Genomic DNA, 72,089 nt, shown 5'->3' on the forward strand with positions numbered 1-72,089 from the left:
GCTCACAACCGTCTCTCATTCACACTACAGGCATTCAACTCCGCAAGACATTACAATACAAATACAACACAAAACACCGCAATCTATTCACGCATGACCCTTTTTATACTCACTCTCCGATACTGCTGCTTTTCTCGCACCGTCTGCACCTTTCGGCACACGATTCTTCCGCTGCTCGTCTCTCGGCGTCTCGGGCCTTGGGGTAAACTAACCTCTCTAGATTACCTTCCTCAAGAAGATAACCATCCTCACTCTGCTACCAACTGCTAACGCGGGATTACTGGTTACTAATTATCTTACCAAATCCCATTTCCTGTCGACTGAATCGTTGGTACCTGTCTTGAGTAAAAGGTAATCTCGCAATAAAGCAATCAATTTAAGAACTTACACCACTCTAAATGACCACTGACCAAAATTAAAGTTTTGAAGATTTAATATAAAGTCAAAGATAACTGAAGATACAAACTTCTCAAAATGAGATTAAGAAGGTAAATCGATATCACTATGAACATGAACTTTTTGAATAGTCTGAGTCTGAAGAACAAAATAATAAGTACAACTTCCAATAATATGAGCGTTGCCAAAATGAATACAAGTTGCAACCTCAAAGTCATTACAGAAAAGAAAATTAAGGTTAGTCTGTCCCTACACTACACTAAATGACATCCCTACTTAGCAAGATCTTAACCCTCTAGGTGTCAGCCGTGGTGACTTCCTAAGAAGATCACGCACTTCTCTTTGTCTCTTCTCTGATAATGGGTCTCTCCTGATCAGCCTATCTGCCTACCCATCCGCTTCCTTAGGCTCCCAAAATCATCTGCTCTGCTCTCCTCCCGGGTCTCTTTCCCTAATACCAAATCACATTTCCAATAGAAACGCCCCTTGGGACGCCCCTCACGTGGTACATCTTTGCGCGGCAAACTCCATGATGGTACTCTTGAAGACCCTCGTTATAGTTGACCTTGGTTCCCAGGCTCCTTCTTCCGTGCGCTGATACCCCCTGAAATTCCTGGAAACTCCTACAGGCCTGCGCAAGGCGCCACTGAACAAAGTCCCTTTCATTCGAGCTGATTAGGACCCTCGCACCTGCATACAGCTCGTCCTGCAGTGGGCCTCAAATTCCAGACTTCACCATATCTTAGGTCATAAAACACTCTCAGAGCTCCATACTGGACACCTCACGACCTCTCCTCTAACGAGCACATGGCAATTTAAACTACATGACATTATCTGTTCTGGCCTACTTGATTTACATGCAGCAGGTTCCTGCACTCTTAAAACGTTAACTTGATTTAAACAGCAAACATTCTTAACTAGCATACGTTTCTAAAATAACACATCTATAAAGCATATACTTTTAACCCTAAGTTCAATAGTACATTTTGGAAGAACCATGTCAACCTTATCTCACGTAAATTTAGCAGCACGTTCAGGTTTGCTGTGAATTGCCCTAAGGCCTACACATAATACTGGATTTTCAAAGTTACATTTAATTTGGACATGACTCTTTTTAACATGAGAACATGAGGTTTTCACATATACTCCAACATTTCTACATTAATCTCACACCGTTACAATTATAGTTACTCTACTTAACATTCTATACGTTTCACTCCTGAATATAAAACACTCGTGTGCAAAACATGTTTAAACTAACTACGTGCTTGTAAATATGGTGTACTTATACATTTTTTTTTCAAACTCGTGCTCTCTCACACACACAAATACGAGGCAAAGGGCCAATAATGGCGGGAATGGACCTTGCGCTCCAACAGTCCTTTTATTTTATTTTTCTGTGTTTCACTGTTTCATTTAGAAACAGTGGCCTGTCGCTGGTTAGAATGTCCTAACCGTATTATTGCCTTTCTCCCCGGGGCTATACTAATTTAAAGGCGCTCTCCCTTGCATTGATTGGCCCTCGCCTGTGGCTCTGGCGTTTATCTACTAAAATGGCCTCGGCACCGCTGTAAACCCGCATTACCGTAAGTTACATTGATTTTAACCTGGGACCTACTTCTCGGATGTGCAAACAGAAATGGACATAAAGAGGTTAGAATGAAAGGTTTCTGGGAAACGCGGGAGAAAGCTGTCATCCCCACAAAGGACATTAATGCAGGGCTATCACACTGCGGTATATTTAGCGGGGTGGGGGTGCACGTGACGGTAAACGGGGACACAGAACGAGGCCTCCCCCGCCCAGGTCCCCGTCACCCTGCTGTGTAGCTGTAATTAGATATTTTTAATGGAAAAAGAGACGCAACACCAGAGCTAGCGGTAAGTACATTGACTAATAATTTGGATTTTCGGTACAATTGCTTCTTTGTGAATCGCGGCCGCTTTCCTATCCTCGGGCTGATTCTCACACATCGACTTTCTTGCAGTTTCTGTTTCAGTGACGCTGAAGCTGACACACAAGTAAAGGTGGTGACAAAAAGCATTAACCCTTTAGAAACGAATTAACTCTTTAAAAGCCAGAACGTTTGGATGTACGTGCTCACAGGAGAAGAGCCGGGGTGGCCCAAATGGGGTTTTCAACTGTCTGAATATCAATTAATTCACAGTTGGAGGGGGGGGGGGTGTCACACATCCAAGGGGGAGGGCGGGGCTTAGGGAATGACTTACTCCTACAAACCAATGCTTAACATCGCCTCAGCCCACAATAAAAACAAGGAACTCTAAACGCTGAGGTTGAGAATAAACCTTTGCATAGGCCCTATTTATTAAACCAGAAAAATACAAGTTTAAACTCCATTATAAAGTTTGTAATTACATTCACCAGTGTAACAACACTGCTGGGGTGGGGGACGACTCCCTGTAAGTTTTGTTACGCTGCTGGCATTCACATAACATTTTTTTTTTTTATTTCAAAGTATTTTATTAAGAATTTTTACACATACATTTAACATCGCTTTCCCTTCGCGGGGACACATCCCAGACTGGCTGTGCATGACAATGGTTCACGTTGCATTTTAATATATGTTCGGATGACCCCCTTTCTCCTGTATAAGGAAATGCTTCTTTTTGCATGATGGTCCCCAAAGTCTTGGACTGATGCTGCTGGTTTGCAACTCTGAGAGTGCACCGAGGTCTGTTAATCAGACCTCAGTGCCAGTGTTCTCACCCGTTACTGAATGTATGTTGAATTTGCTACCCCCAATTGGCATATGCTGACTTTCTTATAAGCAGTGCTTGAAATGGAAAAAGGAAAGTGCAGGTACTCTGTAATAGAGTGCCTGTATATTTCTGAGAAGTGCCAGTACCCTCCAATTAAAAGTATTATATTTTTCTTGAGAAGTGCAGGTACTCTCCCTCTCAAAATAAAAAAGTGCCTATATTCAGTATCGGACAGCACCGGCCCATTTATAGCACTGCTCATAAGTTCCCTGAATATAGTGCCAGGGTTACCACAGGCATGTAAGACTGAGTGTCCCTCCCATGCCTGCGGCTGGTTGTGCCACCCTGAGACAAAATACAAAATAGCTCCCAGCCCGCTACTACAACCAGGAAGGGCAGTTCTAGTTTGACTTTGCAATTTAAACCAATGCCAAAGCCCTCACTTCCCTTTACAATATATATGCAAGTCTCCCCTAATGAAGACCTCTGAAGCTATGAGGCAGGGAGGTGTATTGAGTAGGACATATTCTATGAATATGACCTGACAGCAACACTTGCAAATTGACATTTTTGCTGTGGAATAGTTAGTAGTGCCATTAGCAGACACAGTTATCGGCTAACCCCTCAGCCAGGCTAACTTCTGAATGGGACTACTAAAAAGGGTACTACAAAGTATCAAATTAATCATAGCATTAAACTCGTCTTGAAGCCCAAGTAAAAATTAATGCCACTTTTACTGCCCAGTTGCGTCACACAGTTGGCGGCCACCAGACAGCCTTCTGCCCTCCTGGGGAGCAATGCGACAGCTCCAAAGTGCAGGAACAATAGAATCCTGACACAGGGAGAGGTGTTACCTCGCCCTTGCAGGAAGCCATTCAGAGTGTTGGCCCCAAAGGTGAGGTTCAAATGCGAAACCGCTGTTGGTGGGCAAATGGCGATCACACACCTGAGTGGTTGGCCCTATGGTCAGGTAGATTGGCGGAGGGAACAGAGAGGGGAGTTCATCACCCAGACCGATTTTCCCGTGGATATGTGGTCCACAGGTAGCCACAACTCTGTGGTGGGCTCCAGAGCTCTTAACATTCATAGAAGGGTTCAAACATTTTAGGAGTGGGCAGAACAGTGCACTCTGTGATTGCTAGATGCCATACATAGCTGGAAGCCATCACAAGTTGGGAGGGATCCTGGTAGCTCATTCATTAGTGACCCCATCATTCCCCTACGGCATAGTATGTTACTCCTAGCACGCTACACCTCAAATCACACTGGAACTGTAGAAAGGATCTAAAAAGGACAACCCTCTTGAACCCTGGACCTGGCAAGAGAGGCTGTACTGTCTGATGGACTGTATCTGCTGCACCTTGCAATAGCGAAGAAAGGACTGAGTCTGTGGCTCCTGGCTCATGGGAAAGTCACTCCTTGAGCCCAGACCCCCTGGAGCTATCACCAGGGCCATTACAGCTGAAAAAGTCCAATCTGGCATGTGAGCAGCCCCTTTCTGTGAATCACCACTGACAGCCACTGGGGGCATCAAGAGACCAATCCTCGATGGCCAATAGTTGCCTCTTAGTCTGGTCAAAACAGGAGTGTCGTCTGAGTCTGGGTTGGTCAATCCAAGAGGAACACTTGCCTTCACCTAATGATATCGCTCGACCCGCAGTGCACAGAGATCAGTAGACCAGCCGCAGCTGACCTTTTACTGGCAAAAATGGATAACAAAGGATACAGACCTCTGCGGCCAAAGTCACTCCACCGAACCTGTAGACTGAGAACTAACTGCAAGGACATGCCTGTCAACAAAAAGCAACCAGAGTAACCTCAGCATCTTGCATCAGGGCAACTCTATTTAAGTCTACAGAGGTCTTGCTATAAAGTGCAGAACTGGACTGGAGACTGCTATGGTCACCAGGTTACTGTCCACATACTTCATAGGGGCCCCCCTGACCTCGCTGTTAGATTTAGTCTTCCCACTTGGGCCGGAGTAGACGAAAAAAACTCTTTCAAACTTTTTTTAAAGTTTCCAAACTTTGGAGTTACCAATGCTTGTTTTCACTTTTGGATTACAAAGCAGAAATCTGCGTTTTGCTTAAAAATCTAAATATATATATATAAACATTGGGAAAGGGAGGGCTCTCCCGAAACGCATTTGCTTGTTAAATAAACCGCCCTGCTAAAGAATACTGCCGTGCTCGAGAGTGCTTATTATTCCTGTGACCCGGCTGGGTATTTTCGGGATTTTGGAGCTGTGATATTTATATATATATATATATATATATATATATATATATATATATATATATATATATATATATATATATATATATATTCACTGAAAAAACCATAGGTTTCACACCAGTTATAGTTAGGAATTAGCATTTAAAAAACCTATTAAATTCACTGAAAAAACCATAGGTTTGACACCAGTTATAGTTAGCTGGAAATTTTACTGACATAAAACCATTGAAATTCCCACGTTATAGTTAGTTGAACTCACTATAACTTGCGCGCTCGCAATCCACTGCTGATGATGTCACATATTACATCAATCATGACATGGTCAGTGACATCACTGATGACATCACTGATTACATCTCAAATGACATCACTAATGACATCACTGATGACATCTCAAATGACATCACTGATGACATCACTGATGACATCATTCTTGTGATGATACGATGCACCTCCTCACACTCTAATCTAACCTTTGATACACCCAGTGTTAAATACAGACTACCATTCCAGAAACCATTGACACACCAATACCAGTTACTACATACACACTCACTGATTCCTAAGTCTACACACACATCCACTCATTCACCCATACAATCACTCATACATACAGTCACTCAACAATACAACACTATTATATGCACTCATACACAATGTTTGTAACATTGAGGAAGGCGGAGCGCCGGAACGCGCCTCATTATACCTCTGCAATGCAGACCCCTGGCGCATACTGGAGGTTCAAGGTGGGCTAGTTGGCCCCCAAGGACCCCCAGTTTGCAAGGGGAATTAGTTCCCCCTCTTCAAACTGCCTCTCTGCAACGCAGTCCACTGGCGCGTTTGCAGAGGGGGGACTAATTCCCCTTGGATACTGGCGGTCCCTGGGTCATATCTGCCCAAACACCGAAATTCCGAACGATTGAAAATGACTTTTCTTGAGAAACATTTGGATTTGGATTATCATGTCCTATACTTTGGAATTTTTGAAAGACTGACTTTGAGGATGCTATAAATTACTCTAGTCTGCCCGAATTGTGTGAGTAAAATTGATACCTAGTCACTTTGAATAAGAATGTACTAACGTCTCGTCTAACATTTGGAAGAAATATCTAGTTATATGACAACAGGATACCGACATAACTTGAAGGAAATAAGAACGCCCTGAAGAAGTTCTGTTGTACAGAACGAAATGCGTCAGCTGGCTGTGGTACATAAACTTAAGGAAAATAAAAGCATTTGAATATACACCAAGCTTCAGCGCTTCAATAAGGACTCTAAGTGATATGATTTGATTGGACTTATTGTGCAAGTGGTGCTGTGCCAAACTTTGGAATATTCTCCACTACTCTCTACTACTTACTCTCTACTACTCCACTACTCTCTACTACTCACTCTCTACTACTCTACTACTCTCTACTACTCTCTCTACTACTCACTCCCTACTACTCACTATCTACTACTCTCTACTACTCACTCTCTACTACTCTCTACTCTCTACTACTCACTCTCTACTACTCTCTCTCTACTACTCACTCTTTACTACTCACTATCTACTACGCTCTACTACTCACTCTCTACTTCTCACTCTCTACTACTCTCTACTACTCACTCTCTAATACTCTCTCTACTACTCTCTACTACTCACTCTCTACTACTCACTCTCTACTACTCTCTACTACTCACTCTCTACTACTCTCTCTCTACTACTCTCTACTACTCACTCTCTACTACTCTCTACTATTCTCTCTCTGCTACTCACTCTCTACTACTCTCTACTACTCACTATTTACTACTCTCTACTACTCACTTTCTCCTGCTCTCTACTACTCACTCTACTACTTACTCTCTACTACTCACTCTCTACTACTCACTCTCTACTACTCTCTACTACTCACTCTCTACTACTCACTCTCTACTACTCTCTCTCTCTACTACTCTCTACTACTCACTCTACTACTCACTCTCTACTACTCTCTACTATTCTCTCTCTGCTACTCACTCTATACTACTCTCTACTACTCACTCTTTACTACTCTCTACTACTCACTTTCTCCTGGTCTCTACTACTTACTCTCAACTACTCTCTACTACTCACTCTCTACTACTCACTCTACTACTCTCTACTACTCACTCTACTATTCACCCTACTACTCTCTACTACTCACTCTCTGCTACTCTACTGTTCTCTACTATTCTCTACTACTCACTCTCTACTCTATTACTCACTCTCTTCTCTCTACCTCTCTACCTCTCTCTACTTCTCTCTCTACTAGTCTCTACCTCTCTACCTCTGCCTCTCTACCTCTACCTCTCTACCTCTACACCTCTACCTCTCTCTACACGCACACATATACACATATATATAAACCACCAAAGCTGACCTCCACAAGAAATCAGCGGGACACATGCTCCGGGCTCATATGAAGGATTTGTTTGGCTTAATGTACACGCAGTCCTGTAGTCTGTGAAACGCTGTGGCAGACGCGTTTCTGGCCGGAATGGCCGTCATCAGTGCCGGTCCCACAGGCAAGTGAAAATTTGTGGGCTCCAGAGACCACTCCCTTTACAGCAGTCTCTCGGCTCCTCCCCCCACAGGTGAGTGTCTTAATTGTGCTGCACCACCCAGGAGCACTGCATTGTGGATGTTGCAGTTCACGAGGTCCCGCATACAGGTGTATGGGACACAGACTCAAATTAATGCCCCCAATTTCTTGGCGCTTCCTGCATTCCACCTCAGGGGTCCTGGTTATTAATGGTCCGGCCAAAACCTTCATGAGAGCCCTTATCAGGCAGCTTGATGCCGCCTCCTCTCTCCCCTCGCGCAGATACACACCAAATGGTTAATACCTCTGCTTGGGGGGGCGCCGCGATGTACTCCTCGTACTCCACCATTTGTTTGCTAATCTCGCGGAGCTCCAGACCGAGAGGGCGTGCCCCTTGCCGGTATCAGCGAAAAGCCGGCTACACATAAACCACCAAAGCCGACCTCAACCAGAAATTAGCGGGACACATGTTCCGGGCTCAAATGAAGGATTTGTTTGGCTTAATGTACACGCACTCCTGTAGTCTGTGAAACGCTGTGGCAGACGCGTTTCTGGCCGGAATGGCCGTCATCAGTGCCGGTCCCACAGGCAAGTGAAAATTCGTGGGCTTCAGAGACCACTCCCTTTACAGCAGTCTCTCGGCTCCTCCTCCCACGGGTGAGTGTCTTAATTGCGCTGCACCACCCAGGAGCACTGCATTGTGGATATTGCAGTTCACGAGGTCCCGCATACAGGTGTATGGGACACAGACTCAAATTAATGCCCCCAATTTCTTGGCGCTTCCTGCATACCACCTCAGGGGTCCTGGGTATTAATGGTCCGGCCAAAACCTTCATGAGAGCCCTTATCAGGCAGCTTGATGCCGCCTCCTCTCTCCCCTTGCGCAGATACACACCAAATGGTTAATACCTCTGCTTGGGGGGGCGCTGCGATGTACTCCTCGTACTCCACCATTTGTTTGCTAATCTCGCGGAGCTCCAGACCGAGAGGGCGTGCCCCTTGCCGGTATCAGTGAAAAGCCGGCTACACATAAACCACCAAAGCTGACCTCAACAAGAAATCAGCGGGACACATGCTCCAGGCTCAAATGTAGGATTTGTTTGGCTTAATGTACACGCACTCCTGTAGTCTGTGAAATGCTGTGGCAGACGCGTTTCTGGCCGGAATGGCCGTCATCAGTGCCGGTCCCACAGGCAAGTGAAAATTCGTGGGCTCCAGAGACCACTCCCTTTACAGCAGTCTCTCGGCTCCTCCTCCCACAGGTGAGTGTCTTAATTGCGCTGCACCACCCAGGAGCACTGCATTGTGGATGTTGTAGTTCACGAGGTCCCGCATACAGGTGTATGGGACACAGACTCAAATTAATGCCCACAATTTCTTGGCGCTTCCTGCATTCCACCTCAGGGGTTCTGGGTATTAATGGTCCGGCCAAAACCTTCATGAGAGCCCTTATGCATTTATGTATGTGTATATATATATATATATACATATATAAACATATATAATCTGCATATCTATATAAATACAAATATAAATGCATGCATACATATACATATATGCATACATATGCATGTTATTTACATGAAAGTTTTAAAAACACTAATAAAAGCAAAGCTAAAAATCCACCTCATTACAAACAGAATGGCTTTAACTTAAACGAGGGCGAGATCTATTGCATTTTCAATGCTTGTTTACTTTGGTTCCATCAAGAAGGCATTCAGATGTGTCACACATTTGCCAAAAATTCGGAATGTTAGCACTCTAGTTGCTCATTAGATCACTGTAGTAAAGCTACTGCTCACCAGGGAAGTCTGCTGCTAATCATACTTTCTATGGCAAAATGAACCCCCTCATTTTGTTCCTTTTTAAATTAAATGTTTTCAGACTTACCACTTCATTCCAATCAAGACGGCTTCTGGTGTGCCATACTTTTGTCATAGGTAAGACTGTTAGCGCTCTAGTTGTTCTTTAGAACACTCTGTGACATTCTGTCATTGGGCTATACTTGGGCTACATCTGGGTGATATTTGGGCTACATTTGGGATCTTTTGTCTCTGGTGGCCATCTTGGAAGACTGCATGTCAGCATTTTTTAATGAAATAGAAGAGGATTTGGGAAGTCACTCAAAATGTGCCCTAATTTTTCTTTCTGCATCGCTAATCATACTTTCTATGGCAAAATATACCCCCTTATTTTGTTCCTTTTTAAATTAAATGTTTTAAGAGTTACCACTTTATTCCAATCAAGGTGGCTTCAGGTGTGCCATACCTTTGTAATAAGTAGGACTGTTAGCGCTCTAGTTGTTCTTTAGAACACTCTAGGAGGCTGCAGTAAAACACAAAGGAATCAACTGACAGTCTCTGTCCTTGTTGGATGTACATGTTTTACTGAGAATGTCAGACTTCATGCTCACATGACTGAGAAGGATAATGTGAATTTACAGAAAATATGCTTTCAGTTTAGCTTATAGATCCCCTTCCAAACCACTGTGGGAAAAGTATGAGATAATAGTTTTCTTTCAAACATGATTCTTGATATCCCAGCAGAAGGCTTTTTCACATGGTAAAATCACCTTAGAACACACCACAGTTCCTAAAATGAGTATGGTACCATCAACAAATGATTTATAATGTAACTAAAGTCCTAAAACCCTCTATTAACTACAATGCTTTTTAATGAGGTGCTATCATGTATATTGGTCCCAAGATGGCTGCCAACACTTCTTGGATGAAGTGCTGACAGCCAATCAGATCTCACGATGAGCTGTGTGGTTAGGCTCCGCCCAGATATATATGTGTTTTTGAAGTTAATTTTCATAAAAACCACTGGAGCAATTTTCACCAAATATAGCAAAGGCACTTCTGCGTACCAGTCCCTACAATTTTGCCAAGTTTGGCGTAATTCCGTTCAGCGGTTCGGGCTGTAGCCTTGTCAGAACGTCCTATGGAAATTAACATGGGGAAAACATGTTTTGGGACCCCCCTTTTTTCTCAGCCCCCACTTCACGAATCCTCCCTAAACTTTCAGGGAAGGAGCGCAGCGGAGCTGGCCAAAATTTTTGAAAATTACACGCAAATTCCTCAACCGGCGCCAAAGTTATTCCCAATAGAATGTTGCGGATTTCCTATGGTAGCTAGGTCCTAACTATATATACCTACTGGCTATCACCAGTAGTTAATATATACATATATATATATATATATATATATATCCGGATCCCTCTGGTGAATTTTGGTGTCTACAAATCCATAAAAATATCTATTTTTATTAACTATGTTGGTATTCTAATGTGTTGAATGACTTTCTTATTTCGTTGCTTGGTGCTTGTAAATGTTTTACACTTGTTCCCTTGTTTAAACCTTTGGTTCTCGAAGACACAGCTACCAAGGGTTGAGCTAAAAGTTTTCCAAATGAGCCTTCTGGACATAAGACAGTTTTGCAAGTGTATTATATGGTAAGGTTGTCCAAGCGTACCATATAATGCACCACAATCCTTACACAAAACAATTAGTCATAGTCCATTTTACAGTAATCTAGACATTAAACCATATAATCTGTTTTTGTGCTGTCACTAACATCAGAATACATTAGTCTTACCTAACATGTCTACTTTATACTGTTATTGTAGTTCATTTGTAGAGAGTTATAGACGTATTACTTTAAAATATTATATTATATAACAATGTTATCCTTACTCTAAAGGTGGGTGAAGTTTGAACGAAGACAGCCTGGAAACACCTCAAATACATATTTATACTGCGCCAGATTTTCAATCTTCAAAAAATACATTTAAAAGTGGGCCTTCAAAGGTCCCCCACGCTGCCACGCAGAGGAGTGAAAGATTGTGGCGCCCCAGTTCTTCTCCTGTCTGTGCTCCTTGAAGTCAGACTTCCATCAGAAGAGAAAGGAGGTGACCCAGCTAAGCATTTTGCTGTAACACTGTGCGGGAGCTTGAACAAGAACCAGAGCCTACTGGGAGAAGGTTGAGACTTGATGCAATATAATATTTAATGTAATACAGCACCCCCACCTTTCAATAAAAGTATGCAGTGCTGCTCATACTCATAAAGTGGGTGTTCACCTATTAAAGGAAAACTATGATCAATGCTATCCTATGGGAGGAGCTCTAACTACCACTCATTCCACCAACATGGCGTCTCCTCGTACACTGTTCGTCATCACCAGCGTATTGTACTCCCTAGTGAAACTATAAAGAAAAACATAATATGGTGAATACGAAGAGTCGCAAACCTCCTAAATGCTGTCATTTCGATCTACCGCAGGACCTGGGTGAGGGTAAACCTGGCAGGGGAGAGAGTATCCCCTAAATTCCTTACAGACCGGGGTCTGAAGCAAGGATGTATTCTTGCACCAACACTGTTTAACTTATATATGGAAGACCTAGACGAGGAGCTACAGAACGCCAATCTAGCCATACCGAAGATAGGTCAAAAGAGAACGCGCCTACTACAGTAGGCAGTTGATTCGCTAAATTTCGACCACACAAAGATAGGGTTCCATAAGACATTAGACGCCTCACATACATTTAATGAGAGTTATGAACTGGTTGTCAATCAAGGTAAAACAAAAGTGTTGATTTTTGGCCATTATGCAAGGAAAACAACGCAAAAAAGGAGGCAGGGCCCTTTGACGATAACATCGACAAAAAGTAATAACTATGTAGAATCCTGGTTCAGTGATACAGTGAAGGCGACCACAGCAGAACAGAATGAAGCCAAAAGGATAAGCAACCATATATCACCAATGTAAGCTCTATGGAAAACTATATAGCTCAACGACAGCAGCTATCAGGAAGATCATCTCTGCAACACTGATACCTGGAGTAGGGTATGCGCAACAAGCTTTCCTAGGAAAATGTGATACATTATTAGAGAAAGTCCAATGCCAAGGATACAAGCGCATCTTTCATCTACCAAAATACACAGGTAACAGCTTGATAAGACGGGAGTTTGGATTCACACAGCAGAAATACGAATGCTTGGGTAGAACTGTGAAATAATTCTATAGAAGACTCCTGGTGTATCTTTGAAGGAAGAATTAAAAACAATATATAGTGAGCGGCAGACAGCCTAGAGTACTCAGTTACATAGCACAGTGGAGACTTAAGAGCTGGTAATAGAGAACTGGACTATGGAAGCATAATGCTACACGATAATGAGGAACTCCTTAAAAAACTAACACATTTGTAAGATATTGCGAGAATCTGATATTGCCAGTTTCAGGAAAAGCAACGGCAGACAGGCTTGTCTGCAACCTATGAGGCCCACAAAACACAGCCTTATTTAAGCAAGGTACTAGGGAGGAAATGATTGAAAGACATTATTTTGCCAAGACTGGTACCCTTGCAGACAAGAGAATTAAATCCCACCTGGAAAACATTAGCAAGCATCACACATTTCGAAAGAAACTATTAAAAACTATCTTTCAGACAATGGGAACACGAACATGCGTGGAAGCAGAGGTTGCATTATTCCTTTGTACCGCTCCATTGTAACTATCAAGGTTTGGCAAATTCATGCAGCCGGGAAGAACGGCCCTCGAAGGAGGACAGGCACACTGTGTCAACAAAAACTCTGCCTCCTAACTTGTGTGATGTCCTTGTCATTCAGCCTGGTACAAAGCGAGCACACTGGCACTGTACAAGCTCTTTAGTATACCTAATGTCATCTAGAGTGGCTCCCAGAGGTGCCACCGCGGATGGAACAAAATGGGTGCTCCAATGAAATTTGACAATATTTTTAAACTTTATCCTGCATATTTTTAGATTAGATCATCACTGACGCTGGTTCTTCGGGGCAGAAGTCATGACACTAAGGATGATAAGCCAAATCCCGCTTTGACAGGGTCGTGGTGTAGGGAGACGGAGCGGCTCCTCTATTAGGGCGGATTAGCATCATCCCACTACTTTCTCGCAGTGTGAGAATGCCAAAACATAAAGGGGCAGATTTATGTTGGGAATGCGCCACGTTTGCGTCACGCAACTGCGGCGTAAATGTGGCGCATCCCTACGACCCATTTACAACGTGACGCATCTAGGCAGATGCGTCACGTTGTAAAGCCCTGCGCCACTTGTGGGCGTTCCGGCGCAGGGTGGGTGTTTCGGGGCAGGTGCGCCTCGCAAAAGTAGCTGAGTGAAATCTATAAGAGTTCACTCAGTCACTTTCAGGCCAATGCTGCGTCAAAACCCTGCGCCTGCTTGAAGCAGGCATAGGTCTTGACGCAGCATTGTAAAGATGGGGCACCCCTGAGCCTTGCTGGAGCTGCGTCGCGCTTGCGATGCAACTCCAGCAATGCGCCACCTTTACGGCACAGATGCATCATGCATCTGTGCCGTTTTTGCCCCATGGTGCGCCGCATTGTAAATGCGGCGCACCATGGGTGGCGGAGCAGCGGCGCAAAATAACTGGCGCATCCCTGGGGATGCGCCAGTCATCATAAATCTGCCCCTAGGTGGTAATTACTTTTGGTTTTTACCATTTATTTCTTTGCCCATTGCGGACGGGTGGGCGGAGCTACCTAGGCAGGGCAGGAGTTGTTTGCCCAATCCTGTATGTGCAAAGACTGTTTGGTCAGCTCTCTCGGGCCTCCCCAACCAGTCATGTGCACTTTGTACTTTTCCATGCCGGATGCATTGCAGCCTGCATGGCAAACATGCCATCCCTTACAGCCCCTAGCTGGGCAGCGTCCTGATCAATCACAACGCTTCACTGGCGTGTTGTGATTGGCTATGGCGAGGGACGAGAGGCTGCCTGCTTCCTGTTCCTGTAGGAGGCAGGAGAGCAGGTACAGTAAATATGCAGCAACAGGGCCGGCAAAAAGGTAGGTTAAATTTTTTTTTTTTTTAATTATTGAGCCCTCCCTTCCCCACAGGGACCCTCCTCTATGCATGACTTTGCGCCTGCCCACCCCTTACCCGCGAGCCATGCCAGCTGCTACTGGTAGAGGGATCTCCTTTTGTTTGTCTAAAGTCATGTACATAGGCATTTTATTTACTCTTTGGTAAGTTCTCTACCACCTAGTTTAGCTCCCGGGTGAGCCTCTGATGGAACAAAAGAAAGGTTTAATGAAATCGAACTCTAGTATTGCAATTAACTTCCCATGGTTAAAGCTCAGATCCTTGCAGGACCCATTCCTGCCGCCTGGCTGTCCTTGCACTTTATTTCTTACGCTACTTTGCACATGATGTTGTCTCTGAATCTGGTCCTTTAGAGCAGATGTCATGGTATCATGGAGAAACAACCACCCTCTGCGCACGCAGGTTCCGCGTGTAGGAAGAAATCTTGTATATCTTCTGTCACTACGTACAGTTCCCAGAGAAGCCGCCTTGATGGAACAAAACGAACAGTTCAATGAAATCTGACTCAAGCGTTGCACTTTATACCCCATCTTTCCAGCTTACAACCTTACTGTGTTTGAACTCTATTCCCCATCTTTCCAGCTTACAACCTTGCTGTGTTTGCACTCTATTCCCCATCTTTCCAGCTTACAACCTTACTGTGTTTGAACTCTATTCCCCATCTTTCCAGCTTACAACCTTACTGTGTTTGAACTCTATTCCCCATCTTTCCAGCTTACAACCTTGCTGTGTTTGCACTCTATTCCCCATCTTTCCAGCTTACAACCTTACTGTGTTTGAACTCTATTACCCATCTTTCCAGCTTACAACCTTACTGTGTTTGAACTCTATTCCCCATCTTTCCAGCTTACAACCTTACTGTGTTTGAACTCTATTCCCCATCTTTCCAGCTTACAACCTTACTGTGTTTGAACTCTATTCCCCATCTTTCCAGCTAATAACCTTACTGTGTTTGAACTCTATTCCCCATCCTTCCAGCTTACAACCTTGCTGTGTTTGTACTCTATTCCCCATCCTTCCAGATTACAACATTGCTGTGTTTGAACTCTTTTCCCCATTTTTCCAGTTTACATCCTTGCTGTGCTGTGTTTGAACTCTATTCCCCATCTTTCCAGCTTACAACCTTGCTGTGTTTGTACTCTATTCCCCATCCTTCCAGATTACAACCTTGCTGTGTTTGCACTCTATTCCCCATCTTTCCAGCTTACAACCTTGCTGTGTTTGAACTCTATTCCCCAAATTTCCAGTTTACAACCTTGCTGTGTTTGAACTCTTTTCCCCATCTTTCTAGTTTACATCCTTGCTGTGCTGTGTTCGAACTCTATTCCCCATCTTTCCAGTTTACAGCCTTGCTGTGTTTGTACTCTATTCCCCATCTTTGCAGCTAACATCCTTGCTGTGTTTGAACTCTATTCCCCATCTTTCCAGTTTACAACCTTGCTGTGTTTGAACTCTATTACCCATCTTTCCAGCTTACATCCTTGCTGTGTTTGAACTCTATTCCCCATCTTTCCAGTTTACAACCTTGCTGTGTTTGAACTCTATTCCCCATATGTCCAGATTACATCCTTGCTGTGTTTGAACTCTACCCCCCATCTTTCCAGATTACAGCCTTGCTGTGTTTGCACTCTATTCCCCATCTTTCCAGTTTACAACCTTGCTGTGTTTGAACTCTATTCCCCATATGTCCAGATTACATCCTTGCTGTGTTTGAACTCTATTCCCATCTTTCCATCTTACAACCTTGCTGTGTTTGAACTCTATTCCCCATCTTTCCAGATTACAGCCTTGCTGTGTTTGAACTCTATTCCCCATCTTTCCAGCTTACAACCTTGCTGTGTTTGTACTCTATTCCCCATCCTTCCAGATTACAACCTTGCTGTGTTTGCACTCTATACCCCATCTTTCCAGTTTACAACCTTGCTGTGTTTGAACTCTATTCCCCATCTTTCCAGCTGACAACCTTGCTGTGTTTGAACTCTTTTCCCCATCTTTCCAGCTTACATCCTTGCTGTGCTGAGTTTGAACTCTATTCCCCATCTTTCCAGTTTACAGCCTTGCTGTGTTTGTACTCTATTCCCCATCTTTGCAGCTAACATCCTTGCTGTGTTTGAACTCTAATCCCCATCTTTCCAGTTTACAACATTGCTGTGTTTGAACTCTATTCCCCATCTTTCCAGTTTACATCCTTGCTGTGTTTGAACTCTATTCCCCAACTTTCCAGATTACAGCCTTGCTGTTTTTGCACTCTAGTGGAGAAGTGTGGCTCAATGGTTAGAGCAGGCAGACCTTGATGCAGAGCTCTGGCCAGGGACCAGGGTTCGATTCCCACCTCTGCGGGTCTCCGGCTCATTAATTCCCCTGACTGGATATTCTTGCCTCAGTGCATGTTCTGATCATGGGTCCCACGCTGCAACTCTGGGCAATAGCTTTCTTAGTCTCCACAACGGCCCCAAAAGCGCTGGGATGCCTGGCTGCACCTGGGGGGTGCCCAGGAGTGGACATTTCCCAGGAAAGCCAGGAAGGGTTCCTAAGCGGTATACGGACAGCGCCGGGACACCTCCGGTGGAGGTAGCTGTGCTCTTTACAAATTCCTACATTTACATTTACAGTTACATTTACTCTATTCCCCATCTTTCCAGTTTACAACCTTGCTGTGTTTGAACTCTATCCCCCATCTGTCCAGATTACAACCTTGCTGTTTTTGAACTCTATTCCCCATCTTTCCAGCTTACAACTTGCTGTGTTTGCACTCCATTCCCCATCTGTCCAGTTTACAACCTTGCTGTGTTTGAACTCTATTCCCCATCTGTCTAAATTACAACCTTGCTCTGTTTGAACTATATTCCCCATCTGTCCAGATTACAACCTTGCTGTGTTTGAACTCTATTCCCCATATTTCCAGTTTACGGCCTTGTTGTGTTTGCACTCTATTCCCCATCTGTCCAGATTACAACCTTGCTGTTTATGAACTCTATTCCCCATCTTTCCAGCTTACAACTTGCTGTGTTTGCACTCCATTCCCCATCTGTCCAGATTACAACCTTGCTGTGTTTGAACTCTATTCCCCATATGTCCAGATTACATCCTTGCTGTGTTTGAACTCTATTCCCCATCTTTCCAGATTACAGCCTTGCTGTGTTTGCACTCTATTCCCCATCGTTACAGCTTACAACCTTGCTGTGTTTGAACTCTGTTCCCCATCTGTCCAGATTACAACCTTGCTGTGTTTGAACTCTGTTCCCCATCTGTCCAGATTACAACCTTACTGTGTTTGCACTCTATTCCCCATCTTTCCAGCGTACAACCTTGCTGTGTTTGAACTCTATTCCTCATCTTTCCAGCTTACAACCTTGCTGTGTTTGAACTCTTTTCCCCATCTTTCCAGTTTATATCCTTGCAGTGCTGAGTTTGAACTCTATTCCCCATCTTTCCTGCTTACAGCCTTGCTGTGTTTGTACTCTATTCCCCATCTTTGCAGCTAACATCCTTGCTGTGTTTGAACTCTATTCCCCATCTTTCCAGCTTACAACCTTGCTGTGTTTGAACTCTATTCCCCATCTTTCCAGCTTACATCCTTGCTGTGTTTGAACTCTATTCCCCATCTTTCCAGCTTACAACCTTGCTGTGTTTGAACTCTATTCCCCATATGTCCAGATTACATCCTTGCTGTGTTTGAACTCTATTCCCCAACTTTCCAGATTACAGCCTTGCTGTTTTTGCACTCTAGTGGAGAAGTGTGGCTCAATGGTTAGAGCAGGCAGACCTTGATGCAGAGCTCTGGCCAGGGACCAGGGTTCGATTCCCACCTCTGCGGGTCTCCGGCTCATTAATTCCCCTGACTGGATATTCTTGCCTCAGTGCATGTTCTGATCATGGGTCCCACGCTGCAACTCTGGGCAATAGCTTTCTTAGTCTCCACAACGGCCCCAAAAGCGCTGGGATGCCTGGCTGCACCTGGGGGGTGCCCAGGAGTGGACATTTCCCAGGAAAGCCAGGAAGGGTTCCTAAGCGGTATACGGACAGCGCCGGGACACCTCCGGTGGAGGTAGCTGTGCTCTTTACAAATTCCTACATTTACATTTACAGTTACATTTACTCTATTCCCCATCTTTCCAGTTTACAACCTTGCTGTGTTTGAACTCTATCCCCCATCTGTCCAGATTACAACCTTGCTGTTTTTGAACTCTATTCCCCATCTTTCCAGCTTACAACTTGCTGTGTTTGCACTCCATTCCCCATCTGTCCAGCTTACAACCTTGCTGTGTTTGAACTCTATTCCCCATCTGTCTAAATTACAACCTTGCTCTGTTTGAACTATATTCCCCATCTGTCCAGATTACAACCTTGCTGTGTTTGAACTCTATTCCCCATATTTCCAGTTTACGGCCTTGTTGTGTTTGCACTCTATTCCCCATCTGTCCAGATTACAACCTTGCTGTTTATGAACTCTATTCCCCATCTTTCCAGCTTACAACTTGCTGTGTTTGCACTCCATTCCCCATCTGTCCAGATTACAACCTTGCAGTGTTTGAACTCTATTCCCCATATGTCCAGATTACATCCTTGCTGTGTTTGAACTCTATTCCCCATCTTTCCAGATTACAGCCTTGCTGTGTTTGCACTCTATTCCCCATCGTTACAGCTTACAACCTTGCTGTGTTTGAACTCTGTTCCCCATCTGTCCAGATTACAACCTTGCTGTGTTTGAACTCTGTTCCCCATCTGTCCAGATTACAACCTTACTGTGTTTGCACTCCATTCCCCATCTTTCCAGCTTACAACCTTGCTGTGTTTGAACTCTGTTCCCCATCTGTCCAGATTACAACCTTGCTGTTTTTGAACTCTATTCCCCATCTTTCCATTTTACAACTTGCTGGGTTTGCACTCCATTCCCCATCTGTCCAGATTACAACCTTGCTGTGTTTGAACTTTATTCCCCATCTGTCCAGATTACAACATTGCTGTGTTTGAACTCTATTCCCCATATTTCCAGTTTACAGCCTTGCTGTGTTTGAACTCTATTCCCCATCTTTCCAGCTAACATCCTTGCTACGATTACACTTTATTTCATATGCTTTTTCATACACTTTGGTGGCTTTGAATATGGTCATTTAGAGCATCTGTCATGAGATTATTGAGGGACAGCCACACTGTGGCTAGACAGGCTTAGTGCATAGGGAGAAATCTGTCAGGGTGGGGTCACTCTACCATCTTAGACGGATATTGACAAGGTATGTTACTCTTGCGCTTTTTGTAGAGTTAAAACTCACAGAACCGAGGGGCATATTATCAAGGGATTTATCTCCGCTTTTTTGGCTTTAAAAGCCAAGAAAGCGGAGATAAAATTATCTCCCTATTACCTAGCTGTCGCTAACACCAGTTAGCGACAGCTAGTAGGAGATAGCGACCATCTTGGGCCCCGCTTTGCATGTCAAAGAAATTTATCACTAATGACATGCAAAGTGGGCGTGCCAAGATGTTAGCGACAGGAAACAGTCGCTAACATCGCTATCTCCTATTACCAACTTTTGGAGATATTCGCGCTAAGCGCGAATATCTCCAAAAGCTAACACCTGCCCTGAGCAGTTCTTAGCCATGTTATCCAATGGGAGGGGGATAACATGGCTAAGAGCATTTGTTGGTAATGCATGAATATCGCTGACTTTTCAGCGATATTCATGCATTTCGGCCGATTTTTATCGCTTAGGAGATAAACCTTGATAATATCAAGGCTCCTAAGCGATAAAAATCGTCGCTACACTGCGATAAAATTATAGCCGCTAAGCCAACATAACGAATAGTAACCCAGATGCTATGGACTGGGCACTAAGGAGGAGTAGTTTTAATATTATCCTCTGCCACATAAATTGCAATTTAAAGTGTGGCTTCTTACATATAGATTGGACCCGATTTTGTATTCTTTGTTCTATTTGTTATGGAGGATTTTATTATTATGCGATTTTAGGCCTCTATATTGTTATTGAACTTCATCGCCAATGGTGCCCGTAATATTTATCTGGATTGGACTCTAGCTGCTGCTTTAGCTTATATTAGTTCTTTGTAGGTGAGTTCTTTTCCACCCCCTGTATATTAAGGTTTTCCCTTTATAGTGGAGGGTGTTTGAGACTGATATTTGTGTGCGCTCTCCTTTTTCAGTTTCTTATAGTATTGATATCAGCATATGGTGCTCTTGATATCAATTTGATGACATTGCGTTTCTACACTGTATTGACATATACAAATTACGAGGTGAGTTTTGTCTTGCCACAATCGCTAAATTATTTTTGCTTTGGAACAGTCAATACAAATAGTCATGTATAACATCTCATTATTTTCCTTTTTTTGAGATAAAAGGTTAGTTTAGTTTTAGTTTTACTTTTTGGTAACATGGGGATCTTTTCACCTTTATCTTTATTTGTTCTTTTTCTTCTAAGGTTCTTGGCTTTGAAATATCTAATGTATTTAAATTATTTTTCGTCTTCTTTTTCCTTCTCTTTTTCGTATTCAACATCTTGTTCCTGTTTCTTCTATTTTGATTAATATGATGACACGTCTTTCTTAGGGGAACATCGTTTACAACTAAACTTTTACCACGCACTACCATTACAACGCAGGAATTACAACGAAAGTCGTTACAACGACTTTCGCTGGAGGGCGCTGTTGGATAGGGAATAGTATAATTTTCTATCCAACACCTTCCCTACTATCCACGGGGACTGGAGTTGGAATAGAAAATTAAACTATTCCACTATCCAGCGCCCCCCAACGCAAGTCGTTGTAACGACTTGCGTTGTAATACCTGCGTTGTATAGGCATGAGTGGTAAAAGCATGCGTTGAAACGTCATACATCCCTTGCTGAAGACTATAATAGGTACATGCTTCTCTGAGCATTAGGAATCAGTTTCTAAATGGGTAATAGTTCCTAATCTACGGTTTTAAAAAACAAATGGATGTATTGTTTATATATATATGTCTGTGTATGACTATTCTTTCATGTTCAGGTATATGTTTATTCATGTACATCGTTGTGGAATTTTAATGTATATAAGTATAACCATTTTCTCCTATTCTTGTAAAGTTAGGCTTGTTTCCACATTCAGCTGTTTTGGAAATTTTTATGTTGTCTCTTTTGTACACTATGTGGTAGTTCAGGATGGTTTTTATGTATGTACATATGTGATATGTCTGTCCTTTTTGTAATCATTGCAGCCCTGACGAAGTTCCAACAAGTAACGAAACGCATTGGCTGTGCATCGTCTCTGGTAGAGATTACCAAAAAAAAGAAAAAGATTTACAGCCAGATTCATCAAGCTTAATTGCGCTCGCAAAGGGCCAGATTCTGAGAATCTGGCCCTTTGCGAGTGCAATTTTTGCATTTGGGATTCATCACCCCAAATGCAAAATTCGCTAATAGAGAATTCGCACATTTGCGAGGAATTGCATTTAAGGAATCTCTATTTGAGATTCCTTAAATGCAATTCATTAACCAATTTTAAATTGCGAATTCGCAATATTTGGCCGCTATTTACCACGAAGTCAGACTTCGTGGTAAATAGCGAAAAAAATAGAAAAAAACACTTTAGTGCATTATTCTCTGTTGCATGTTACACACACACATGTCCTTTGGGCATGTGTGTGCGTAACACCTGTGAAATGTTGCATTTCAGGGGTGTTACAGGGTGTCCTTTGGACACCCCGGGCACCCTTGAAATCGCATCCTTATTTGCGATTAGCAAATTGCTAATCGCAAATAAGGAACATGTAGGAATCGCAATATTTTTTGCTATTCCTACATGAATCCCGTTTTGCAAGTCCTTAATAGCGATTCCTTATGAATCGCTATTAAAGACTCGCAAAACGGGTCTTTGATGAATCTACCTATTAATCCTGAACCAAACGGACTACTGTTTGATTACAATGAGTGCGCCTTCCACTTTTTTCTTAACAAAAGGATAAATTAATTGGGAAAGATTAGAAATAAAGAAAGAGAATTAAATGACGACAATGGAGGAAGGACGTCGGTAGAAGGAAAGAAAGAAAATATGAAAGGACTGACAGAATGGTGCATTCAACAGGAAGGAATGAGGTGCATGATATAAAAAAGAGGTAGGAATGTACGTTGTTGCTGCTATCATCATCAACGGTGTTGTTACCGTTGAACATTCTTAATCAACATAATATTAAAGAGGAAATACAAGCAAAGAAAAAAGGTAACGTATTGATGAAAAGAGCAGAAATCAGGAAATGATGGAAGTAGAATGAGCAGGCTTTAGTAAGGAAAAGATAAAAGGATGACATTCAAAAGAAAAAACACTAAGACAAAACAAATAGTGATAGAAACTGAACTCTGAATTTAAGTACTAAATTGTGACAATAACCTATATGAACACAGGAGGGCGCGCGTTACCATGTTTTTTGGGAGAACAAAAAATATATACTTGGAAAAGAAGAAGAACCTGCTAAGATTATCTTTAACGGTTAAAAGTAGCCTTTTGTATTTTGGAAATCACAAAAGTGACCATTATCAAGACCGGAAATGACAGCTTTCCTATAAAGTCTGACTCAGCCGGTTGCAGCGCTACAATCAGGCACACAGACAAGGCGCTTGTTTAAACATTTTGTCAAACTAGCCAGGGCCAGGGTCCTAATCTAGACGATTACAGCAGCACAATGGTGACCGCAGGAACATGCGGACAAGAAAAACACTGCGGGATGCCCAGGGTTCATGGTTAATTGTGTACGAATTGTTACATATTTGCTTTGATAAACGCACAAAAAACGCTACTTCGTTCTGTAAACGCTGTAATTAACAGGTGTAAAAATCACTCAATTTAATGCGAATCAATTTACCTTCATTAGAAGCATGGAAGGCTGAATTGGTCTGTGTGTCTGCGTTGCATAATGCGCTCAATAGGGGCGGGGGGGGGGCTGCAGCAGAAACTGGAACGTGTAAAATTATGGAACTGCATACATGTCAGTTTATTTATGTATCCGCTGGTGACCTTAAAGAAACGTGCTCCGTAGTTGTATACAAATTAAATGTATATATACAGAGAGAGAGAAAAAAGAAGAGATCGTGTGTCTCATAATACAAAACTAAAGGGCCCAAAATCACTAGCCCACGGTTAAAAATGAGAAGTAAGCTGTTTTTGTATTATTATTTGTTTTTTTAGTATTATTTATTATTAATTGGGGCCAGCAATACCAAGCGTTCGAAAAATATCTAGCAAAGCTATAGGGACCCACTTGCCAGCACAGTGGGAGTCTCTCCCTATCAGGGTAAAATCTGGAAATTCCCATTTGAAATGAGTGAACTGCCCACTAGCTGCTGTGATTCACCGCTGTTGGCCTCTGAAGAGCTTAGTGCTGTAAGGAAACATATTTTGGTAATATCAGTGGAGAATATTAAGTAAATTAACATTGGGAAGCGGCCAGTACCATAGAGCCAAGCGTGAAATGAATGGAAACGCCTGTGAATACAAGCAATAGTTAGGGTGAAGTAGTTGCACCTTTTTGACTGTTTAAAACGCCACATCGTGCACCAAAACAGTGGTTTCATGAACCCACGCTTGAGTGGGGGTAACCACTAAAGTCTCATTAAAAGTTGAGTAGTTATACATTTGTATCTGCAGTCTGAATGGCTCCAGACTAAAACAACCTCGTGGAATGACAGGGCTGAGAGGACAGAGTCAGGTGCTGGAATGTTGGCCAAGTTCATTACAGTAGAAAGAGAAAGAAATGGTGCAAACGAGGACAAAACAGACATAGAGAGCAGGAGATCGTGGGAGAAAGGCAAGTGAGAAAAATGCCAGAAAATGTAGAATTTTGGTAAAATCAAGATAGGGAAAAGAGTTAAAGGAGGAAAGGGTGAAAGGTTGGAAGTAAGGAAAGGTAGAAGAAGTGAAATATAAAAAGAAGGAAGGTAAGGTGTAAAGCGAAGTGGAAAGAAAGGTGACTGAAAAGAATAAAGTAATATGTAATGCATACCTTGATCGAAAGATGGACAGATGGGTGGGTGAGAGACACAATTGGTGAAAGAACTGATGAATGAACAGTTGGATAGACGCGTGCAACAATGGACAGAAGATTGAAAAGAGAAGTGTATAGAAGGGTGAAAGTGGGAATAAATCTAAGTGTGAAGAAAATAGTCATTTAACGGTAGGATGGATAGACAGAAGGATGGACAAATAGACGGACGGAAGGTCAGATGGATGGATGAATGGACAGATGGATGTATGTATGGACGGATGGGTTGATGGATGGATGGATAGATGGATAGATGAACGGATGGACAGACAGATGGAAACATGGAAATGTGAAAGTTTGGCAATGTGAGAACAGATGGGGGGGTGGTATGTCAATGGATGGTTAGAATAATGAAAGGATGGAGAGATAAAAAGGATGATTTACGGATGGAAGGGTAGCAGGATGAATGGATAGATGAGTGGAGCTAAGGGTTATGAGAAATATACAGGAAAGGGTTGATCTTATTTGCTTTTCATCACTTAGAGGTTTAGTACAAAGTGGAGGGAGGAGATGTTTTAATTTCCTGCTACTCCCTTGCACCAAAAACTGACACATCTGGAAAAATGTGCCAAAATCACAAATGCGTTTTCAGTCCAATGGGTTCATCCAATCATATGATACGATACATTGCAGAAGAAATGCCCTGAGAGTGCAGAGTCTTAGGCTTCGAAGACCTAAAATCCCATGACCATCCAATTACGAAGGTGAGACAGGTAACTCAGGATTATTTTCCTCAAATCTGCCTCACAAAAAGTCAAATCATGACATAATACAAATTAGATTGGCCTGTCTATAGTAATGCACATTATGTTTAAGACTTGGAATATTCCAAAGAAATAACAGAACAGGCTTCCCATAGACCTTATAGTCTTTCTATTATGTCTATGAAGCAGGGCCCATCTTGGCTTCAGTCTTCACGGATGTGATAGTAAGGATTGTAGCCCTGGACTTCGCATGGAAGCACTGTAGGCCAGGGCTGTGATGTTCCCAAAGTCCATGTTTCTATCACTGGGGGGCGCTCTCTGCTACCTCAACTGACACTCTGTCAATTCAACAGAAGTGAGTTCTAGTTCACAACAGTTGATTGATTTAAAATGTCCTAGAAGCCATTCAAAGCATACAATAATATTTGCTGTATTTCTTACATGTATTATCCATCCCAAAGAAATGCATCAGACCTATCAGTTATCAGAGACAAGTGAGTCTGTACAGTGAATCTCATAAGTGCTGTTTTATTATCACTAGAGCCAGGGGTAGCTTTCGTTGCATAGTGCAGGCGGATGCCATACCCCGTAACCACCCCTGTGGTCTGCCCTGAAGTGGCTGCACTTCCTGTGACTCCCATCAGCCTGGCAAATAGTGCACTAATGGTGCAAAGTGTCCCTCTTGGCATCTCTTTCCAAGGAACTACACGGTGATGAGAGGCGAGCCACAGGAGTAGCACCACCCTTGGAATAAGTGTGACTACAGGGGGTCTCCCTGGCCCTCCGCCAGTTTGATTCGACTATTTCATAAACTCGTAATTGTACCTCGTGCGAGGGGAATTATCTCCACACGGATGAATATCTATATGTTTTGAGCCACGAGAATTGACCAATATAAGGTAACAAGGGGTGTGTCGACTGGGACTGATAGTAGTCCTGAGGAAGACCGGTTTAACCCTGTACTGGGGGCATGTTGGCATGGTCGAAACATGTTGCCAATCACGCACTTTAAGGAGGGGTGTTTGGAGTACCTAGTCAGCTCTAGACACCACCATTCTATACAATTTAAATCCTGGCCGGGGGACCCTCGAATAAAGTTGTAATATAGGACACCCTCGAATCAGTTTTAGTCACTTTTTCACTGCACCTTTTCTATCACTGTTCCCAGTCACTTGATTAGTACCTATTATGATTATTTTCATGTTGTTTGTCTTCCCCTTCCCTATGCTCCATCCTGTGCATGGCTACGTCAAGGTGTATTGTCAGCACACCCGATGATGAAGCATGTCACACACATTTGTGTGTAAGTGAGGGCAGTTTTTTACAACCCCACTTGTGCCACTGCATGCTCATTATTTTTGTTTCCTTCCTACCCCTTTTGGTGTTATATCTTTTGCCAGGTCACAGCCTCAAGGCGACTCCTTGTGCGCTTCACTATCAATGCCCATCTCTGCCCGCTTGCCAGATGCCCTTTTTTATTCACATCTGTGTTACAAAGGACACTGGATCATAAATTAAGCGAGAATCCTTTATTCAAGTTGAGGAGCAGTACCGGCATCTGTACAGCTTCAGCAGCAAACAGCAGCTGCCTCCTGTCAATCAATACATTCTAAGTGACACCAGACAATTCTTAGAGACAGAGGATAATTCTGTAACACACATTGAGTGAGGTTTTACTCCAAGGAGTTCCATCCAGTGAGAGTGACTGTGCTCCAATGTGTGGGATTCACATCAAATGAGTGAACGGTGCGCCAAGGTGTGCGACTCCCACCTAATGGCGTAAACTGTGCTCCAAGGCATCCGCCTTACACCCAAGGAGACAGCCTGTTCCATAAGGCTTGAGACATGCATCCATTGTTAGAGTCACCCACTGTACGAGGCTTTGAACCAAACTTGAGACCAGGGGCCTAACAAAGGCCCCTGAGGCCCCAGTGGTGTGGAAGGGCCCCGAGCTCCAGGGGGGCCCCCTCAGCTTGGCCTGAGAGCTCCTGAGTGTGGTCAGAGGGGCCCCCTCCATGTATTTTGCAGAGGTCCCCCTCAAGTTTTGTTACGCCACTGCTAGAGACTTATCCATTAAGTTAAAGAGTGCACTATATATTTGACTCACCTGTGTAGTAAGTTTGTGATGTAAACTGTGAAACTCCCAGAAAATAAGTAAAACTTTGCACCAAGGCTTGGCGGTCACATCAAATAAGAACTGGGCTCCGAGAAAGTCACATTCAGTGAGTGAAACTGAACTCCATGGTGTTTGACTAGCAGAAAATGAGACAGGTCTTTCAGGGAGGGGTGGGGTTGCCCCAATGAGAGAGGCTGCGCTCTAAGATGTGACATTCACCCCAATGAGAGAGAACGGGCCCCAATGTTTGGGTTTCACACACTGTGAGAACCACTTTCCTGGAAGATGTGGGATTCAGATCAATAAGAAAGAAGAGTGCTGTCTCTAGGGGGTAGCAGATTTAACCTGACCCCCACCCTCCCCCCTGACCCCACCTCGTGTCCCCCCACCTCGTGTCCCCCCACCAGTGAGCCATGGGCCCTAGTGCCAAGAAGGAAATGCCACCCCCTCCTTTCGAGGGCGCTGTTTAAATTACGAAATGCAGCAATAATCAGGGTACGGTGGTCACTCAGGCCTATGGGCCACATCCTGTGCCACTGAACCTGCTGCACCAGTGGTAGCAACGCCTCTACCCCCCTCCACAGCTACTGAAATGCACTAGCAGCTGGCCCAGAAAAAAAGAAAGACATGCACCTTGTCACACTTATTAGTTTGTCTACAACCTCTCGTTGTAAAGCATTGTTGTTTGCTTTAAATGTTTGAATTTGTATTTATGTGTGTAAATGTCTGTCTATAGAGGATATGTACACAGATATATTCAAAGTCAGATTTAAACATTTTAAGCATATATATATAAATATATATATAATGCTTGTTTCTCCCTAAAATGTACTTCTACGGCCGTCACTGAATGTGTAGGTAAGCGTGATACTTACGCTCAGTGAGTGAGACTGTGCTCCAGGTGTGGGGCTCAAGCCCCAGCTTGTCTACTGAGTTTTGGGCCTCGTGTCAAACAAATGAGACTTCTCTAGAAAGTGAAAAGAAGTCATGAGTTCGTCTGTGCTCCAAGTAGTGGTACGTTCAAAGAAACGGTGAGATAGACGGTGCTCCAAGAAGTGAATTTCCCTCCCAGCTGGTGAGCTGCACTTGTTATATTACCCCATGTGTTTTCCGATTTCCCCGAAAACGTTTTTTCCTTCAGTTTTGCATAGCTCGAACTCGACCCGAAGGTATAAGAGCGCTAAACGTGAGTACCAGTAGCGTTACAGAGGAGGATTTTAAGAAAGTGCGCAAACGCTGCAGCCATTCCACCATTCTAGGTGAATTTCGAAAGTGAAAGTCAGGAAAGAGAGCAGTGCAAAGCTCCAGCTCAGGAGGAGGCGCACGCAGGAGGCGTGCTTGCACTGTTGCTGCACACACAGGCAGCATGCATGCACTGTTGCTGCACACACGTAGCGTGCATATACTGTTGCTGCACACGCAGGAGGCGTGCGTGCACTTTTGCTGCACACGCAGGAGGCGTGCATTCACTGTTGCTGCACACGCAGGAAGCGTACATGCACTGTTGCTGCACACGCATGTAGCGTGCATATACTGTTGCTGCACACGCAGGAGTCGTGCATGCACTGTTGCTGCACACGCAGAAAGCGTGCATGCACTGTTGCTGCACACGCAGGAGTCGTGCATGCACTTTTGCTGCACACGCAAGAGGCGTGCATGCACTATTGCTGCACATGCCGGGGGCGGGCACGCGCTTACCCCTGAGAGCTGCGCACATGGCTGAGGGTGTCTCTGGGTGGTGGGTGGGGTCCACCGCGGCTGTCTCACGTGGCCCGCTTCAGAGGGGCGGAGCCTCGCTGCCCAGCCCCCCAGCCCCTCTGCTTCGTGCGTCCTGGGTGCCTGGAATTTCAATCCGTGCTCAGAGGCGTTGTGAGCGGAGCTGGGAGCATGCTGAGGGGACTCGAGGAGCTGCAGAGGGGAGACCGGCGCAGGGGAGCTGCAGGAAGTGACCTGAAGGAGCTGCAGCCCGGTGGCCGGAGCTGTAGAGAGAGCTGAAGGAGGGGGCCGGAACTGTGTGGCTGTTGCCCGGGAGCTGTAGCCCGGGAGAGCTGCAGGAGGGCGCCGGAGCTGTGGAGTGGCTGCAGCCCGGGAGAGCTGCAGGAGTCCTGCGAGAGAGAGTGCTGCAGGAGAGAGCGGACGGAGCAGGTGCTAGTCTGGGAGGAGAGAGTCGTCCAGTGCTCCGCGCCTCTGGTGCACGAGGGGCGAGAAGAGACATCCCTCAGGCTGGGACATTCGTTGCTTGAAGTCCGGTCAGTGAAAGGCCGGAGCCTGAGGTCGTAAAGTCCGCAGGAGGCCGATGAATCCTTCCCCTCCCCCACAGCCCTTCACACTGGGGCAGCGAGTGCCACGAAGACCCCATGTTACTGTGCATGCGCCTGGGGCGCTGAAACCAAGATCTGACGGCTAGAGAAGCGCCGTGAAACGGAACCCTGAGCACCGCAAGGCACTGGAAGGAGATGCACGCTGGGTCTGTGGAGGAGCAGTCACTCGGAGACATCTACGCTGGGGAGCGAAACCGAGACATACTGGGTCTGTTAAGGAGCAGTCATTCGGAGACATCCTAACTGCGGTGCCTGACCTTGTGAGCAACGAAAAGGAGACCCCTTAAGAGACAGGGAAGTCAATAAAAGACATCCTAACTGCTTTGCCTGAAATGGAGCGAAGAAAAACAGAGAGGCGCCGGCCCTGCTGCGGAGCACTCACTCAGAGACATCTTGGATGGAGTGCGTGAGCCGTTGAGCAGCGCATCCGAGACACCCTGGGTCTGCTGCGGAGCTGTCATCCAGAGACATCTTTCTTGGAGTGAGTGAGCCGTGAGACTGAGACACCCCGGGCATGTTAAGTAATTGTCAGTCAGAGACAACCGGCTGTAGTTCACAAACTGGCTTTGCACGGACTGGGGAACTGACCACGGAGCTTCGGGAGGAGAGCGCGAGGCTGGTGACGTCATGCAATGACCAGTGGCCGTGCAAGGGCCTGAGTGCGTGGTGCACAATGGGGACTATGGGTGGGCTGCAGTCATCGACCCTAAGTCCAGCGCCTCACAGTGACAAGACCCGGCGGATATAGTGCTGTTGCTTCCCGGCCCCGCGTGTGAGGGTGCAGCCCCTTGCACCAGTCTTGTGATAGTGCTCATTGGTCGAGGCGGGCTCCGGATGTGGCTCCCTCCTCCCTCTGTGCTACATAGGACTACACAGGCACCCTGGACCACAGCGAGTCCGCGCGCTGCTCCTAGCAGTGGGGTCTATGGCGTGCGCTGTCGAGGCGCTACAGCGAGCTCACTCCGAAGGGGCGTGGGCCAAAGTCGCTCGGATACAGCGGTCACCGAGGGTCTACAGCAGTGATCGGACCTTGTACACCAGGATACAGTAGTGATCGGGCTTTGTGCACGAGGATACAGTAGTGATCGGGCTTTGTCCACGAGGATATAGCAGTGACAAGGCCACGTGCTGGGAAGTACCTCAGCGGCTGTTTTTTTGCACTAGGACTCAGCAGTCATCAGGCACTCTGCAGAGGGTACAGCGGTGACGGGCTCGTGTGCATAAGGCACACAAGTGATCGAACCTCGTGCACCAGGACGCAGCAGTGAGTAGACTTTGTGCACGAGGCTTCTCTAGTGCTCCACCGCCTGCAAGTGGATGCATCAGTGTTCAGATTGGTGCACGCGGATGCAGCCGCGATCAGACCTTGCACCAAAAGTCTACCTTTGTGGTTGAACGTGTGCACGAGAATACAGCTGTGATGGGACCTTGTGCACAAGCGTACAGTGGTGATGGACTTTGTGCGCGAGGGTGCAACAGTAAAGATGTATATATAGCAGAAGGCTACAACAGCCATTAGATCGCGGCAGGAAGACGTGCAGATACCAGACCGTGTCTTGCGTGAGGATTGAGTGGTAACCGGACCTGGTGCTGGGGGATGAGGCATAAAGACAGAGCATGACCAGCGCTGCTCGACCCTGTGCCTTGGATATGCAGAAGATGGCAACCTGTTGTGCATAAGCATACCACGGTGACCAGACCCTTTTCACAAGGATTGATCAGATGTTGTGCATCAATATACACCTGGCAGAAGCCCAGGTTATACAGCTGAGCTCATTTGCTGGTGCTCTCTAGCGCCTGGATACCCTCTGGGTGATTAGCCGTGCTTTATAAATCCTGCTTGATTGACCGATAGTGCCTCTCACTAGTGGCAGCCCTTGCGGTCCTGATGGGGAGGCAGCAGTGCCCTTCCTGACAGGCCCCAGCAGCAGGGATGAAGCCACTTCTCTTTCTGCACTCCGTGGCTGTGGCCCTGCTCTTCCTAGTAGGGTGTGCTGCCGTGCTGTGGATTGGGCTGTTGGGTTCCCCAGAGGAGAACCAGGAGCGCAGGACCAAGCGTTCTCACCTCTCCGCGCGGTCCCCAAACACTTTCCGAGCCCTGCTGACCTTGCCCGGTGGCCAAAGAAGCTCAAGCGGTGGCTCTCCAGACATGGTGATCAAGAATGGTGGCATCCATCTGGGCCAGCGACCACAGACCGTGGTGCAAGGCGGCGTCTTCTGGAGCAGCGCACTTGAAGTTGCATCTCCAGTAGGGTTTTCGGATGCACAGGTGGACTCCTGGATGGAGACGGCCAGGGCTTCACGTGTTATCTCTCTGGAGAAGGGCTGTGGTCGCAGCTCCAACCGGCTTGCCCGGTTCGCAGATGGTTCCAAAGCCTGCATCAGATATGGCATTAATCTGGAGCAAATCCAAGGCGAGGCCTTCTCCTTCTACCTGGCCAGGCTGCTGGGTATCAAGAACGTGCCTCCCTTGGCCCTGTCCAGGGTGAGCGCCAACAGTGTCCAGTGGAGTCCAGTCCGAAAAGAGCTGCTCGGCTCCCAGTGGCCAGATGGATCCATCGTAAGTTTGACTCCATGGATAGACAACCTCACTGACGTGGTGGCCCCCAAAGCGTTGCGGTCTAAGGATGGGCGGCTACGTCCACTGAGGGCTGACTTGGAGAACCTGACCCAGGCGGAGCTGTTGGAGCTGATGCAATGGACCGACCTCATCGTCTTTGACTACTTGACGGCCAACTTTGACCGGCTGGTGAGCAACCTGTTCAGCCTCCAGTGGGACCCCCATGTGATGCAGAGGGCCACCAGCAACCTCCACAAGGCTCCCAATGGTGGCTTGGTCTTCATAGACAACGAGGCTGGGCTGGTGCACGGCTACCGTGTGCGCGCCATGTGGGATAAGTACAATGAACCCCTGTTGAGGGCCGTCTGCCTCTTCCGAAGAGGGACAGCCAGGAAAATCCTGGAACTCCACAAATGTAGGAACACGGCCAGTGAGCTTCAGAGACTCTACCGGGAGCATGAACCCTTGGCCAAGGACTTGGGGCCTCTGTCCGAAGACCACGCCCAGCTCCTGCAGGACAGGGTGGACTTAGTATACAAGCACATTCTGCTGTGCCAACAAGCCTATAGCTGAAGATGTGTCAGCGCAGTCGCGGAGCCCGCGACTGCGCGACATATGGTCAACGAGATGCACCTATCTAGGATGTAAAACATTCCAGGAGCCCAGATGCTGAGATACAAATGGACAATTGTCTTCAAATTTGGTATATTTTTGAGACTTCTGTATCAAAGGGTGGGCTGGCGTGGCCAGGGGTTGAGTGATGAAATGTGACTGAATGTATAGAGAAGTAGCAGAGACGATAACTCTTTTGTGGTTCAATTGTACCATCCTGGAGTTGAGATAACATGATGATAAACATTGAGGCAGAAGACGGGTGCTTGTTTTTGACACCAGAACCCCTAGATAGCACTATTGACTCATTATAAATAGTTACCCACCACACATTTTGCATACTACAGAACATTTGTAACTTTTTATTTTACTTTTCACTTTTTATTTGACAGCCTCCAATGATTTATAGGCCATATAACATGGAATTACAACACACCCACACATGGAACATGATTGACGGGTATTACTTTTATGTGAATTACTGGTGCTGAAAGCATTGAAAGGCAGAAAATAAAATGCACATCACGTAGGGTGACATATACCCGTGGAAAGATTCTGTCAACCGCTGAATTGAACTGGTTTAGCAAAAACCGATGTTTAGGGATGGATACATTATCCAGTTTCCCAGGCACGGCCACCAGCTATCTCCACAGGCGTTTCCGGTTTGAGTCAGGGCCATGGAAATTTCCTCTCCATTTTTTTTAATGAATTCTGTTGATTATTCTGTGGAAAAGCTGTGTTCTGAAGTGTTACATATCCTATTCGGCTCACTATCACCTATTGAATTTTACGACAATATTCTGGTAATGTTGGTGTTCTGAGCAAAGTATTCAGAACTCTAGGGATCTTGTTGGAAATGTGGGGGGTTCTCGTGTTGCCACTAGGTTCTCTCAGAATAAAACAAGACTGTTGGCTGCGTTCTAAATCCCTGTAGGGGCCATAGGTAGTCCTTTGCAGCAACTTTCCCCCCTGCCTTACAGATACGTTTCTATAGAAATGGCTAAAAACGTGGCTCAGCCTTGCTCGAAATATGGCACCTTTTCTCATCTGACTTAAATTCTGGGTTAATGGGTCAAGCAGGGCTCGGATGCCGGGCATTCCAGAAGGTTCCTTTCTTCTGCACCCGTATGTGTGGAATCACCTTTGGGAGAGGGGCTATCTACCTTAGTCCGTGCCTCAGACCTCAGTCTGGTGGGGAGCGAGTGCATTCAGAAATCTGAACCCACTCGGGTGTGACCCCGGAATCAAAGCCCGGCTGATGTTGTGGGCATACCTTTTACCTGCAAACTTTTAATAGGTGGCATGAGGCTTTTAGTAGGGGGATTTTACGAGATCTGTCATAGGCATACAGTGAGCCCCCACCCCCCGCATTCCACAGACCGTGGGAAGCAGGCGAGCTCTGTCTGTCTCAAGCAGCCAGAGGGCTGTAGAAGACGTTTCGGTGCCAAGAAGCTGCACTGACAGTGAGACATCTCCAGTTTCTATCAATGCATCGTCTGTCTGAAAAAGTTAAATTACCCAAATTGTGATAAAGATTTTAGGCCAGTTTGCGCCATGAATCACGGGGTTACAATTGCTTATCTTCCGTGCATAGTCGGCGTTTCTGACTTGCTTTTTCGGCGAGGTCTCTTTTTTAAAGAGTAGGAGGGGTATGCCCTTTATACATGATCATAACTTATCAAATTTGCAGCCTATGAGCCGGCAGACGTGGGATCGAATCCCAACTTGTGTGATCCTGTGCAAATCACTTTCTGTCTCAATATGCACTCGTTCCCTCCGTTTCTAGAGATTGGGAACTCCTACGGACATTTCAGTTTGTTGCTGGGAACACAAAAATAAATGTATTGACATCAGACGAGTTTATCCTGCTGCACATTACGATGTGTGCCCGAATGCCATTTCTGTGTTTTAACTCGCCATCAATTATGGGTCCTTGGGCCCTAGTCAGATGTCACAGAGATATTTTATTTTTCATGTATTGTGTGAAAACTTGAGAAACTGGCACGGTGTTGAGAACAAGAACAGTACCCCGGTTTAACTACAGAGCAAAAGGCTTTCTAAAATCTTGAACCTAAAATCAATTTTTTTTTAATGTGGTCTACTTGCCTTTTCTCTTCAAGATTGTGGTGTTTCTAAAAGGAAGATTGTGGCGTAAATCGGTCAGAAATATGTTGCTTTACTCCCAGACAGAAATAAAACAACAAAGTAGGGCAATGAAGTAATTTAATCTGCAGCGACATTTAATCTCTCTGATAGCCCCGGGTGTGCTGTGAGACAGACCGAACACAGTCAAAAGCGGGTCAGGTGGCTCAGAGGACTAATGCGCTCACTGTAGGGGGCAGGGTTTGACCTCATGGTCACAGCTGCAAATCCTAGTAGGTCCACTCCTTTCATCCTTCAGAGGTCGATAAAATGAGTACCGTTGGGTAACAATCAACCTCTGTTATTCCGTGCCAAGATACTCATCGCGGTGATCGTGCGCTTTACAAATGCTCATGTTGGGCCCGATTCACAGAACTAACTTAAGACAAAATCCTAAACTTACTACTTTTGGTATTCACAGAAGTTAGGATTTTGTCTTAAGTTTGTCTAAAGACAAATTTAAGACAGACTTAAGTTGGGATTTTGTCTTTAGTTTGTCTTTAGTATATCTTAAGTTTGTCTTAAGACAAACTTAAGACAAAATCCTAACTTCTGTGAATACCAATAGTAGTAAGTTTAGGATTTTGTCTTAAGTTAGTTCTGTGAATCGGCCCCCTGGTATTTATGTTATATTTTGTTGCTGTTACCCTGCAAAGCTGAAAACAATGTCCACAAACATGTACCCTGTATGCTAAGAGGTAGACATACCACACCTCTGGTGATGTAAGAAAACACTGGCTTCCTAGTAGAACTACAATGAATAATATATTGTTGCGCTTACAGTATTCTGGACCTGGTGTCAAAACTGCGAAAACATAATTTCAAGCACTTTATCTTTACTTTTAAAAAAAATCTTAAAATGACTTTTTATTTGACACGATTTAATTTGTATGTATATACAGTTCTTATAAAACTGCACCAGCTCTTATAATATTTTGGTGAAAGAACATGACAGTTGCATTTTTTATATATGTTGTCCAATGTCTTCTCTTCACTGGTTTGAGGGGTGAAGTGAGAGCCCTTTGTGGTGAGAACTTCATGATTTTGAAAATAATAAACTTTTCGAAGTGAACATTTGTGAAGGGTGGTGCATTTTGTGCAGGTCCGTGTCGCATGCTTTAAAATTACACATTACAGCAGCATTTAAGAGAAACTCCAGCGAGGTTTATATTTGCGCATTGAAAGCCATGTTCCATACTTCTCTGTTCCAAGTCCCAGGTGGTTTAGTGTAAAACCCATCTTAAAAGCCTAGGAGTGGAGTTGATGGGGCGGCCATCTTGAACAGCTGGGCATTCCTGCATGACGTCACTGCGGTGTAGAATCCGAGGGTGAGAGCGAATCCCTAGGCATGCAATCCATTCCGGAAACCCCGCTTGCCCAAAGATGGCCGCCCCCCAGCAGGTGGAGGGTCTGTCAGGGTACTTTCTGAACCTACAAACAAATGTGTTTCTATATTTACCGACTTTCTAGACACACTATTTAAAAAGTAGCCGTTGGGATTAGCAGGGAACACTTTTCAGTTGTGTGGGGGTGGCGTGCCATTTTTATGTAGCCTTTTGGCAGGATCACAACAAAGCCAATAGGTCTCAGTGTGCGTCATAACACATATATATAATATATAATATATGTATATGTGCTGTCAGCAGTTTTCTGCCTTGTTCTCCGGGAAATAAGACCGCAGATGGGACAGGGGGTAGTAACTGGGAGGGTGGGTAGCAGAAGGAAGGTTGGATAACAACAGAGAGGTGGCGGGTGAAAGTGGGTAGCAACACAGGAGGAGTAGCACATGAGAGTGAGCAACATATAGGGGCAAGCGGAAGGACACGGTGACGAGAACGCAATGGAGAGCAGCAGAGTGTTACATGAGGGAGACAGCTGGAAAACACATGCGCACACATTGAAGGCTTAACCAAAAGGGAAAAAAAATTGAGTTTGGAAAGTAAGCAGTCGAAGGACACAAGTACAAGTAAAGAAGGGGGAAAATAGTGCCTGGAGAGTAAACAGTGGAAGGACACAAGTACAAGTAAAGAGGATATGCTAAAGACGAGGTACACGCACTAGAAGAGGAAGGAAAGCTCACACAAGCGAACCAATAAAAAGCAAACAAATGAGTGACAAAAAAATCAACCAATGGTGAGCAATGGGTGGGCTCTAAACCGACTATGAGCCAACAACAGGTCTTTTCACGAAACCGAAAAGGGACAATAACCTTTTCAATCTGCTCTAGAGAGGATCAGCTATTCGGAGAACACAAAAGTGCTTGGAACGGCCAAGTGGCTGATGAGGTGGAGAGAATAAAAAAGTCCTGTCAGCCTTAGGATTCAGGAGGCAAAGGGCAGATCTCAGGCTGTGTAAGTAGTGCGTCTGGGGTAGGTTGGTAAACGAGCAGTACCGTAGCAAGAGTACTATGGGTCCTAGTGCATGCTAGGACCAAGGACCCCCATCCACCCGTCCTTTGGCAGTGAAAAACATTTACAGTTGTGGTGGAGTTGGCCCCGGTGCTACTGCACCTGCTGCACTATTGAAAGCCATGACTCTGTGTACAAGTTGGTGTGATGCACCTGTTGGTTCTTATTTACCCTCGAATCCATGTTTCTGTAAACGTTTACTAGCTAGGGTAGAAGCTGAGGTCATTGCAGGATTGTGCAGGGTAGGGGGCACACTGGCTTCTCCCTAATACCCCATTCTTTGAGTGTTTCTCTCCGAGGTAGAGATGGAGACCTCCCAGGGCCTGCTCGCCTCAATGGACCCGCCCTGGTGGGAGTCACTAGTCCGCGTCGGTCTCTTTTTGCGCCCCGGTGCCTCTCTCTGTGATGCCTGGCTCGCAGTGTATCCGGAGCAGAAGGCGCCTGGGATGCAAAAACAGACAGAGGGAGCGGGGATTACCCTTCAGGAATGTGCGGAAATGTCAACAGCACCGCATTTTCAATCCCTTTCATGTGAGCTTAGCCGCATCCCTGCCTCACTCACAAAAGGTCCTGTGTGTTGACAGGGCCTCTCTTTGTCTGCATGAACTGTCAGACCCTGCCCTGCACACACCAGTCATTTCTCCCCTCCCTGCCTCCTCCATATTCCCACAGCATTGTGGCCGGTCATTCCCCCAAGCACCTTGAGGCAGCCATGGAAGCATGATCGGCGCTGCATCAAAAACAGAACAAAAGGAAAATCATGTCTCAATTGTCTCAATTCCACAAGTATTTTGTAAAGAAATAACGTCTTTTTAAAAATGCCTCATCTTATATACGTCAGTGCCACTGCAAATAGGCAGGTCCACTCGAATTATGAGGCAAGGTGAGTAAATTATGTGGCAGGAATTATTCCGCATAATGTGAAGGATTTTGTTATCATATTACTTCATTATGTTTTCATTTTTTACACTTCTTAGCACTGTGTAAACATTGGTTGCACCTGATTTAATACCTATTAGCCTTTGCAAAGTGCCTTCAACTGAGTGTCAACAGGTGCAGCTGCGTTTTTAGTATTTTTTTAACCATTTTAGCTAGAAAGACATTTTTGGGGGTGTAAAATCTGCAGATTGTGCAGCAGATGATTGATTATGAGACAAATGCAGCAATCGTATAATTATGCGAAAATACCACAGCCGCACAATCATATAATTCCAGATAGGGCGCTTCTGGGTGCTTTTCGCACTGCATGCAAGTACCAACTGCAGTTGTGAAAGGACGCTGTTTCCTTTTGTACACAGACTCTGGGCCGCCATTGATAAAACCACATTAGTCTAATGCTGTGATACTCAAAAGTACGGACCGCGGGCCGCTTGCGGCCCTCCTCACCTTTATATGCAACCCACTGCTGAAGGACCGCCTGGGCTGCTGTTTATGTAAGGCAACTCTAACTTTCAGAAAGATGTTAAATGAACAGGCAATCATTTATTTACAAGATATCAGAAGTAGAAAAAAAGAAACAAATAAGGAATACTGACTCAATTTAGGAACACATTAATGTTTTAAAACATCTTACTACAAAGGTGTATAAAAATAATAATCTCTTGAAATTCAAATGAGTTTTTCCATTAACATGCAGAAGCGTTAAATCAGTGCACTGAGCAGTATTTTTAATAGTGGTAGTTTACTGCATGGGCAACATTATAGTTTATTACATCAAACGCAGAGAATGTCTTGTACACTGCATATCAAGAACACATATTTTTCAAGGCGAGCTTGAATGTGGTAAATAAAAAAAAGAGGCAAAGTGAAATTTAACACTTGCCCAGGATCACACAATTTGGTGGAGTAGGAAAGCTAGGATTGATCGTAGGTTTTCTGGGTCCACATTTTGCCCTTCTATTTTATTCCAATTCAATAATTAAGTTAATTTTATTTTTTTACGCTTGACTCTCCCAAGGTAGTGATAGCTAGCAGAGAAGGCTTATCCCAAGGTGCAGTAGAAGCGTAGTGCTTCAGATACTGCATAGCACAGAATACTGTGCTTTGTGTTAAACAGTAAACACAACAATGATGGACAGAATGTGGATCAATGTCACACATTCACCCCAGTCATAAGATCTGGGCCCAAATCCATCGTTTTTCCACTCCACACCACCCTGGGTTAGACAATGGCGATATGCAAATAAGCGCTGACCCTGTTGCCCCATGGGAACAGTCCAGTCCGAACTACAAAAGCCATGTCCTTCCCAGAACGGACACCTCTCATCAGCCCGGGTAGCTTGGGACTCACGTCTGAGCATCCCCAGTACACTTAGAGCGGTAACTGCAAACACAACAATGATGGACAGAATGTGGATCAATGTCACACATTCACCCCAGTCAAAAGATCTGGGCCCAAATCCATCGTTTTTCCACTCCACACCACCCTGGGTTAGACAATGGCGATATGCAAATCAGCGCTGACCCTGTTGCCCCATTGTGAGAAGTTGGCCTGGTAGGGGATGTTTCCAATTCTGGAACCACCTACTACCTGACCAAACAATCCCCTTATGGTGTCTGGTTGTAAGTCAACCTTATTAGACAAGCTATCCTAGTGGTAGCATGGACTAAGCAGCCTAAAGGCTTAACTTAAGAGGTCGTGTTAAGCGAGCTGTTTTACCACATACAATCCTGTAATACCAAATGAAAGGACACCACACAAGTATATATTATAAAAATATATGTGTTTATTACTAAAAACAATCCCCAGTATTCTTTATGAATAAAGGGGCACAAGCGTTAAATCAAAAGCACTGTTTAAACATACAAAGTTGCACAATTATGGATGAGGGCAGGGGGCCACTCAAACCATATACTAAACAAGTGGTATAAGAGAGGCCACTCGAACAGTGGTTAGGCCTAGGGCCTAGGGAATCGCTGGGAGCAGTCAGGACAAGCAATGCTGAAGTCGGGAATGGCCCTCGGGATTCGGGAGATGTGCGGAAAGCGCACGCATGCACCAATGTTAACCAATGGTGCGTAAAAGTCAAATAGTTAAAGTTTAAGGACACTTCCGCTGAACCTAGAGGAACAAAACTTAACACACAGACCCTAGAGGTGTGCACCAGTGTGGGAACACCGGCGGAGCAAAGTTACCTCACCCACAGGAAGTGGGTGCACAGGGTCGAAGTGGCGTCGGGTTTTGACACGCAGGCTCTTGGTGCTTGAAGCTGAAAGGGCTGCAGGCAGGGTGAAGACGAAGTGTCCGGTGGAGTCCAAGGGTGGACTCAAGTTGTAGAGTACCTGAAAGCAGAGGGGACAGAGTCTGGGTCACTCAGCAGTGACCAGGGTGGAACCAGGACGGAACCAGGCAATGTCGGGCGCAATCAGGTGGTCGTCGAGGCGCTTCTCTTCGCTGTCACGTGGGCTCTGGGGCATCTGCGACGTCCAGGAGCAGGTCACGATCTGTCCCACGCAGGCTCTCACCGTCGGTGCAGTCGGCTTCCGGTTTGGAGCAAACAAGCCTTGGTAAGAGCAATCCACGCGGGATTGGAAGATGGCGTCTTACTCGGACCAGGAAGGTCAGAGTCGGGGCTCCCTTTCAGGGGAGCTGGTGTGGATCTGGAGCAACCAGAATCACGAGTCTTCTTTTGTAGTTCGTCGGCACAGGGACCACAAGCCAGCTGGCAAGTGACCGGGCCAACGCGTTGAGCCAAATCGTGCCAAAGGGCCCCACGCAGCACTCGTCGAGTGTGGAGGGCTGAACTTCGGCTCAGGAGTAGCTCAGGGTGGGGGCTTCTCAAACCCCGGTGTACAGCTTCGAGGGTCACTCGTGGGCTGCACGGTCAGCGTCTCGTGGTCACTTCAAGATGGCGTGCCCCACGCTTCCGGTCGCCTCCACGGGTCTCAGCTTTGCAGGGACTGTGGATCGGGCTGTTAGAAGCTGGGCAGGCTTGATCTCGTCGATCTCAGTCGCTCGAGTTCCGGCGGGAACTGCAACCAAGTAGACGTCGAGGGCTGGATGGTGCCTGCTGCTGCAGGGTGGTCACTCCTTGACCACAAGGGAGATTCTTCGGGCTTCCACGTTGAGATGGAGGGCGAAGGGTCCAGAATATCGTTTCAAATGTTTCTTCCAGGAAATCTGATGTGCATTGGCACTGCTCCCACTCTTATTCGAATCTGGTGGGCGTGATTACCTGCTAGGTCCCCTCCTATGGGTGGGACCCAGGAAGTGGGTGGATACACCCCCTTCCTTTGATCCAGGCCGCCCTGGCACGAGGGCTGGAGTGCCCCAGAACCGGTTTGGCCGGATTATGCAAGGGGCAGCCTTGTGCGCCCCAGGCAGTGTCTGGTTTCTTTCAAACCTCCCTGCTACAATACACTATCTCCTGTCTGGAGGGCGGTGACACCCTCCTGTGACAGGAAACCCTTTGTCCAGGACCCCCTTGACTGGGTTTCGGTCAGCTCCAGGGGTCCAGACATTTGTCTGTGGCAGAGGCATCCATTTTGTGGATCTTAAGGCCTTTGTAGAAATCAACCGCATTAAAGTGAAGTAACATGTCTTACCCCTCTAGAGGGGTGGAATGCCATCCCCGTCGCCAGAACTGGCGAGGGGATGGTATTCCAAAGCGTATGACACCTTACACGACATGTTTTGATAAAGCCAAACCAGAGTTGCTAAATAACCGCGAGGATTATAAGGCACTTAATAGTATATGGTATGGCATTATCCTGAAACAGCTTAGGGATTTGTTCCCGACGGCTGCAGACAGGCTCAGCTCATGCTAGAGCTCCATCTCACATAAAAACCATGCACCCAGCCTCCAGGATTGGTGAGGCCTGTCTATAGGAGTGGCTCACAGGTTTACATGTGTCCAGATATAGGTTTAGACATAGGTATACTATATCTAAGCAAGGGGTGTGTACACCACCTTACCCCAGCTGAGTGATCAGCCAGTTGTGTCAATTTAAGAACCAGCCAGGGGTGGCAAAAGATATGCTGCAGCCCCTGGTAGGCCTTAGTGGCTCCTGTGCCCTGTGCACCTATAGTGCATTCTACAGGGGCTGACAAGGAGTCCATTTCCAATTGGTATGTACCTAGGGTACATGGAATCCATTTTACAGAGAGAGCAGATGGCCTGGGGCCCTGATTAGCAGGGAACCAGGTCAACTAAGTCAAAAAAACCAGCTAAACACAGGCAAAAAATCTGGGGTAACCATAGTCAGGTAGCCACCTTCCTACATAACCCCCCCCCAAACGAAAGGAGATAAGGCTATCCTTGGCCAGGTAAGCCTATATTGCCTGAGTGGCCATATAAGGAAGTACCTGCACTAGCATGGGTACCCCCTGTCTCATGGTCCACTAAGCAGTCCCTCACCCTTTGGGTATTAGAGGGTCTCCACCATAGGGAATCACTACCTTGGGTGTGTTTATGCAAAGTTAAAGGCTGGTTTGGATATGGAGTATTGAAGCGAGGCTCTACTAATTTAGGGCTTAGCTTCCTCCAATTATCTTCCACCATGTGTGCCTTTCTCTCTTTAACTGAGTTGCACTGTGCTCTCAGGGTCAACCTCTGGCTACCTAAAGCTGGAGGCTGGGTCCCTCTGTTTGGCTTGCTGGAGGGACAGTTCAGGTTTGGGCCCCTTGGGTCCCAGGTTTGGCTGTGCCCAACAGAATCCATCTGTGGGAGGTCCCTAACTGTTTTTAAGGGGGCTCCCTCAGGAGTTTTTAAAGTTTTCACCTTACTAGGGCTACTAGTTTTGGTGCACCTAATCTTTTGATGGGGGTGCTTTATTTGACAGGGGGCCCTCTGGGTCTCACTGTCCTTCTTGTCCTCTGCAGCCCTGGGCTGGCTAAGGCAAGGTAGAGAGGGGCAGGTTACCTGCTCCAGACTGGGTCCCACCTGAGAAGGTTCCACTGACATCAGAGGTTCTGTCAGGCTAGGCCCAACCACCTCTGGGGCAGTTCCTTCATCAGGGGTAAGATCAGTTCCCTGAGGAGGCTGATCCTGTCCTAAAGTCTGGTGAGGGGGAGATTTCTCTTCCTCCTCCATGCTCTCAGTTTGTGTGGAGTTATCCATCATTTCAGGTTTCACAACACACGTGTCAGTTTGAGTTTGGGCTGTGGCCATCACAGCCCCACCAACCTTTTCAGGAGGAGACTCAGTTTGGGTTTCTGCTGTTATCATAACAGCTTTGCTATTCTGTTCAGGAAGAGCTTTTGCTAAAGATGGGGCAGGGAGTATCTCCGCCCTACCAACCTTTTCAGGAAGGACATCTTGAATTGGGGCTGTAGCCATTACAGCCCCACTAACCTTTCCATTGGAATTTACCATTCTAGAATGGATTTCCTGTTCAACCCCAGCCCAGGCTGAGATTTCTAAATCATTACCCAGTAGACAGTCTACAGGCAAGTTTGGGGACACTGCCACTCTCTTTGGGCCAGTGACACCTCCCCAGCTGAGACTTACTACTGCCATGGGATGATTTGTTTGGATGCCATCAATGTTTATTACCTGGTATGTGGCACCAGGTAAAAGTTGCTTAGAGGGGACTATGCCATCAGCCACCATGGTGATGCTAGCCCCTGTGTCTCTAAAAGCTTCAACTCTTAAACCATTGATGATGGGTTCTTGTCTATACTTGCTCAAAGTATTTGGGCAAGCAGAGAAGTTGGCAAACCCCATGCCAGCCTCATAAACAAGATCATTGGGTGATGGGGACCTGGATAGGCCAGGGTCCACCTGATTTCCAAAAGTAAACCCACCCAGATTCCTGGGTGTGCTTCCACTTCCTGGGGGATTACTGCTGACAGTAACAGGAGGTGTTGAAGCTGGCTTTGGAGGTATATTTTCTTTATTGTTATTTTTGGGACAACAGCTGTCTGTTTTGTAATGCCCCACCTGTTTACAGGGATAACAATAGGGTTTTTTCTCAGTTGAAGAAGTGTCTTGGGACCCACCCCCATCCTTGGAGTTTTGGGGCCCTGGGGAAGTCTTTTCTTTACTTTTATCCCCACCCTTATCTTGAGGCTTGGTAGACTCCTTCTTCTGGTTACTGTCCTGATTCTTAGGCCTAATCCTGGTTCTGACCCATTTGTCTGCCTTCTTTCCCAATTCTTGGGGAGAGGTCAGATCAGAGTCTACCAGGTGCTGGTGTAAGAGCTGGTTCTGACAATTACTTAGGATCTGCTCCCTCATAATCAAATTATACAATCCTGTAAAGTCATGTACTTTGCTGCCATGTAGCCAACCCTCCAGAGCCTTAGTAGCACAATCTACAAAATCAGTCCAGTCCTGAGTCTGTGTCTTCTGGGTGTCTCTGAACTTGAACCTGTACTGTTCAGTGGTTAAGCCAAACCCATCTATCAGAACACTCTTCAGGACTTTGTAATTGTTTGCATCCTCATATCTAACAGTGAGGAGCTTGTCTCTCCCTTTCTCTGAAAAGGAGTACCATAAGATTGCTGCCCACTGTTCCTCAGGAACCTGCTGTACCATGCAGGCTCTCTCAAGAGCAGTCATCCATTTGTGGATGTCATCCCCTTCCTTGTAGGGGGGCACAATCTTTGTCAGGTTTCTACTATCATAGGACCTGGGTTTCTCTTTAGGAATATTGCTGCCACCAGTGGCATCTAAGCCACACAATTTTTGCTCTCTTGCCAAGGCAAGTTTAGCTTGAGCCAAGGCTACCTCCTCCCTCTCTATCTGGAGTTTGACAGCCCTCATTCTGGCCCTATGCTCTAGCTTTTGAGAAGCACTCATGCCTCTCTGTGATTCCCTGGAGGCACTAGAAAGATGAGAGTCTCCTGAGGGAGATCTCACTCTTCTGTTGCCTGGGGGAATCATATGTTGGGTTCTGGGGAGGTGCTGGCCCTCTCCATTCCCCAGTAGGTCCAAGTTGGCCTGGCTAAGCCTACCAACTGGAACCTGGCTACCCTGATCCTGTACTTCTAAGTCCTCAACCTCTGAGTCCTCATCCAAGTCATCATCATCCTCCTCTTCAGGGGGATCAACTGCAGGGGGGTTCCCTTCAGTTCCTGTATCTAGGGAAACTGCTTTTGCCCTCTCTAAGTCATCCTGTTCTAGGAGTCCTATCAGGATTAGGCAGGTGGGGCTTCTGCCCCTTTTTAACCCTCTTGCTTTGCACAAGACAATCAAGTCTCTGCGGGTTAGTTTGTCATATCCAGAAGTTGCCTGGGTAGGGTCAACTGTCACAGGACTAGACCCTGAGGCCTTTCCTGTGTCGGACATGGTTACTAGTGAGGTGTAAGTGGTGCACTTACCTACACTAAGTGTTTTCCTACTGGACCTTGCTAGTGAGTTGTAGTCAGGGGTGTGCTACTCCCTTCAACCTACAACTACTAAGTTCAGTAGAACTTAATATGCTAAGCTTTTGATTTTATATGTACCTAGAGGTACTTGATGTGATCTTTCAATTTGATATAAAGATTGCAATGGTAAAACAACAGCAAGCTCAAATCCGCACCGCTGCTCACCAATGTGAGAAGTTGGCCTGGTAGGGGATGTTTCCAATTCTGGAACCACCTACTACCTGACCAAACAATCCCCTTATGGTGTCTGGTTGTAAGTCAACCTTATTAGACAAGCTATCCTAGTGGTAGCATGGACTAAGCAGCCTAAAGGCTTAACTTAAGAGGTCGTGTTAAGCGAGCTGTTTTACCACATACAATCCTGTAATACCAAATGAAAGGACACCACACAAGTATATATTATAAAAATATATGTGTTTATTACTAAAAACAATCCCCAGTATTCTTTATGAATAAAGGGGCACAAGCGTTAAATCAAAAGCACTGTTTAAACATACAAAGTTGCACAATTATGGATGAGGGCAGGGGGCCACTCAAACCATATACTAAACAAGTGGTATAAGAGAGGCCACTCGAACAGTGGTTAGGCCTAGGGCCTAGGGAATCGCTGGGAGCAGTCAGGACAAGCAATGCTGAAGTCGGGAATGGCCCTCGGGATTCGGGAGATGTGCGGAAAGCGCACGCATGCACCAATGTTAACCAATGGTGCGTAAAAGTCAAATAGTTAAAGTTTAAGGACACTTCCGCTGAACCTAGAGGAACAAAACTTAACACACAGACCCTAGAGGTGTGCACCAGTGTGGGAACACCGGCGGAGCAAAGTTACCTCACCCACAGGAAGTGGGTGCACAGGGTCGAAGTGGCGTCGGGTTTTGACACGCAGGCTCTTGGTGCTTGAAGCTGAAAGGGCTGCAGGCAGGGTGAAGACGAAGTGTCCGGTGGAGTCCAAGGGTGGACTCAAGTTGTAGAGTACCTGAAAGCAGAGGGGACAGAGTCTGGGTCACTCAGCAGTGACCAGGGTGGAACCAGGACGGAACCAGGCAATGTCGGGCGCAATCAGGTGGTCGTCGAGGCGCTTCTCTTCGCTGTCACGTGGGCTCTGGGGCATCTGCGACGTCCAGGAGCAGGTCACGATCTGTCCCACGCAGGCTCTCACCGTCGGTGCAGTCGGCTTCCGGTTTGGAGCAAACAAGCCTTGGTAAGAGCAATCCACGCGGGATTGGAAGATGGCGTCTTACTCGGACCAGGAAGGTCAGAGTCGGGGCTCCCTTTCAGGGGAGCTGGTGTGGATCTGGAGCAACCAGAATCACGAGTCTTCTTTTGTAGTTCGTTGGCACAGGGACCACAAGCCAGCTGGCAAGTGACCGGGCCAACGCGTTGAGCCAAATCGTGCCAAAGGGCCCCACGCAGCACTCGTCGAGTGTGGAGGGCTGAACTTCGGCTCAGGAGTAGCTCAGGGTGGGGGCTTCTCAAACCCCGGTGTACAGCTTCGAGGGTCACTCGTGGGCTGCACGGTCAGCGTCTCGTGGTCACTTCAAGATGGCGTGCCCCACGCTTCCGGTCGCCTCCACGGGTCTCAGCTTTGCAGGGACTGTGGATCGGGCTGTTAGAAGCTGGGCAGGCTTGATCTCGTCGATCTCAGTCGCTCGAGTTCCGGCGGGAACTGCAACCAAGTAGACGTCGAGGGCTGGATGGTGCCTGCTGCTGCAGGGTGGTCACTCCTTGACCACAAGGGAGATTCTTCGGGCTTCCACGTTGAGATGGAGGGCGAAGGGTCCAGAATATCGTTTCAAATGTTTCTTCCAGGAAATCTGATGTGCATTGGCACTGCTCCCACTCTTATTCGAATCTGGTGGGCGTGATTACCTGCTAGGTCCCCTCCTATGGGTGGGACCCAGGAAGTGGGTGGATACACCCCCTTCCTTTGATCCAGGCCGCCCTGGCACGAGGGCTGGAGTGCCCCAGAACCGGTTTGGCCGGATTATGCAAGGGGCAGCCTTGTGCGCCCCAGGCAGTGTCTGGTTTCTTTCAAACCTCCCTGCTACAATACACTATCTCCTGTCTGGAGGGCGGTGACACCCTCCTGTGACAGGAAACCCTTTGTCCAGGACCCCCTTGACTGGGTTTCGGTCAGCTCCAGGGGTCCAGACATTTGTCTGTGGCAGAGGCATCCATTTTGTGGATCTTAAGGCCTTTGGAGAAATCAACCGCATTAAAGTGAAGTAACATGTCTTACCCCTCTAGAGGGGTGGAATGCCATCCCCGTCGCCAGAACTGGCGAGGGGATGGTATTCCAAAGCGTATGACACCTTACACGACATGTTTTGATAAAGCCAAACCAGAGTTGCTAAATAACCGCGAGGATTATAAGGCACTTAATAGTATATGGTATGGCATTATCCTGAAACAGCTTAGGGATTTGTTCCCGACGGCTGCAGACAGGCTCAGCTCATGCTAGAGCTCCATCTCACATAAAAACCATGCACCCAGCCTCCAGGATTGGTGAGGCCTGTCTATAGGAGTGGCTCACAGGTTTACATGTGTCCAGATATAGGTTTAGACATAGGTATACTATATCTAAGCAAGGGGTGTGTACACCACCTTACCCCAGCTGAGTGATCAGCCAGTTGTGTCAATTTAAGAACCAGCCAGGGGTGGCAAAAGATATGCTGCAGCCCCTGGTAGGCCTTAGTGGCTCCTGTGCCCTGTGCACCTATAGTGCATTCTACAGGGGCTGACAAGGAGTCCATTTCCAATTGGTATGTACCTAGGGTACATGGAATCCATTTTACAGAGAGAGCAGATGGCCTGGGGCCCTGATTAGCAGGGAACCAGGTCAACTAAGTCAAAAAAAACCAGCTAAACACAGGCAAAAAATCTGGGGTAACCATAGTCAGGTAGCCACCTTCCTACACCCATGGAAACAGTCCAGTCCGAACTACAAAAGCCATGTCCTTCCCAGAACGGAAACAAGCATCCGAGGATCTCATCAGCCCGGCTAGCTTGATTCCAGTGGTGTGGAGTGTCTGGGACTCACGTCTGAGCATCCCCAGTACACTTAGAGCGGTAACTGCAAACACAACAATGATGGACAGAATGTGGATCAATGTCACACATTCACCCCAGTCAAAAGATCTGGGCCCAAATCCATCGTTTTTCCACTCCACACCACCCTGGGTTAGACAATGGCAATATGCAAATCAGCGCTGACCCTGTTGCCCCATGGGAACAGTCCAGTCCGAACTACAAAAGCCATGTCCTTCCCAGAACGGAAACAAGCATCCGAGGACCGGCCCGGTTTCGAGGTAACACCTCTCATCAGCCTGGCTAGCTTGATTCCAGTGGTGTGGAGTGTCTGGGACTCACGTCTGAGCATCCCCAGTACACTTAGAGCGGTAACTGCAAACACAACAATGATGGACAGAATGTGGATCAATGTCACACATTCATCCCAGTCAAAAGATCTGGGCCCAAATCCATTGTTTTTCCACTCCACACCACCCTGGGTTAGACAATGGCGATATGCAAATCAGCGCTGACCCTGTTGCCCCATGGGAACAGTCCAGTCCGAACTACAAAAGCCATGTCCTTCCCAGAACGGAAACAAGCATCCGAGGACCGGCCCGGTTTCGAGGTAACACCTCTCATCAGCCCGGCTAGCTTGATTCCAAACTGCAAACACAACAATGATGGACAGAATGTGGATCAATGTCACACATTCACCCCAGTCAAAAGATCTGGGCCCAAATCCATCGTTTTTCCACTCCACACCACCCTGGGTTAGACGATGGCGACATGCAAATCAGCGCTGACCCTGTTGCCCCATGGGAACAGTCCAGTCCGAACTACAAAAGCCATGTCCTTCCCAGAACGGAAACAAGCATCCGAGGACCGGCCCAGTTTCGAGGTAACACCTCTCATCAGCCCGGCTAGCTTGATTCCAGTGGTGTGGAGTGTCTGGGACTCACGTCTTACACTTAGAGCGGTAACTGCAAACACAACAATGATGGACAGAATGTGGATCAATGTCACACATTCACCCCAGTCAAAAGATCTGGGCCCAAATCCATCGTTTTTCCACTCCACACCACCCTGGGTTAGACAATGGCGATATGCAAATCAGCGCTGACCCTGTTGCCCCATGGGAACAGTCCAGTCCGAACTACAAAAGCCATGTCCTTCCCAGAACGGAAACAAGCATCCGAGGACCGGCCCGGTTTCGAGGTAACACCTCTCATCAGCCCGGCTAGCTTGATTCCAGTGGTGTGGAGTGTCTGGGACTCACGTCTGAGCATCCCCAGGACACTTAGAGCGGTAACTGCAAACACAACAATGATGGACAGAATGTGGATCAATGTCACACATTCACCCCAGTCAAAAGATCTGGGCCCAAATCCATCGTTTTTCCACTCCACACCACCCTGGGTTAGACAATGGCGATATGCAAATCAGCGCTGACCCTGTTGCCCCATGGGAACAGTCAGTCCGAACTACAAAAGCCATGTCCTTCCCAGAACGGAAACAAGCATCCGAGGACCGGACCGGTTTCGAGGTAACACCTCTCATCAGCCCGTCTGAGCATCCCCAGTACACTTAGAGCGGTAACTGCAAACACAACAATGATGGACAGAATGTGGATCAATGTCACACGTTCACCCCAGTCAAAAGATCTGGGCCCAAATCCATCGTTTTTCCACTCCACACCACTCTGGGTTAGGCAATGGCGATATGCAAATCAGCGCTGACCCTGTTACCCCATGGGAACAGTCCAGTCCGAACTACAAAAGCCATGTCCTTCCCAGAACGGAAACAAGCATCCGAGGACCGGCCCGGTTTTGAGGTAACACCTCTCATCAGCCCGGCTAGCTTGATTCCAGTGGTGTGGAGTGTCTGGGACTCACGTCTGAGCATCCCCAGTACACTTAGAGCGGTAACTGCAAACACAACAATGATGGACAGAATGTGGATCAATGTCACACATTCACCCCAGTAAAAAGATCTGGGCCCAAATCCATCGTTTTTCCACTCCACACCACCCTGGGTTAGACAATGGCGATATGCAAATCAGCGCTGACCCTGTTGCCCCATGGGAACAGTCCAGTCCGAACTACAAAAGCCATGTCCTTCCCAGAACGGAAACAAGCATCCGAGGACCGGCCCGGTTTCGAGGTAACACCTCTCATCAGCCCGGCTAGCTTGATTCCAGTGGTGTGGAGTGTCTGGGACTCACGTCTGAGCATCCCCAGTACACTTGAGCTGTAACTGCAAACACAACAATGATGGACAGAATGTGGATCAATGTCACACATTCACCCCAGTCAAAAGATCTGGGCCCAAATCCATCGTTTTTCCACTCAAATCCAGGCTGAATGAAGGCTGATAGCCAGAAACCGGTCCTTGGATGCTTGATTCCGGTCTGGGAAAGACATGGCTTGGTAGTTCGGACTGGACTGTTCCCATGGGGCACAGGGTCAGAGCTGATTTGCATATAGCCAGTGTCTAACCCAGGGTGATGTGGAGTGCAAAAAAACGATGGATTTAGGCCCAGATCCTTGTACTGGGGTGAATGTATGACATTGTTCTACATTCTGTCCATCAACTGTGTTTTTTGCAATTTTCACCCCGAGTGGGCTGGGGATGCTCAGACGTGAGTCCCAGGCTCTCCACATCACTGGAGTCAAGCTATCCAGGCTGAATGAAGGCTGATAGCCAGAAACCGGTCCTTGGATGCTTGATTCCGGTCTGGGAAAGACATGGCTTGGTAGTTCGGACTGGACTGTTCCCATGGGGCACAGGGTCAGAGCTGATTTGCATATAGCCAGTGTCTAACCCAGGGTGATGTGGAGTGCAAAAAAAACGATGGATTTAGGCCCAGATCCTTGTACTGGGGTGAATGTATGACATTGTTCTACATTCTGTCCATCAACTGTGTTTTTTGCAATTTTCACCCCGAGTGGGCTGGGGATGCTCAGACGTGAGTCCCAGGCTCTCCACATCACTGGAGTCAAGCTATCCAGGCTGAATGAAGGCTGATAGCCAGAAACCAGTCCTTGGATGCTTGATTCCGGTCTGGGAAAGACATGGCTTGGTAGTTCGGACTGGACTGTTCCCATGGGGCACAGGGTCAGAGCTGATTTGCATATAGCCAGTGCAAAAAAACGATGGATTTAGGCCCAGATCCTTGTACTGGGGTGAATGTATGACATTGTTCTACATTCTGTCCATCAACTGTGTTTTTTGCAATTTTCACCCCTGCTCAGACGTGAGTCCCAGGCTCTCCACATCACTGGAGTCAAGCTATCCAGGCTGAATGAAGGCTGATAGCCAGAAACCGGTCCTTGGATGCTTGATTCCGGTCCGGGAAAGACATGGCTTGGTAGTTCGGACTGGACTGTTCCCATGGGGCACAGGGTCAGAGCTGATTTGCATATAGCCAGTGTCTAACCCAGGGTGATGTGGAGTGCAAAAAAACGATGGATTTAGGCCCAGATCCTTGTACTGGGGTGAATGTATGACATTGTTCTACATTCTGTCCATCAACTGTGTTTTTTGTGTTAAACAGTGGCGGCTGACGTGACTCGCGGGTGGCGAGTTAGGGGTGTGAGAGGGGCGCGTGGCTGCGCAATGAAAAATAATGGAAATAAATAGTTATGCACTTACTTTGCTGCCGGGTCATGTGTCTCTGCTCCTTGCACATGCTCTACTCGTGGGATAGGAAGTCAGGATGATCACAACACTGCAATGTAGCGTTGTGATTGGTAAGCACCCCCTGACCAATCATAACGCTGCAATGCAGCGTTGTGATTGGTTTTGAGCCTCCTGGTACAACGCTCAATCAGGGAATGGGGGTTTGAGCTCGATCTCCACAGAGGCTGTAATGCAGCCTGCACTGCATGGAAAACAGGGAAAGTGCGCATGGCTGGTTTGGGCATCCCGAGAGGGCCGACCAAACAGTCATTGCGCACTTATGGGTGAGCAAAACCCTCCTCTGTCAGCACCGCCCACCCGCAAAGGAAACATAAAATGATAATAACTCAAAGTTATTATTTTAAGTTCAAAATTAAGTTTATTAATAAGGAAAATGTTAAGATAAAGGTACATAATATAGTCAAAAGAATGAATAATCGTAAAATATTAGGTAAGAGTACATAAAGTTCTAAGGAGTAAATATTAAATTAATTGACATGGTTTGAAGAATAATAGAAGAATCAAAGTTAAAATGTTATATTTCCTTAACTTTGCACTGCTCAATAGCAGTGGGGCGTTGCTGCTCCCCCATAGTGGAGGAGCAGCATCGCCTGTTGTTAAATGTTTGACACTTCCAGAGACTAGGGGATTAATGTAGAAGGCAGAATGGAATAAAAGCTTCGAAATAACCCCCTTGACTCACTGACAACACCAGGGACAGGCTTTGTATCCCCAACGCCCACCTTACCGCCCACCCCTCCCCCAAAGCCCTACTCCCACCCTGCCGGCATAAAGGCGGCCTTCGGACACACCACAGACCCCCTAGGAATGTTTTGTGAGTGCCCAATGCAATATGGCCGCTGCCGAGAGGCCACGAGAGGAGGGGTGAGCCCGCAGCGGGGTCTGCTTTCATACTGGAGCAGCATCTCAGCATCCCAGGCTGCACTAATGGCCGATAGATCATCCCCAGCACATCATGGGTAATTATAGGTCTGAGAGGGAAGGGGGGCACCCACGGAATGATGAATGTCTGTAGGATTTCCTGGAAAGCAGAGAGCATATCTCCAGTGCTGGCTTCCATAGTATGTATTTTATTGCCACAGGGCAGCTATAAATGCAGAATAGCTAGACACCTGCTGCAGGCCGGGACGGACAGTCACTTAAAACTGCTGTTCGGCGCTACGAGCTGACACTAACGTGCCTTTAGCTTTATATGAGCAAAGCACCCAACTAGAGTGGAGAGGAGAGACAGATTTGAGCTGACACGGACCGAACCGTGCATGCAGGCGAAATAGATAGTCGCCTAGGGTACCACATTCGCCTGGGCGTCACATTTTAGCAACACAGATGAAATGGAGCAAAATATACATGAAATTAAGAAGATGGGGGTAGGTGAACTGCGAGGTTCGTTTAGATGCCTTTTAGAGCCGTCCTCGGCTCTGCTGCTTGTGTAACACTTTGGAGCTAGCCACAGGCCAGAGCATGTCGCCCCCTGTCTTCATTTTACTGCTGAGGCTTCTCCTGCAATGTTATGGCCAGCCCTGGAGGCCACCATTTCAGAGCCATGGTGGCACGTGGACACAGATCGGACATGGCCAATTTAAATCGCGTAGAATTTAAATCACAATCCACTTAAGAATGCATCTGAAATGTCCAGGATCCCTCTACAGGGCCCTCAGGATTTTTAAGGCATTTTCGTAGCGGCTGCCTAACCACAATGGCAACAAGGCGCTACACTGAAACAAATCCCGATAGTGAAATAGCCTGGGTCAGCATTTCTTTCGAGCACTTGATACAGTAGAGTGACTAGACTACTGAAAGTTAAAAGGAAATTCTCCCATCCGAGAAACAGCCAAGACAACGCCATCATAACTGTGCGACCCTTACCACATAGCCATAACAACGCATATGCCTTTACCACACGTCCCTTTACCAAGCGCCTTAACCAGACATCACTGTAGCACGCATGCCTTTACCAGGCTTGCCTTTACCAAGCATGCCCTTACCACGCTCGCCTTTACCACGCTTGCCTTTACCACGCTCGCCTTTACCACACTTGCCTTTACCACGCTCGCCTTTACCAAGCATGCACTTACTACGCTTGCCTTTACCAGGCATGCCCTAACCACGCTCGCCTTTACCACGCTTCCCTTTACCACGCTCGCCTTTACCAAGCATGCCCTTACTACGCTCGCCTTTACCAGGCTTGCCTTTACCAGGCTTGCCTTTACCAAGCATGCCCTTACCACGCTCGTCTTTACCAGGCATGCCCTAACCACGCTCGCCTTTACCACGCTTCCCTTTACCACGCTCGCCTTTACCAAGCATGCCCTTACTACGCTCGCCTTTACCACGCTTGCCTTTACCAAGCATGCCCTTACTACGCTTGCCTTTACCAGGCATCCCCTAACCACGCTCGCCTTTACCACGCTTCCCTTTACCATGCTCGCCTTTACCAAGCATGCCCTTACTACGCTCGCCTTTACCAGGCTTGCCTTTACCAAGCATGCCCTTACCACGCTCGTCTTTACCAGGCATGCCCTTACCATGCTCGCCTTTACCACGCTTGCCTTTACCACGCTTGCCTATACCAAGCATGCCCTTACTACGCTCGCCTTTACCACGCTTGCCTTTACCAGGCTTGCCTTTACCAAGCATGCCCTTACCACGCTCGTCTTTACCAGGTATGCCCTTACCACGCTCGCCTTTACCACGCTTCTCTTTACCACGCTCGCCTTTACCAAGCATGCCCTTACTACGCTCGCCTTTAACACTCTTGCCTTTACCACGCTCGCCTTTACCAAGCATGCCCTAACTACGCTCGCCTTTACCAGGCTTGCCTTTACCACGCTCGCCTTTACCAAGCATGCCCTTACTACGTTCGCCTTTACCACACTTGCCTTTACCACGCTTGCCTTTACCAGGCTTGCCTTTACCAAGCATGCCCTTCCCACGCTCGTCTTTACTAGGCATGCACATAACACGCTCGCCTTTACCACGCTTCTCTTTACCACGCTCGCCTTTACCAAGCATGCCCTTACTACGCTCGCCTTTAACACTCTTGCCTTTACCACGCTCGCCTTTACCAAGCATGCCCTAACTACGCTCGCCTTTACCACGCTTGCCTTTACCAGGCTTGCCTTTACCAAGCATGCCCTTACCACGCTCGTCTTTACCAGGCATGCCCTAACCACGCTCGCCCTGACCACGCTTGCCTTTACCACACTCGCCTTTACCAAGCATGCCCTTACTACGCTCGCCTTTACCACGCTTGCCTTTACCACACTCGCCTTTACCAAGCATGCCCTAACTACGCTCGCCTTTACCACGCTTGCCTTTACCAGGCTTGCCTCTACCACGCTTCCCTTTACCACGCTCGCCTTTACCAAGCATGCCCTTACTACGCTCGCCTTTACCACGCTTGCCTTTACCATGCTTGCCTTTACTAAGCATGCCCCTACTACACCCGCCTTTACCACGCTTGCCTTTACCACGCTCGCCTTTACCAAGCATGCCCTTACTACGTTCGCCTTTACCACGCTTGCCTTTACCAAGCATGCCCTTACCACGCTGTCTTTACCAGGCATGCCCTAACCACGCTCGCCTTTACCACGCTTCCCTTTACCACGCTCGCCTTTACCAAGCATGCCCTTACTACGCTCGCCATTACCACGCTTGCCTTTACCACACTCGCCTTTACCAAGCATGCCCTAACTACGCTCGCCTTTACCACGCTTGCCTTTACCAGGCTTGCCTTTACCAAGCATGCCCTTACCACGCTCGTCTTTACCAGGTATGCCCTTACCACGCTCGCCTTTACCACGCTTGCCTTTACCACGCTCGCCTTTACCAAGCATGCCCTTACCACGCTCGTCTTTACCATGCTCACCTTTACTACACTTGCCTTAATAAAGGATGCCTTTACCACGCTTGCCTTTACCAGGCATGCCTTTACCACTCTTGCCTTTACCATGCTTGCCTTTACCAAGCATGCCTTTACCACGCTTGCCTTTACCACTCTTGCCTTTACCACGCTCGCCTTTACCACGCATGCCTTTATCACGCATGCCTTTACCATGCTTGCCTTTACCACACATGCCTTTACCACTCTTGCCTTTACCATGCTTGCCTTTACCAAGCATGCCTTTACCACGCTTGCCTTTACCACGCTTGCCTTTATCACTCTTGCCTTTACCACGCTCGCCTTTACCACGCTCGCCTTTACCAAGCATGCCCTTACTACGCTCGCCTTTAACACTCTTGCCTTTACCACGCTCGCCTTTACCAAACATGCCCTAACTACGCTCGCCTTTACCACGCTTGCCTTTACTAGGCTTGCCTTTACCAACCATGCCCTTACCACGCTCGTCTTTACCAGGTATGCCCTTACCACGCTCGCCTTTACCACGCTTGCCTTTACCACGCTCGCCTTTACCAAGCATGCCCTTACTACTCTCGCCTTTACCACGCTTGCCTTTACCACGCTCGCCTTTACCAAGCATGCCCTTACTACGTTCGCCTTTACCATGCTTGCCTTTATCAAGCATGCCCTTACCACGCTCGTCTTTACCAGGCATGCCCTAACCACGCTCGCCTTTACCACGCTTCCCTTTACCACGCTCGCCTTTACCAAGCATGCCCTTACTACGCTCGCCTTTACCACGCTTGTCTTTACCATGCTTGCCTTTACTAAGCATGCCCCTACTACACTCGCCTTTACCACGCTTGCCTTTACCAGGCTTGCCTTTACCAAGCATGCCCTTACCACGCTCGTCTTTACCAGGCATGCCCTAACCACGCTCGCCTTTACCACGCTTGCCTTTACCACACTCGCCTTTACCAAGCATGCCCTTACCACGCTCGTCTTTACCATGCTCGACTTTACTACACTTGCCTTAACAAAGGATGCCTTTACCACGCTTGCCTTTACCAGGCATGCCTTTACCACGCATGCCTTTACCACTCTTGCCTTTACCACGCTCGCCTTTACCACGCTCGCCTTTACCATGCATGCCTTTATCTCGCATGCCTTTACCACGCTTGCCTTTACCACGCATGCCTTTACCACGCTTGCCTTTACCACGCATACCTTTACCATGCATGCCTTTTCTACGCTTGCCTTTACCACGCATGCCTTTACCACGCATGCCTTTACCACACATGCCTTTACCAAACTTGCCTTTACCGCGCTCGCCTTTACCAAGCATGCCCTTTCCATGCCTGCCTTTACCACGCTTACCTTTACCACACTCGCCTTTACCAAGCATGCCCTTACCACGCTCGTCTATACCACGCTTGCCTTTACCACGCATGCCTTTACCATGCATGCCTTTACCACGCTTACCTTTACCACACTCGCCTTTACCAAGCATGCCCTTACCACGCTTGCCTTTACCACGCTTGCCTTTACCACGCATGCCTTTACCACGCATGCCTTTACCATGCATGCCTTTACCAAGGATGCCTTTATCACGCTCGCCTTTACCACGCTTGCCTTTACCAAGCATGCCCTAACTACGCTCGCCTTTACCAGGCTTGCCTTTACCAGGCTTGCCTTTACCAAGCATGCCCTTACCACGCTCGTCTTTACCAGGTATGCCCTTACCACGCTCGCCTTTACCACGCATGCCTTTACCAAACTTGCCTTTACCGCGCTCGCCTTTACCACGCTCGCCTTTACCAAGCATGCCCTTACCACGCTCGCCTTTACCACGCTTGCCTTTACCACGCTCGCCTTTACCAAGGATGCCTTTATCACGCTCGCCTTTACCACGCTCGCCTTTACCAAGCATGCCCTAACTACGCTCGCCTTTACCAGGCTTGCCTTTACCAGGCTTGCCTTTACCAAGCATGCCCTTACCACCCTCGTCTTTACCAGGTATGCCCTTACCACGCTCGCCTTTACCACGCATGCCTTTACCAAACTTGCCTTTACCGCGCTCGCCTTTACCACGCTCGCCTTTACCAAGCATGCCCTTACCACGCTCGTCTTTACCACGCTTGCCTTTACCACGCATGCCTTTACCATGCATGCCTTTACCAAGGATGCCTTTATCACGCATGCCTTTACCAAGGATGCCTTTACCACGCTCGCCTTTACCAAGCATGCCCTAACTACGCTCGCCTTTACCAGGCTTGCCTTTACCACGCTCGCCTTTACCAAGCATGCCCTTACTACGTTCGCCTTTACCACACTTGCCTTTACCACGCTTGCCTTTACCAGGCTTGCCTTTACCAAGCATGCCCTTACCACGCTCGTCTTTACCAGGCATGCCCTAACCACGCTCGTCTTTACCACGCTCGCCTTTACTACACTTGCCTAAACCAAGGATGCCTTTACCACACATGCCTTTACCAGGCATGCCTTTACCACTCTTGCCTTTACCACGCTCGCCTTTACCAAGGATGCCTTTATCACGCATGCCTTTACCACGCTCGCCTTTACCACGCATGCCTTTACCACGCTTGCCTTTACCATGCATGCCTTTACCAAGGATGCCTTTACCATGCATGCCTCTACCACGCTTGCCTTTACCACGCTTGCCTTTACCACGCTTGTCTTTACCACGCTTGTGTTTACCACGCTTGCCTTTACCACACTCGCCTTTACCAAGCATGCCCTAACTACGCTCGCCTTTACCACGCTTGCCTTTACCAGGCTTGCCTTTACCAAGCATGCCCTTACCACGCTCGTCTTTACCAGGTATGCCCTTACCACGCTCGCCTTTACCACGCTTGCCTTTACCACGCTCGCCTTTACCAAGCATGTCCTTACTACTCTCGCCTTTACCACGCTTGCCTTTACCACGCTCGCCTTTACCAAGCATGCCCTTACTACGTTCGCCTTTACCACGCTTGCCTTTATCAAGCATGCCCTTACCACGCTCGTCTTTACCAGGCATGCCCTAACCACGCTCGCCTTTACCACGCTTCCCTTTACCACGCTCGCCTTTACCAAGCATGCCCTTACTACGCTCGCCTTTACCACGCTTGCCTTTACCATGCTTGCCTTTACTAAGCATGCCCCTACTACACTCGCCTTTACCACGCTTGCCTTTACCAGGCTTGCCTTTACCAAGCATGCCCTTACCACGCTCGTCTTTACCAGGCATGCCCTAACCACGCTCGCCTTTACCACGCTTGCCTTTACCACACTCGCCTTTACCAAGCATGCCCTTACCACGCTCGTCTTTACCATGCTCGACTTTACTACACTTGCCTTAACAAAGGATGCCTTTACCACGCTTGCCTTTACCAGGCATGCCTTTACCACGCATGCCTTTACCACGCATGCCTTTACCACTCTTGCCTTTACCACGCTCGCCTTTACCACGCTCGCCTTTACCATGCATGCCTTTATCTCGCATGCCTTTACCACGCTTGCCTTTACCACGCATGCCTTTACCACGCTTGCCTTTACCACGCATACCTTTACCATGCATGCCTTTTCTACGCTTGCCTTTACCACGCATGCCTTTACCACGCATGCCTTTACCACACATGCCTTTACCAAACTTGCCTTTACCGCGCTCGCCTTTACCAAGCATGCCCTTTCCATGCCTGCCTTTACCACGCTTACCTTTACCACACTCGCCTTTACCAAGCATGCCCTTACCACGCTCGTCTATACCACGCTTGCCTTTACCACGCATGCCTTTACCATGCATGCCTTTACCACGCTTACCTTTACCACACTCGCCTTTACCAAGCATGCCTTTACCACGCTTGCCTTTACCATGCTTGCCTTTACCACGCATGCCTTTACCACGCATGCCTTTACCATGCATGCCTTTACCAAGGATGCCTTTATCACGCTCGCCTTTACCACGCTCGCCTTTACCAAGCATGCCCTAACTACGCTCGCCTTTACCAGGCTTGCCTTTACCAGGCTTGCCTTTACCAAGCATGCCCTTACCACGCTCGTCTTTACCAGGTATGCCCTTACCACGCTCGCCTTTACCACGCATGCCTTTACCAAACTTGCCTTTACCGCGCTCGCCTTTACCACGCTCGCCTTTACCAAGCATGTCCTTACCACGCTCGCCTTTACCACGCTTGCCTTTACCAAGCTCGCCTTTACCAAGGATGCCTTTATCACGCTCGCCTTTACCACGCTCGCCTTTACCAAGCATGCCCTAACTACGCTCGCCTTTACCAGGCTTGCCTTTACCAGGCTTGCCTTTACCAAGCATGCCCTTACCACGCTCGTCTTTACCAGGTATGCCCTTACCACGCTCGCCTTTACCACGCATGCCTTTACCAAACTTGCCTTTACCGCGCTCGCCTTTACCACGCTCGCCTTTACCAAGCATGCCCTTACCACGCTCGTCTTTACCACGCTTGCCTTTACCACGCATGCCTTTACCATGCATGCCTTTACCACGCATGCCTTTACCATGCATGCCTTTACCAAGGATGCCTTTATCACGCATGCCTTTACCAAGGATGCCTTTACCACGCTCGCCTTTACCAAGCATGCCCTAACTACGCTCGCCTTTACCAGGCTTGCCTTTACCACGCTCGCCTTTACCAAGCATGCCCTTACTACGTTCGCCTTTACCACACTTGCCTTTACCACGCTTGCCTTTACCAGGCTTGCCTTTACCAAGCATGCCCTTACCACGCTCGTCTTTACCAGGCATGCCCTAACCACGCTCGCCTTTACCAAGCATGCCCTTACCACGCTCGTCTTTACCACGCTCGCCTTTACTACACTTGCCTTAACCAAGGATGCCTTTACCACACATGCCTTTACCAGGCATGCCTTTACCACTCTTGCCTTTACCACGCTCGCCTTTACCAAGGATGCCTTTATCACGCATGCCTTTACCACGCTCGCCTTTACCACGCATGCCTTTACCACGCTTGCCTTTACCATGCATGCCTTTACCAAGGATGCCTTTACCATGCATGCCTCTACCACGCTTGCCTTTACCACGCTTGCCTTTACCACGCTTGTCTTTACCACGCTTGTGTTTACCACGCTTGCCTTTACCACTCATGCCTTTACCACGCATGCCTTTACCACGCATGCCTTTACCACTCTTGTCTTTACCATGCTTGTCTTTACCACGCTTGCCTTTACCACTCATGCCTTTACCACGCATGCCTTTACCACGCATGCCTTTACCACGCATGCCTTTACCACGCATGCCTTTATCACGCATGCCTTTACCACGCTCGCCTTTACCACGCATGCCTTTACCACGCTTGCCTTTACCATGCATGCCTTTACCAAGGATGCCTTTACCATGCATGCCTCTACCACGCTTGCCTTTACCACGCTTGCCTCTACCACGCATGCCTTTACCACGCATGCCTTTACCACGCATGCCTTTACCACGCTTGTCTCTACCATGCTTGTCTTTACCACGCTTGTCTTTACCACGCTTGCCTTTATGACGCTCGTCTTTACCACGCTCGTCTTTACCACGCTTGCCTTTACCACGCTTGCCTTTACCACGCTTGCCTTTACCACGCATGCCTTTACAACGAATTTCGTACCAAAGGCACCATAGGCATGAATGCTAACGGCATATGCGTGGTATAGGTTTTACAGGTAAGTCCAGGCAAGTATTAAGTGTTATATACATATATCCACAAGAAAAGAACCGGCTCCCTTATTCTGGGGACACCATCGGCACGCAGGTAGCCCCAACAATCAGAAAATAGCAATAGATATCAGCAGTGAGGTCCCAACCCACTGAACTATCTCTTTCTGTGGTCTCAGCTATGCAAGTGCAGCAGAACCTTCAAGTTATGACAGGAGATAGGGGCCGATTAGGATGGCCACCCCTGAGTAGGAGGGACCGTCTGCATGGGCAGCGGCGGTCCCTCCATGGCAATTAGGATGTGACCGCCACCCTGGCGGTCACATCCTGTATGTTTTACATTGTGGCGGGTGCTGCTTGAAGCAGCACCCGCCGCAATGTAAAAAATGAAAGCTGTGCATTTGCATGCACAAAGCGGCAGGCACCGCGCGGTGCCTGCCGCTTCGTGCACGCAAAGGCAGGGGGGTACCCCCATGTGCACCCCCCACGCAACCTTCACCCAGGGGGCCCGCAACGGACCCCCAAAGTGATTGTCCGTATGCTTTTCCATGGCGGAAAAGCCGCCGCGGAAAAGCATTACTTTCCCTACATCCTAATATGGCTGGCGGTGTCTGATAGACACCGCCTGCCATGTAAGTGCTTTTCCGCCGTGGTCGCCTTCCGACCGCGCCGGAAAAGCGGCGGACAGATTTTGAGACCCACCATCCATCCTGATTTGGCGGTGGGTCTTTCAGGCCTCCTCGGCGGATTTCCCGCATACTCCGGCCGGCGGTGTCTTCCGCCGGCCCGGAGTATGCGGAAAATCCGCCATCATAATGACCCCCTAAGTTTGGCTTGAAAATAGAAACCTCTCCAAGATTTCATTTGTTCCGACTCGTGGTGCTTTGAGAGTCTGGGTGTCCTTGGCACTCCTTTCTGGGGTGCTGAATCTGCACATCACAAGCTAGAACAATGTCTAAGCCGGTGTAGACATTCATTGTTACAAGGTCGATCTATTGAGCACTTTGTAGTGGATAAGATTGAAACCTGTCCATTCCAGTGCTTAGAAACGGCCAAACTAATATTAAGCACTATATACAAATATTGTAATTATTTTATCTTTAATAGATGAGCCAGATGCAATCCCAGAAGTATTCTGGTTCCCAAAAATCGGGTTTTACTACCACTGTACTGTATAGTAATTGGGATTTATGAGGCACAATTGTGGCTATCAAGACATGAAAAGTGATGGATGGAAAGCGTTAATTAATTCTGGTCACTAGTAATTACTCTTAGCATTCCATTCCATCGATTTCAGCTTGTCTCTTCCATTATGGACAGGGATTACTACAATTAGGACTGTTGCAGAGTACAGCACGCAGGAGTTCGACAGGGAGAGGAAGGGAATAATGTAGAGAATGCCGAGGGAGGAGGTTATCTCAGTGGGAGAGGCCCTGGGAGCCCTGTAGACTGACATCCTTTCAATGCTTGACCTGGGATGTAATACGGGTCACCGCCTCTGCGTCTATGACGTGAGTGTTAGGCCCAGGAGAGGGACGGAATCCGTGCCCATTCACCCGTCTTGCTTGAAGTCGGCGGGAATGACTTGACTGGGTCTCAAAATATATTTCACGATTGGGGAATGTTGGAATTTTGCCATTGACTTGCAACAGGTCGAGCGGAAAATGTTAATTTTGACTCGGAATACACATCTGGCCTTTCTCCGGGGAGTCCGGGCGTTCCCAGCGAGCAGCCAGGATGAGGGAAAGAGAAACACTGCGTCCTTCCTGCGTGTGTGTCTGAAGCTTTCTAACCAGAGTTCAGCAGGAGTGCACCGATCATGGGGAACAGCAGGAGTGCACCGACATGGGGTACAACAGGAGTGCACCGACATGGGAACAGCAGGAGTGCACCGACATGGGTACAGCAGGAGTGCACCGACATGGGAACAGCAGGAGTGCACCGACATGGGGTACAGCAGGAGTGCACCGACATGGGGTACATCAGGACTGCACCGATCATGGGGAACAGCAGGAGTGCACCGACATGGGTACAGCAGGAGTGCACCGACATGGGGTACAGCAGGAGTGCACCGACATGGGGTACAGCAGGAGTGCACCGACATGGGGTACAGCAGGAGTGCACCGACATGGGGTACAACAGGAGTGCACCGACATGGGGTACAGCAGGAGTGCACCGACATGGGGTACAGCAGGAGTGCACCGACATGGGGTACAGCAGGAGGGCACCGACATGGGGTACAGCAGGAGTGCACCGACATGGGGTACAGCAGGAGTGCACCGACATGGGGTACAGCAGGAGTGCACCGACATGGGGTACAGCAGGAGTGCACCAACATGGGGTACAGCAGGAGTGCACAGACATGGGTACAGCAGGAGTGCACCGACATGGGTACAGCAGGAGTGCACCGACATGGGTACAGCAGGAGTGCACCGACATGGGTACAGCAGGAGTGCACCGACATGGGGTACAGCAGGAGTGCACCGACATGGGGTACAGCAGGAGTGCACCGACATGGGGTACATCAGGACTGCACCGATCATGGGGAACAGCAGGAGTGCACCGACATGGGTACAGCAGGAGTGCACCGACATGGGTACAGCAGGAGTGCACCGACATGGGGTACAGCAGGAGTGCACCGACATGGGGTACAGCAGGAGTGCACCGACATGGGGTACAGCAGGAGTGCACCGACATGGGGTACAACAGGAGTGCACCGACATGGGGTACAGCAGGAGTGCACCGACATGGGGTACAGCAGGAGTGCACCGACATGGGGTACAGCAGGAGGGCACCGACATGGGGTACAGCAGGAGTGCACCGACATGGGGTACAGCAGGAGTGCACCGACATGGGGTACAGCAGGAGTGCACCGACATGGGGTACAGCAGGAGTGCACCGACATGGGGTACAGCAGGAGTGCACCGACATGGGGTACAACAGGAGTGCACCGACATGGGGTACAGCAGGAGTGCACAGACATGGGGTACAGCAGGAGTGCACCGACATGGGGTACAGCAGGAGTGCACCGACATGGGGTACAGCAGGAGTGCACCGACATGGGGTACAGCAGGAGTGCACCGACATGGGGTACAACAGGAGTGCACCGACATGGGGTACAACAGGAGTGCACCGACATGGGGTACAGCAGGAGTGCACAGACATGGGGTACAGCAGGAGTGCACCGACATGGGGTACAGCAGGAGTGCACCGACATGGGGTACAGCAGGAGTGCACAGACATGGGGTACAGCAGGAGTGCACTGACATGGGGTACAGCAGAGATGCACCGACATGTGGTACAGCAGGAGTGCACAGACATGGGGTACAGCAGGGATGAACCGACATGGGGTACAGCAGGAGTGCACTGACATGGGGTACAGCAGGAGTGCACTGACATGTGGTACAGCAGGAGTGCACAGACATGGGGTACAGCAGGAGTGCACTGACATGTGGTACAGCAGGAGTGCACAAACGAGGGGTACAACAGGAGTGCACCGACATGGGAACAGCAGGAGTGCACCGACATGGGTACAGCAGGAGTGCACCGACATGGGAACAGCAGGAGTGCACCGACATGGGGTACAGCAGGAGTGCACCGACATGGGGTACATCAGGACTGCACCGATCATGGGGAACAGCAGGAGTGCACCGACATGGGTACAGCAGGAGTGCACCGACATGGGGTACAGCAGGAGTGCACCGACATGGGGTACAGCAGGAGTGCACCGACATGGGGTACAGCAGGAGTGCACCGACATGGGGTACAACAGGAGTGCACCGACATGGGGTACAGCAGGAGTGCACCGACATGGGGTACAGCAGGAGTGCACCGACATGGGGTACAGCAGGAGGGCACCGACATGGGGTACAGCAGGAGTGCACCGACATGGGGTACAGCAGGAGTGCACCGACATGGGGTACAGCAGGAGTGCACCGACATGGGGTACAGCAGGAGTGCACCAACATGGGGTACAGCAGGAGTGCACAGACATGGGTACAGCAGGAGTGCACCGACATGGGTACAGCAGGAGTGCACCGACATGGGTACAGCAGGAGTGCACCGACATGGGTACAGCAGGAGTGCACCGACATGGGGTACAGCAGGAGTGCACCGACATGGGGTACAGCAGGAGTGCACCGACATGGGGTACATCAGGACTGCACCGATCATGGGGAACAGCAGGAGTGCACCGACATGGGTACAGCAGGAGTGCACCGACATGGGTACAGCAGGAGTGCACCGACATGGGGTACAGCAGGAGTGCAACGACATGGGGTACAGCAGGAGTGCACCGACATGGGGTACAGCAGGAGTGCACCGACATGGGGTACAGCAGGAGTGCACCGACATGGGGTACAACAGGAGTGCACCGACATGGGGTACAGCAGGAGTGCACCGACATGGGGTACAGCAGGAGTGCACCGACATGGGGTACAGCAGGAGGGCACCGACATGGGGTACAGCAGGAGTGCACCGACATGGGGTACAGCAGGAGTGCACCGACATGGGGTACAGCAGGAGTGCACCGACATGGGGTACAGCAGGAGTGCACCGACATGGGGTACAGCAGGAGTGCACCGACATGGGGTACAACAGGAGTGCACCGACATGGGGTACAGCAGGAGTGCACAGACATGGGGTACAGCAGGAGTGCACCGACATGGGGTACAGCAGGAGTGCACCGACATGGGGTACAGCAGGAGTGCACCGACATGGGGTACAGCAGGAGTGCACCGACATGGGGTACAACAGGAGTGCACCGACATGGGGTACAACAGGAGTGCACCGACATGGGGTACAGCAGGAGTGCACAGACATGGGGTACAGCAGGAGTGCACCGACATGGGGTACAGCAGGAGTGCACCGACATGGGGTACAGCAGGAGTGCACAGACATGGGGTACAGCAGGAGTGCACTGACATGGGGTACAGCAGAGATGCACCGACATGTGGTACAGCAGGAGTGCACAGACATGGGGTACAGCAGGGATGAACCGACATGGGGTACAGCAGGAGTGCACTGACATGGGGTACAGCAGGAGTGCACTGACATGTGGTACAGCAGGAGTGCACAGACATGGGGTACAGCAGGAGTGCACTGACATGTGGTACAGCAGGAGTGCACAAACGAGGGGTACAGCAGGAGTGCACTGACATGTGGTACAGCAGGAGTGCACAGACATGGGGTACAGCAGGGATGAACCGACATGGGGTACAGCAGGAGTGCACTGACATGAGGTACAGCAGGAGTGCACTGACATGGGGTACAGCAGGAGTGCACCGACATGGGGTACAACAGGAGTGCACTGACATGTGGTACAGCAGGAGTGCACCGACATGGGGTACAGCAGGAGTGCACCGACATGGGGTACAACAGGAGTGCACCGGCATGGGGGACAGCAGGAGTGCACCGGCATGGGGTACAGCAGAGATGCACCGACATGGGGTACAGCAGAGATGCACCGACATGGGGTACAGCAGAGATGCACCGACATGGGGTACAGCAGGAGTGCACCGACATGGGGTACAGCAGGAGTGCACCGACATGAGGTACAGCAGGAGTGCACCGACATGGGGTACAGCAGGAGTGCACAGACATGGGGTACAGCAGGAGTGCACCAACATGGGGTACAGCAGGAGGGCACCGACATGGGGTACAGCAGGAGTGCACAGACATGGGGTACAGCAGGAGTTCACCGACATGGGGTACAGCAGGAGTGCACCGACATGGGGTACAGCAGGAGTGCACCGACATGGGTACATCAGGACTGCACCGACATGGGGTACAGCAGGAGTGCACCAACATGGGGTACAGCAGGAGTGCACCGGCATGGGGTACAGCAGGAGTGCACCGACATGGGGTACAGCAGGAGTGCACCAACATGGGGTACAGCAGGAGTGCACCGACATGGGGTACAGCAGGAGTGCACTGACATGGGGTACAGCAGGAGTGCACCGACATGGGGTACAGCAAGAGTGCACCGACATGGGGTACAGCAGGAGTGCACCCACATGGGGTACAGCAGGAGTGCACAGACATGGGGTACAGCAGGAGTGCACCCACATGGGGTACAGCAGGAGTGCACAGACATGGGGTACAGCAGGAGTGCACAGACATGGGGTACAGCAGGAGTGCACCGACATGGGGTACAGCAGGAGTGCACAGACATGGGGTACAGCAGGAGTGCACCGACATGGGGTACAGCAGGAGTGCACGAACAAGGGGTACAGCAGGAGTGCACCGACATGAGGTACAGCAGGAGTGCACCCACATGGGGTACAGCAGGAGTGCATCGACATGGGGTACAGCAGGAGTGCACCGACATGGGGTACAGCAGGAGTGCACCGACATGGGGTACAGCAGGAGTGCATCGACATGGGGTACAGCAGGAGTGCACCGACATGGGGTACAGCTGGAGTACACCCACATGGGGTACAGCAGGAGTGCACCGACATGGGGTACAGCAGGAGTGCACAGACATGGGTATATCAGGAGTGCACCCACATGGGGTACAGCAGGAGTGCACCGACATGGGTACATCAGGAGTGCACCCACATGGGGTACAGCAGGAGTGCACCGACATGGGGTACAGCAGGAGTGCACAGACATGGGTACAGCAGGAGTGCACCGACATGGGGTACAGCAGGAGTGCACCCACATGGGGTACAGCAGGAGTGCATCGACATGGGGTACAGCAGGAGTGCACAGACATGGGTACAGCAGGAGTGCACCGACATGGGTACATCAGGAGTGCACCGACATGGGGTACAGCAGGAGTGCACCGACATGGGGTACAGCAGGAGTGCACAGACATGGGGTACAGCAGGAGTGCACCAACATGGGGTACAGCAGGAGTGCACAGACATGGGTACAGCAGGAGTGCACCGACATGGGGTGCAGCGAGAGTGCACCGACATGGGGTACAGCAGGAGTGCACTGACATGGGGTACATCAGGAGTGCACCGACATGGGGTACAGCAGGAGTGCACCGACATGGGGTACAGCAGGAGTGCACAGACATGGGGTACAGCAGGAGTGCACCGACATGGGGTACATCAGGAGTGCACAGACATGGGGTACAGCAGGAGTGCACAGACATGGGGTACAGCAGAGATGCACCGACATGGGGTACAGCAGGAGTGCACCGACATTGGTACAGCAAGAGTGCACAGACATGGGGTACAGCAGGAGTTCACCGACATGGGGTACAGCAGGAGTGCACCGACATGGGGTACAGCAGAGATGCACCGACATGGGGTACAGCAAGAGTGCATCGACATGGGGTACAGCAGGAGTGCACCGACATGGGTACAGCAGGAGTGCACCGACATGGGGTACAGCAAGAGTGCATCGACATGGGGTACAGCAGGAGTGCACCGACATGGGGTACAGCAGGAGTGCACCGACATGGGGTACAGCAGGAGTGCACCGGCATGGGGTACAGCAGGAGTGCACCGACATGGGGTACAGCAGGAGTGCACCGACATGGGTACATCAGGAGTGCACCATCAAGGGGTACAGCAGGAGTGCACCGACATGGGGTACAGCAGGAGTGCACCCACATGGGGTACAGCAGGAGTGCACCGACATGGGGTACAGCAGGAGTGCACCGACATGGGTACATCAGGAGTGCACCATCAAGGGGTACAGCAGGAGTGCACCGACATGGGGTACAGCAGGAGTGCACCGACATGGGTACATCAGGAGTGCACCGACATGGGGTACAGCAGGAGTGCACTGACATGGGGTACAGCAGGAGTGCACAGACATGGGTACAGCAGGAGTGCACAGACATGGGGTACAGCAGGAGTGCTCCAACATGGGGTACATCAGGAGTGCACCGGCATGGGGTACAGCAGGAGTGCATCGACATGGGGTACATCAGGAGTGCACCGGCATGGGGTACAGCAGGGATGAACCGACATGGGGTACAGCAGGAGCGCACAGACATGGGGTACAGCAGGAGTGCACCGACATGGGGTACAACAGGAGCGCACAGACATGGGGTACAGCAGGAGTGCACCGACATGGGGTACAGCAAGAGTGCACAGACATGGGGTACAGCAGGAGTGCACCCACATGGGGTACAACAGGAGCGCACAGACATGGGGTACAGCAGGAGTGCACCGACATGGGGTACAGCAAGAGTGCACAGACATGGGGTACAGCAGGAGTGCACCGACATGGGGTACAGCAGGAGTGCACCGACATGGGGTACAGCAGGAGTGCACCGACATGGGGTACAACAGGAGCGCACAGACATGGGGTACAGCAGGAGTGCACCGACATGGGGTACAGCAGGAGTGCACTGACATGGGGTACAGCAGGAGTGCACCGACATGGGGTACAGCAGGAGTGCACCAACATGGGGTACAACAGGAGTGCACCGGCATGGGGGACAGCAGGAGTGCACAGACATGGGTACAGCAGGAGTGCACCGACATGGGTACATCAGGAGTGCACCGACATGGGGTACAGCAGGAGTGCACCGACATGGGGAACAGCAGGAGTGCACTGACATGGGGTACAGCAGGAGTGCACCGACATGGGGTACAGCAGGAGTGCACCCACATGGGGTACAGCAGGAGTGCACCGACATGGGGAACAGTAGGGATGAACCGACATGGGGTACAGCAGGAGTGCACAGACATGGGGTACAGCAGGAGTGCACAGACATGGGGTACAGCAGGGATGAACCGACATGGGGTACAGCAGGAGTGCACCGACATGGGGTACAGCAGGAGTGCGCCGACATGGGGTACAGCAGGAGTGCACAGACATGGGGTACAGCAGGAGTGCACCGACATGGGGTACAGCAGGAGTGCACCGACATGGGGTACAGCAGGAGTGCACCGACATGAGGTACAGCAGGAGTGCACCGACATGAGGTACAGCAGGAGTGCACCCACATGGGGTACAGCAGGAGTGCACCGACATGGGGTACAGCAGGAGTGCACCGACATGAGGTACAGCAGGAGTGCACCCACATGGGGTACAGCAGGAGTGCACCGACATGGGGTACAGCAGGAGTGCATCGACATGGGGTACAGCAGGAGTGCACCCACATGGGGTACAGCAGGAGTGCACCGACATGGGGTACAGCAGGAGTGCACCGACATGGGGTACAGCAGGAGTGCATCGACATGGGGTACAGCAGGAGTGCACCCACATGGGGTACAGCAGGAGTGTACCGACATGGGGTACAGCAGGAGTGCACAGACATGGGTACAGCAGGAGTGCACCGACATGGGTACATCAGGAGTGCACCGACATGGGGTACAGCAGGAGTGCACCGACATGGGGTACAGCAGGAGTGCACAGACATGGGGTACAGCAGGAGTGCACCAACATGGGGTACAGCAGGAGTGCACAGACATGGGTACAGCAGGAGTGCACCGACATGGGGTGCAGCGAGAGTGCACCGACATGGGGTACAGCAGGAGTGCACTGACATGGGGTACATCAGGAGTGCACCGACATGGGGTACAGCAGGAGTGCACCGACATGGGGTACAGCAGGAGTGCACAGACATGGGGTACAGCAGGAGTGCACCGACATGGGGTACAGCAGGAGTGCACAGACATGGGGTACAGCAGAGATGCACCGACATGGGGTACAGCAAGAGTGCACCGGCATGGGGTACAGCAGAGATGCACCGACATGGGGTACAGCAAGAGTGCATCGACATGGGGTACAGCAGGAGTGCACCGACATGGGTACAGTAGGAGTGCACCGACATGGGGTACAGCAAGAGTGCATCGACATGGGGTACAGCAGGAGTGCACCCACATGGGGAACAGCAGGAGCGCACAGACATGGGTACAGCAGGAGTGCACCGACATGGGGTACAGCAGGAGTGCACCGGCATGGGGTAC

The 72,089-nt window shown here is 48.6% G+C and overlaps 1 protein-coding gene across 1 annotated transcript; it reads left to right on the plus strand.

Moving 5' to 3' along the window:
• Positions 1-30,990: 30,990 nt before the first annotated feature.
• FJX1 (four-jointed box kinase 1) lies at positions 30,991-34,270 on the plus strand. The gene has a single exon (XM_078684326.1). The coding sequence runs from the start codon at positions 31,874-31,876 to the stop codon at positions 33,071-33,073; it is 1,200 nt and encodes a 399-aa protein (XP_078540452.1). The 5' UTR covers positions 30,991-31,873; the 3' UTR covers positions 33,074-34,270.
• The last annotated feature ends 37,819 nt before the right edge of the window (positions 34,271-72,089 follow it).

Source organism: Lissotriton helveticus, chromosome 3_2 (genome assembly GCF_964261635.1).
Source record: "Lissotriton helveticus chromosome 3_2, aLisHel1.1, whole genome shotgun sequence".
In the NCBI taxonomy this organism is placed as follows: domain Eukaryota; kingdom Metazoa; phylum Chordata; class Amphibia; order Caudata; family Salamandridae; genus Lissotriton; species Lissotriton helveticus.

Bases quoted from the DNA above. Each gene is read 5' to 3' on its own strand.
- FJX1 (XM_078684326.1), top strand. From the start codon at position 31,874: ATGAAGCCACTTCTCTTTCTGCACTCCGTGGCTGTGGCCCTGCTCTTC.